Below are 66,149 nucleotides of genomic sequence, written 5' to 3'. Positions count from 1 at the left end.
CGATAATACAATCAGCAGTTTGAAGTTGCGCTACCGTTGGCTAATTTGCATACAGCGGGAAATGATAAAGTTGAATGGACGTATATGTTGCAGCAAATACATTACACAAGCCCAGGGAACCATAATAAAATAAAATAAAGTTGATATATTGCCCTACACATGAGCTCACTGTATAGTTTACCGTATATACTCGCGTATAAGCCGAGATTTTCAGCACCCAAAATGTGCTTGAAAATCCTACCTCGGCTTATACGCGGGTCAGCTTACCGGTAGCGATGAATCCCACATGATACCGCTCCCAGCAACAGCAACAGCGCAAGGAGTGCGTGCGCTGACGTCATCAGCTCAGCGACGTGATCCGGCGCCGGCTGCAGGAAGCTGTATCCCCGGCGCTCTCCCCTTCTGCCTGCCAGCATCAGCTGCCCCTATTTTTAAAGTAGGAGCCTTTGCCTTGCCCGAGGAGCAAAGCACATAAGGCTACAGCAACAAAAGGTGCTATTTGAACAATGACTTGACGCACATAGGCTTGTGCTGTAGCCTCACAGCATCAAATTGCCTGGCAGACCTGATCCGAGGAGCGGTACTGAAACAGAGGTATATTTAGTTGCCTTTTTTTGTCTCCTGCTCTTGATAAGCAAATTTAGTTTTTTAGTCCAACTTTGTTTTGGGTAAAACCAAACACAGTGAGTCAATTTTTAATGTATGTGTGTTTTGTTTGTCTTTGCTTCCGAGCAAGTATTTTAATTTTCTAACATGAAATTGGAGCAAAATATAATTTATAGCAATATGCAAAGGAGCCCATGGCAAAAGACTGTTCACAAATGCAGCTATACTGTATGTTGGCTTGTGCTATATATTTATATAATATACACACACATAAAAATGAGTGCAGACATAGAGAATTGATTTTTTTTTGCTCAGGCCTGCCAGAGACTGTTTGATATTTCTGAGACTTTTCTGAGTTGTGTCTAGGCTTATACGCGAGTCAATAAGTTTTTCTGGTTTTCATAGGTAAAATTAGGTACCTCGGCTTATACGCGGGTCGGCTTATACACGAGTATATACGGTATGTGCCAAATGTTTGGAAATGTAGGGGGGAAGCCGGGTACTCTCACAAGTAACAAGCTGTATCTAGGAGTCACATGACACATTGGATAATCCTATCACAACTACACAGAATCAACACCTCTGTGAATTTCTTCAGATGTCACCTCTTTGAATAGTTACAATGGGCCATTGTGATTGGATTATTGCAAGAGTTTATACGCCGAGAACTTCCCACACCAGTCAGTTGTACTGAAGAAGCTGCTCGGATGAGTAGTGAAACGTCTTCATTGATTACTCAGCAAGTCCAGTTGTTTTTAGATTGACCTATACTAGATATACTATGACCTGGATGAATGAAAATCTTCATAGTCATCTTTCTGCTGGATAATTAGTGACGAGCCCTAAGATTAGCTTCTCAACAGCCAATCAGAGCCCACTGAGCATGTGAGTGTCACAGATACTTTCCAAGATGGTGATGAGGGCTATTTCCCCTGTGCCCATGTGATACATTACAGGTGGAACATTGTGGCTTCTGTAACATCCCTAGGATTTCAGTTACTCACAGACTTTACATGAAAACAGGGGCTGTTTATTGGAGCTGTTGGTTAAGGTTGGTTTGTGTCAGTGAGATTTATTCAACTGCTGAGAAAATACAACTTGAGCACAGCAAAAAGAGACAGAGTGAGAGATTCCTGTTGGTTGGACAGACAGAGCCCGACGTGTTATTAGCTGAGGGCACTGGGACCTGTGTTGTCATGTTATCTAATGTGGATTTTATAGTTTTTGTATTGTTTAATACAAACTTTCTCCAACTCTGCAGAACCTGTGGCTGCAGCAAAATAATCCTCCAAATAGAATCCCAGTTTATCTGTTTAAATCTGGCTCCATGATCTTTGTCCCTGCAGCTGGAGTTGGAAACAGTAAAGGGGATGTAAAGGCAAAAATAAAATCCAATATAAATCTCTACACAGTCACAACTGCTCTACAGGGAAACAAACAAAGCTGCTTGAGTTCTGCATGGCTGGGAAGTAAGGCGGGGGCTCCCCCTGCTGTTCATAAGTATGATTGTTTCCTGCAGAGCAGTTAGGGACCGTCTGACAATTCCTATCCACAGCAGTAAATGAAGGGAGAATGTCACTACATACAGTCAGGTTTCTTATAAAAACAGTAGACATTTTTTAATTGAAGTATATTGGAGATATGTGTCTATTTCATTAAAGAAAGTAAAAATGGGATTTTATTTTTTAGATCCCCTTTAAGTAGGTAAAGGCCTCTTGAGTATCTCAGTGTTATCTAGTGGGGCTGAACTCCTACCCCCACACCTTGTGACCTGCCTGTGGGTACTAGGGACAAGTGCAATTTACTGGGAACTTTAGTCCAACACCACCAGCCAGTGCAATAATCCAATCTCTATTCATCTCAATATAATCCCAGACTGAAGGCTTCAATGCGACCAATCCGATCCCATTTTACTTTCTAGAGGGTCTTTCCCTATTAGATTTGCTTTTTTATGAATTTTAGGCACAAGAACCAAAGGTAGAGAACAATGATGATTTTTTTAGTATATGGAACATTAAGAACATTTATAGATTTTTCTCGAAATACATATTCATTTTGGTCCCTTTTTCTTTCATCCTCCTCCTCTCCAAACTGGGCTGGAGAATTCATGTGCATTTCTGCGTCACTTCCCGATGTCCCACCCTGTGCTGTAACTGCCCAATGGGCACAGCAGGGGCAAGAGTCTTCTGAGGCTCCTTCACCATAAAGGTAGAGGGTCCCTTTAACCCCCCCCCCCCCATGGGAGGTACAGCAGGGACAAGGGTCTTTGGACCTTCCTACATTTCAAGGCTAAGGAAGATCCCTTTATCCATAAATGGAAGCCACATCAGCAAGACTATGGAGGGTCCCCAACTGCCAGATGCTGAAATTCCCAGTTAATGCCCCCCCCCCTTTATTTTTATGAGTTAAAGATATAATCTAAATAAAGGAAGGGGATACTTACCTTGTTACCCAAATCTATATCAAAGAAGCAGAAATTGCTCAAATATCCAGTTTTATTCAAGTTAACGGCAGGTGTAAATGAAAAATAAACCACACACACACATGATAAAATATCAACAGACGGCTGAAATTACAAACTGGAGAGCTGCTGAATAAAAAACTAAATAAGTCAAAAACCACAAATAATAAAAAAGGAAAACCAATTGCAAATTGTCTCAGAATATCCCTCTCTACATCATACTAACAGTTAATTTAAAGGTGAACAACCCCTTTAATGCAAGTGAGTTTTTCCAATTCCAGTTTTTTAGTATGGTACCCGCTGATTGTAAATGAGATTATTCAAGATTGTTTTTCACTATCAGTTCTCTATCTGCATTTGCCAATGCCCGTAAGCACGATCTGGAAGTAAGGAAATTGACAGTAGAACTCTTTTTACATTTTTCAAGGGACCCGAAAAATAATTGTGTCAAAAACTTCCAAGGATAAAGAGAGGAACAACAGAAAGGCAAATTATTCACACACAAAAATAGGAAGCCCATGAAGTCCTGGATTGAGGAAAGAAGGCAGGGTGGTGGTGGATCCAGGATGAGCCTGGGTAAATTGGGGACATTGTTTAAATTGTCTAACTTCTTGTCTTTCAAAGTTTGGGAACCCCTCTCAGCCTGCATAATAATTTACTCCACATTCAACAAAAAAAAGATAACAGTGGTATGTCTTTAATTTCCCAGGAACCCAGGAGTACTGGGTGTTTTCTGAACAAAGATTTTTAGTGAAGCAGTATTCAGTTGTATGTATTAAATCAAATGTGAAAAACGGTCTGTGCAAAAATTTGGGCACCCTTGTAATTTTGTTAATTTGAATGCATGTAACTGCTCAATAGTGATTACTGTACTGGCAACACCAAATTGGTTGGATTAGCTTGTTAATGGGGAAGGAAACCTAGTCGGCGCAAACCCCCCTACCCCCTCTCCCGTTTGTTGCCCACCCTCCCTCCTCCCCCCTGGCCTACTCGTCCCGCTGGGCATATGCTCCTAACTTGTTACTTACCCTTCTGCGCAGGTCCAGTCCAGGGAGTTCACAGACGACATCTTCTTCCACGCGATCTTCTTCCTGCTGTGAACGGCGCATGCGCAGTAGGATCATTTCGCCGGTACGATCTACTGCGCATGCGCGGGACTTTTGGCACATGCGCAGTAGATCCGTACCGGCGAAATGATCCTGCAGATGCAGGTGTATCTGTACATCGTTCTACAATTCAGCACAATTTGCACAAAGAACATGTGTATGGCAGGGGGGTGAAAAGCCCTTTCTGCACTCACACAAACACACTCGCTTGTTGTATGGAAAAGATCATTTAGACAAGACACAGGCATTTGGGAACAAAGTGCTTTGGACTGAGGAGACAAAAATTTGGACAAAAATCGAGTTATTTGCTCATAACAAAAGGCGATTTGAAGGTCGGAAGAAGAAAACTGCTTTCCAAGAAAATAATGAATGTATATTGCAGAAATGCTTAGAATATCTCCCTCATCAATTTTACATTCACTTACTTTTAAGGTTTACTTATCCTTTAAAAACACTCTCCAGGAATCTACTGGCACTGCAGTGAAAAGAAAGCTCTGTGTTTATTGGATCGTGTGCCAAGGAACAGCGTGAGCCTATGAGAAACCTTTAACCAAATGGGGTTTAGTTCTTGCGTGTCTGGTAAGAAATGAAGAATTCCTGGAGTCCAAGAGACACGTGCAAACCAAAAATATATAGGTTTCTAGGGTATCCATACTGTTAGGGGGTCTCATGGCACAGAATACACATACTGAGTGTCAGCCATGAAAATGTATATACACTATTGTCATTTGGGGTCTCTGTTTGCCACAGTTTGGTAAATCTATGCACAATGGGCATCAAACTGTTCAGTGGACCCCTGGCGTTTCAGATAACAAGTAATATATATTTTGTAATCATTTTCAAAAAAAAAAAAAACTCAGCAGCTCTCCAATTTGCAATTGCAGTCATCTGGTTGCTAGGGTCCAAATTCCCCTAGCAACCATGCACTGATTTGAATAAGAGACTGGAATATAAATAGGAGAGGCCTGAATAGAAAGATAAGTAATAAAAAGTAGCAATAACAATACATTTGTTACAGAGCATTTGTTTTTTAGATGGGGTCAGTGACCCCCTTTTGAAAGTTGGAAAGAGTCAGAAGAAGAAGGCAAAAAATTCAAAAAGTATTAGAAAATATGAAGGCCAGTTGAAAAGTTGCTTAGCATTAGCCATTGTATAACAAACTAAAAGTGAACTTAAAGCTGAAGCAGCCCTTTAAGGTGGTCAGAGTGAATGTGCATCTGGTACATGTTTGTTTGCCAGTGTCGGGGTGCAATGGGGTGTCTGGTAACATGGGCTCAAATGAAAGTCTGTAGGACAAACAGGATTCTGTAGATGCTGAAATATTTATTAATAGGAACTTTGTTAAAAAAAATATAGATTTGCAGTGTACACACACGTTTGGGGGCATTTAAAGCAAAATGTGCAAACATGATTATATTACAGTGAGTGGCGTAACTAGATATTACTGGGCCCCACAGCAAATTATTTTTCAGGCCCCCAAAATGTTTTGTGGTTGACTTGTTTCTCCAATATTTATTGAAATTTTATATGAATTAGGGCCTCATGGGGCCCCCTGCAGCCGCAGGGTCTGCTTCCTCTATAGTTACACCCCTGATTACAGTCACATAGAAACCCCCGCATCCATACTACTGGGGGCACTATACAGTATATATATATATATATATATATATATATATATATATATATATATATATATATATATATATAATACATATAATACATATAAATACCCCAGTCACGTGTAAATAGAGTAAAATTAAACACGGCGTTGTTAAAAGGTGGGATCGTATGGCTTCTCCATTCAGCCCCAATATCCCGATATACAAAGGGGCAGATTTATTAAGGTTCGAATTGAAAATTCTAATTTTCAAATTTGGATTTTTGGTGAAAACTCACAAAATAGTGTTGGGAATATTGAGATTTCTCATAGCTGGACTCTGGGAACAACAGTTGCCGAATTGTACAAGTCAATGTCCAGTGACCCATTTGAAGACGTTATTAGCCTTCCTGACATTTCCGTTTTTTTCTCGATTCGAGTTTAGTCAAATTCAATTTGAGTTTTTGGGTCGTTAATATTCGTTCGAGTTTTAGATATTCCATATCCCCAAGTAGGGATGCCCTGAATCCACTATTTTGGATTTGCCCGAATCCGAACCGAATCCTAATTTACATTTTTTACTTCCTTGTTTTGTGACAAAAAGTCATTTGGATCTGCCGGGCAGAAGGATTCGGCTCAATCCTGCTGAAAAACGCAGAATCCTGGATTTGGTGCAACCCTATAAACAAGATACTTTTCGAAATTTCAAGGTCATTCGAATAAAAAAAACCAAAAAACTAACATTCGAGCTTTGATAAATCTGCCCCAAAGTTTTGGGTACACAAAATAATCGCAGATTTGCACATCTCTTTTTCTTGATAAATGAATATTCACACACACATTCCTGTGACGGAGCAGCTCAACTTCAACACTCACCTTCTCAACTGAGGACACCGACAGCCTTGGCTTCAATAAACTGGCTTAAAAGATTATTGCTTTCAGGTCAGAGGCAGCCATTGTGTAGCAATCCTTTTCTACACAATAATAAAGGAATGTTGCAGTTGGTCTGCTTTTGTATGCTTGTATTTAAGTACCATATTTTGGCCTGAAAGCTCCTAGTTTGTACATTCCCCCCCCCCCTCCTTCCATATTAGATATTTAAAAAAATGGACAGACTCCCAAAGTCAGGACTATAATAAGTAGAATTAGTTGCTATCCCTCCTTCCCTTAGTTACACAAACAGCAGAGCGAGAGGAAGCCTCTGCCCAAGAACAAATGCAGATTTTCGGGGGATCTCTACTGAGCCAGAAATGCCAGAATCCTTCCATTTACTATCACTGAGCTGCTGTACATGGACCAAACTGCCAGAAAAAAAAAACCAGTTTCCTATGGAAACGGGTCCTGATCAGTTTTGGGTTTTAAAATTCTGCATTTCCAGAAGTTAAAATAAAACACATTTTGAGTGGTGACGAAGACAAAGCTTAAAACCAAATCTGAATGAATTAAAATCAAGTGGACAAAGTTTCCAAATCAGGTTTTTACCCAATAAATATGTTTTTCACATAAGGGTTTCGGCCCATGGCCCAAATTACTAATGTTTTAGGAAACAGGAGCGGGATGGCACTTGCGGCTCTTCGTTTTTCGAAGTTGCCTCACCAGGAAACTTCGGGCGACTTCAGAAAACGAAGAGCCGCAAGTGCCATCTCACTGGTGATTTTTAATTCTAGCCATCAGGAAGGTAGGGGAAAACAGTTCAGGGATATTGTTTCCCCGAAAAAGAGATTTTACACCGGGGTGACCAAAACCCCCCGAATCTGCCCGTGTGCCCTTACCCTAAATCTATTTTGCTTTTTCACTGCGATAAATAAAATTCTAAAAAACCACCTTTGCAATTGTGTCCCAATCGCTCGTCTTTCCCTACCGACATGAGCCGCACCATTACCAGGTCTCATCTGCCACTAACCAGGTAAAGATCTAGAGAGAAAACAAACTGGTGATTCTGCCCATTTATCAGCAAACAGAAGTATTTTTATATGAAGCGTCCAATTAATAAATCCCAGTCCCCAAATGAAGTCACAAAACCTTGATCAGGTGGAAGCAGTGCGGTCCAATCAGTTTGTATTCCCTGCAGTTGCAGCAGCTGATTGGATGAGGGATTGGAGGCGTAATATTTAAGGGCAACTTCAGTCAGTGTCTGTGCGTCTTGCAGGGCTTCATGGTTCATGAGGACTCTCGGTTCATCACTATAACTTGCCGTTATCCGCACTCTTTGCGTAAAGCTGTAAATAGACGTCGTGAAGTGAATTCAGAAAGCCGGAATCAGTCTAGGAGAGAAAATCAAGACAATGGAGGTCACAAGAGGAGAAGTCAGGCATGGAAAAGCCCAGAACATGGAATCTTTTATGTTACCAACTGGTGTATTTACAAAGCAGCCATTATTATGGGGGTATCACATGATTATACACAACTCAGGTTGCTGCTTCTTGTCTGACCGGAAACTGAGAAATAAAGCCTGTATAGAACCTCTGCCCAACGGCTACATCAGCCTCCCCAAATGCGCCTTTACCCAAAACTGCAAAGTAGGGTACTCAGAGTTCCCTGTATAACTCAGCCTGCAGCCTTGTGCCTTTATATGGTCACAGAACAACCCCTCAGTGACTTCTAATATCCTTATCATTTACAGTAGGGGGTACATTATCCCTTATAATACATGAGTGATACTCAGAGTTCCCTGTATAACTCAGCCTGCAGCCTTGTGCCTTTATATGGTCACAGAACAACCCCTCAGTGACTTCTAATATCCTTATCATTTACAGTAGGGGGTACATTATCCCTTATAATACATGAGTGATACTCAGAGTTCCCTGTATAACTCAGCCTGCAGCCTTGTGCCTTTATATGGTCACAGAACAACCCCTCAGTGACTTCTAATATCCTTATCATTTACAGTAGGGGGTACATTATCCCTTATAATACATGAGTGATACTCAGAGTTCCCTGCATAACTCAGCCTGCAGCCTTGTGCCTTTATATGGTCACAGAACAACCCCTCAGTGACTTCTAATATCCTTATCATTTACAGTAGGGGGTACATTATTCCTTATAATACATGAGTGATACTCAGAGTTCCCTGTATAACTCAGCCTGCAGCCTTGTGCCTTTATATGGTCACAGAACAACCCCTCAGTGACTTCTAATATCCTTATCATTTACAGTAGGGGGTACATTATCCCTTATAATACATGAGTGATACTCAGAGTTCCCTGTATAACTCAGCCTGCAGCCTTGTGCCTTTATATGGTCACAACCCCTCAGTGACTTCTAATAACCTTATTATTTACAGTAGGGGGTACAGTGAGGAACCTTGGGATGAGTGTGAGAGGTTACCTTTATGAAACGGATTAGAGTTTCTTGGAGCTGGGATCTTTGGAGGACAAACTTTGAAGAATCAGATAAGGCTGAGTCAATGGGAGACATTCTGGCAGTTTCTTCTCGGACTGACGGATGAAAGACACTGGGCGACATGAGGACTGAGGGGCCAACTGTGCTCATGGGAGTTACATATGGAGTTGCCTTTGGAAAAGCAGAATAATATGAGCAGCTACAGGTGTGGTTATGTTTGGATTTAGTCAATATACACGTAGGGCTCTGTTTGGTCCACCAAGTGGAAATCTATGTGCCCCCATCCTTTTTGTGTCCCAGTGGGCTTGGAGAAGCAGTGCTTCATGGGAAATGGTAAGTGTGTGCAATATTGTATTGTAATACACAGTAATATAATAAGTCAGGTTGAAAAAGGACACACGTCCATCAATTTCATCCTTTTAAGTCTAAATATAACCTGCCTGTCAGTTGATCCAGAGGAAGCAAAAGACCCTCAGAGGGGCAAATTGAGCCACAGGGAGCCACAAATGGAATGCAACACTTTTTAATGAACTCTACAAATAGTGAGGGAATAAATGTGCCCCACAATGCTTCCATGTCGGGGGCAGACATCATTATCGGGGGATAGTTACACACAACAGACACTGCGTTACGATTGGATTATCTCAAGGACAGGCCATTGCCAAACTCCAATGGAATATGGATATTGCTACTGCTAGAACATGGTACCAGCCGGACGCACTTACCGACACCACCTTGGTTAAGCACTTGGGCTGGGGAAGAATATCAGACTCTTTCTTGTCAACTACATTCTGTGGGGAGAAAGAAGAAAACTTGATTTATTGGCCAAAAATCAGCTCTATCAGCCCGAGTCACATGAAAGAAATCTATGGTTTTCGTTATTTCTCAAGCTAAAAAGGTAAATTCATATTATTACATCTCCCAGCATAATGGACTATTGCTAATCTGTAGAATCGAGAGGCGAGAATCTTGAAAGGAGTCTCTTGCTCACTGAGCAGGACCTAGCGGGGTCAGATAGTTTGGGGGGAACAGAACAGCAGCAGGATATTGAGGCAGTTAGCTGGGTGACAGTTAGAAAATCTAAGGTGGGCAAAAGGAAAATGGAGGCTGATCCGGAGATTATACATCACAACTAATTTGCCAGATTGTGTGAAGATGATGGGAGTATGAACTCCGGATTGGCAATTCTAGATGGGGCTGATCTCTCTAACAGCCGGGAGAGCAGTTTGGTGGTGGGGAGGAGAGTAGAGTCAGGCCTAAGCACATTGTGGTTGTAGGGGACTCAATTATTAGGAAAGTGGATAGGGTAATTTGTCGTCCGGATCGCTACAACCAACAGTTTGCCGTCTACCTGGTGCCAGGGTTCGGCATGTGGTTGATCGGATAGACAAATTATTGGGTGGGGCTGGGCACGACCCAGCTGTCTTAGTGCATATCGGTACTAATGACAAAATAAATGGGAGATGGAAGACCTTAAAGAATGATTTCAGGGATCTAGGCTCTAAGATCAAGGAAAGGTCTTCCAATGTCATCTTTTCTGAAATTTTGCCTGTGCCACGGGCAAGTTTAGGAAAACAGCGGGAGTTTAGGGAGCTAAATGCTTGGCTCAAGGGTGTAGGAAGGAAGGGTTTGGGTTCCTAGAGCACTGGGCTGATTTTTCCTTGGGGTACAACCTATATAGCCGTGACGGTTTGCACCTCAATGGAAGGGGGTCCGCGGTGCTAGGGGAAAGAATGGCTAAGAGGTTGGAGGAGTGTTTAAACTAGGCAAGGGGGGGGGGTGAGATAAAGAATTATGGGGGAGCTAGGGTAGACGGGGCAGTGGGGTTAGTAAGGGGTCATGGGGGAGGAGTGAGGGGGGCATATAGTTTACCAGCTAAGGAGGTCCCTCTGTTACAAGGAAAACAGAATAATACTAACTTAACGTATAATTCTCCACTAAGTAATGCACATTTCAAAAGTAAAAGTAGTAACCTCCGCTGTATGCTGCAAATGCACGGAGTTTGTCAGGTAAAATGGGAGACCTGGAATTAATTGCTCTAAACATTATGATATAATTGGTATCACTGAGACCTGGTGGGATGAATTATGTGGTTACACCCTTTTTAGGAGGGACAGAGGGATTAAATAGCGGGTGGAGGAGTGTGTTTGTATGTAAAGCCTGAATTAAAGCCATGCGCTACAGAAATAACAATAGCTGCCACTGGTGAGGGTGTAGAATCCCTCTGGGTAGAGATTTTGACTGGGCAAAAGGTAACAAAGAGAATTCTCATTGGTGTATGTTATAAAGCACCTGGTATAAGTGTCGAGTATGAAGCCCAGCTACTCTTGCACATACAAGCGGCTTCACAGCTGGGTCAAGTTGTTGCTATGGGTGACTTCAATTATCCAGACATTGACTGGGGTAATGGGGTTGTTAAGACAGAAAAAGCGAGTAGGTTTGTAAATATGCTGAATGACAACTTTTTATTTCAGCTCGTTCAAGAACCTACTTGGAATAACTCTCTTTTGGACCTTGTAATAACTAACAATACTGAACTCATCTCTAACATTTGTGTGGGTGAGGGGCATTTAGGGAATAGTGATCATAACATGGTCTCCTTTGAGATTCTGTTGCAGAAGCAATTCTATAAGGGACAAACTAAAACACGAAATTTCAGCCGTGCAAACTGTGACAGTATAAGGGCATCTCTGCAACATATTAAGTGGGAAATGCTTTTCACAGGGTTAAACACAGAAAAAAATGGGAAGTCTTTAAAATGCTGCTTAATAAATCTACTTGTCAGTATATTCCCCTTGTAAGCAAGGAACGTCGTTGCAAAGCAAAACCTTTTTGGTTCAATAGAAGTGTTGGTGTTGAGGTGGGTAAGAAAAGACCTGCTTTTAAGGCTTTCAAGTTAGCTGGGACAGCCGAATCATTTATAAGGTACAAAGAGGCCAATAAATCATGCAAAGAAGCTATAAGGCAAGCTAAAATTGATATAGAATTATTTTTTAAATATGTGAATATTAAAAAAATGAAGCAGGAAGGGGGGTCAGCTGGTTGATGAAAACAAAATAAAAGCGCAGATTCTGAACTCACATTTTTCATCTGTCTACACAAATGAGGAACCAGTAAGTGAAGGTTTCCTTCTTAACAGTCCCAATTCTAGTAATACAACTAATGATGCATGGTTCAAAAATTCAAAAGAGACTAGAACATGGTAAGATTAACAAAGGTCCGGGGCCAGATGGTATTCATCCCATGGTACTTAGCGAGCTTAGCTCTGTGATTGCCAAATCTCTTTTAATTTTTCAGGATTCATTGAGGTCTGGCATAGTGCCGAGAGACTGGCGAATTGCTAATGTGGTGCCTCTATTCAAAAAAGGATCCCGTTCTCAGCCTCAAAACTATAGGCCAGTTAGTCTGACGTCAGTGATAGGAAAGCTTTTTGAAGGGTTAATAAAGGATAAGATACTGGACTTCATAGCAAATCATAATACTATGAGTGTGTGCCAGCATGGTTTTATGCCTAATAGATCTTGCCAGACTAACTTAATTTCTTTTTATGAGAATGTAAGTAGAGACCTTGATTCTGGGATGGCAGTGGATGTAATTTTACTTTACAGCAAACTGGAAAATGAGGTTCAATGTTGATAAATGCAGGTTATGCACTTTGGCAAAAATAATATAAATGCAAGTTATACACTAAATGGCGATGTGTTGGGAGTTTCCTTAAATGAGAAGGATCTTGGGGTCTTTGTAGATAACAAGTTGTCTAATTCTGGGCAGTGTCATTCTGTGGCTACTAAAGCAAATAAAGTTCTTGTATAAAAAAGGGCATTAACTCAAGGGATGAAACATAATTGTGTCTCTTTATAGGTCCCTGGTGAGGCCTCATCTGGAGTATGGGGGCAGTTTTGGACTCCAGTCCTTAAGAGGGATATAAATGAGCTGGAGAGAGTGCAGAGACTAAGTGCAACTAAACTGGTTAGAGGGAGGGAAGAGTTAAATTATGAGGGGAGACTGACAAGGTTGGGGTTGTTTTCTCTGGAAAAAAGGCGCTTGCGAGGGGACATGATTAGACTTTACAAGTACATTAGAGGACATTATAGACAAATAGCAGGGGACCTTTTTACCCATAAAGAGAATCACGTACCAGAGGCCTCCCCTTCAGACTAGAGGAAAAGAAGTTTCATTTAAAGGAACAGAGTAGGGGGTTCATCACAGTGAGGACAGTGAGGTTGGGGAATGCACTGCCGGGTGATGATTCAGTTAATGACTATAAGAGGGACTTGGATGATTTCTTGGACAGACATAATACAAAGGCTATTGTGATACTAAACTCTATAGTTAGTATAGATATGGGGATATATCATTTATGTGACAGTAGGGAGGGGTGTGTGTATGGGGCTGGGTTTTCTTTTAAATGGGGTTGAACTTGATGGACTTTGTCTTTTTTCAACCCAATTTAACTGTAACTATTTAACTATGATCACTATATATACGGGGGATATGATCACTATATATAAATATATAAGGGGATATGATCACTATATATAACTATATAAGGGGGATATGATCACTATATATAACTATATAAGGGGGATATGATCACTATATATAACTATATAAGGGGGATATGATCACTATATATAACTATATAAGGGGGATATGATCACTATATATAACTATATAAGGGGATATGATCACTATATATAACTATATAAGGGGATATGATCACTATATATAACTATATAAGGGGATATGATCACTATATATAACTATATAAGGGGATATGATCACTATATATAAATATATAAGGGGGATATGATCACTATATATAAATATATAAGGGGGATATGATCACTAAATATATATATATATATATATATATATATATATATATATATATATATAAGGGGGGCATGATCACTATATATAAAGGGATATGATCACTATATATAAAGGGGATATGATCACTATATATAAGGGGGATATGATCACTATATATAAATATATAAGGGGGATATGATCACTAACTATATATATATATATATATATATATATATATATATATATATATATATATATATATATATATATTATATATGTGGGGGGTATGATCACTATATATAAATATATAAGAGGGATATGATCACTATAAATATATAAGGGGGATATGACCACTATATATATATATATATATATATATATAAATATATAAGGGGGATATGCTCACTACATAGAAATATATAAGGGGGGACAGTAAAGAAAGAGACAATAAAATGAAGAGTTGTAATTCCATGGCTTACCTGTTGAGGTGCTATAACTAGGCTGGTGCTTGGAACAGGCTTCATTATACCTCCTTTAAAGCTCTCGGGGGTAGCAAGCTGGCCCAGTACAGAAGAGAACTTGGGTGCTATGGAGGCCTTGCCCAAGGGCTGTGTTTGGAGCTGGTCTGTGTGTGGAATCAGCTTGAGCTTGTGGAGAAGATCAGCACCAGAATGGGAAGAGTTTCCAACACTACTGGAGCTGACAGTTGGGAGAAGGAGATGCCGGTCGAGGGGTGAGACTTGCCCAGGGGCAGACGGAAGGGCATTTATCAGACTGGGGGGGTTACAGGAACAGAGTGGGAGAGAGGAACTTAGGGCTTCTGGGGCAGATGTGATACCGAGACTGGGACTTAAACACATTAAGTTTGCCACTGTCTGTGATGCCTGGGGTGGGACTGTGCCGTGGGCAAACACTGCGGGTGCCATACAAGCAGGGTGGCTAAAGTCACTGGCAACTGCATTGAAAGTAGCACAACCTGCCTTCACTACCACTGGCTTTGGCTGCTCGTGGGGGGCCGGTGCATAAAACTGATGCCTTCTGTCTCTCGTCTCCAAGCTGGGGAAGCAACTGGCCGGCTGCTCTTTTGGTAACGAGGTTCCAAACAATTCTTCAACTGTCAGATGTTTGTGCCCAGCCTGAAATCACAGGTTATTAGAAGTATCACTAGGGGGCAGTGTTACATTACAGCATTGTGAAGAAGAGCAATGTAGTTGGGATCCAAACATACAACATTGTGCCATGAGAACGTAGTACAACCTAGAGCTGGGTACCAGACATGAGTGTTATAGTTTTACTGCCCCATACACGTGGCTCAGGATGGACCTACTGATCTAATGACGGCAATACATAGTGATAGAACACAGACAATTAAATAACGAGTTCAGCCGCAGGATGTGAAGCCATCTCTGCAGCCCTATAATTAAACTGCTTCTGCTAATTCCCTACATGTCAACTAAAAACACTGTTTAACCCTTTGTTGGCCTGCAAAACCAAAACCATGGTTCCCAATGGGCAGATCAGGAATGTAAGGAAACACAGCCAATCCTTCAGGCATTAAAGCAACACTTATATGAAACTCCCATTCAGGCTGCTCCGCTGGGGGTCATGGCCATAGAATTAGGAGATAGGAATTCAATCACATGCACCTGCGTAGGGACTTTATACTTCAAGCTATTCTACTACATTTCCTCTTTATTTGAAAATACTGCTGGCTCAGCACAACGTTTCAGACTTGCCCAGACTCCATTGTTCCATATAACTATACCAGTGTAGGTATTCCTTATAGGGATGCACGGAATCCAAGATTCGGCCGAATCCTTCTGCCTGATGAACCAAATCCTAATTTGAATATGCAAATTAGGGACGGGGAGGGAAATCACGTGCCTGTCACAAAACAAGGAAGTAAAAAATGTTTTCCCCCTTCCCATCCCTAAATTTGGTTCAGCCGAAAAAGGATTCGGGGGTTCGGCAAACTTAAAGGGGAACTATTGCGAAAATAAAAATTTAAGATAAGCTTCATCATACTGAAATAAGAAACTTTCTAAATACAATCAATTAAAGGGGTGGATCACCTTCAAACAATTAGTTGTCTTCAGATAAATCACCAGAAATAACGACTTTTTGCAATGACTTTCTATTTTCTATGTGTGACGGTTTTTCTAATTTTGAAGTGTTAAGTGTAGTTTCTAACCTTCTGAAGCAGCTCTGGGAGAGGGGGTCGCCGACCCTGTAAACTGTTCTAAATTGATACATTTAGTTGAAACATTTCTTCTTATCTTTGTCCCTGCTGAGCAGAATCCCTGGGTTTCATTACAGGCAGCTGTTAGACTTGATACAATAGTTACTGATACTCCAGAGATGAGAAATGGATCAACTCAATGTTGTAAAATTGCAATAGTTTAGAGTCTGCACCTGAATTACTGACTCAAACACCAGAGATACAAACATTTAAATTGAAAAAAGTGTATTCTGTAATAATTAAGTTTATCTTCACTATTAGTATGATACATGTACAGGGTGTTTAAAGTAATCTATCAGCACCCCATCCTGCTGAAATTTCAAATATTGCCATTAGGAGAAAGGGTGGGGGAATTTATATTTAGCTTGTCCTTTAAATTGAGCTCAGGTGATTTACTGTGTAATAAAGGGGCATTAGAAAGGCTGAAAGGCAGTTGCTGGTGGGAATGCTCTGCAGGTGGGAATACTCTGCAGGAAGGAATGGCACCAGGGCAGATATTTACCTTTTCTTGTGTAGAGGCAGAGTTTTCAGATGTCTCTAAACTATCAGCCTTTTTATAGTTTGACTTGTCGGAATAAGATCCATTTCCACTGTCATTCAGCCCCTGGCCCTGAACAGCAGAAACATAAAGGTTAAGTGAAACATTTACTGGTGCCAAACTTGATAAATCCTCACTCTGTTACTGAACCTTAAGCCCTGGCACTAACTCGCAGTGAGCAAAATACCACAGTACCTAGATTGTAAGTCCTGCTTTATGGCAGCTGAGATTCTAGCTATCTGTATAACAGAACATTCTGTCCCAGTGGCTGCACAGATCCTATCTGATCCCCATTGTAAGCAGCAATCCTGTCCTGCTTTATGGCAGCTGAGATTCTAGCTATCTGTATAAGAGAACATTCTGTCCCAGTAGCTGCACAGATCCTATCTGATCCCCATTGTAAGCAGCAGTCCTGTCCTGCTTTATGGCAGCTGAGATTCTAGCTATCTGTATAACAGAACATTCTGTCCCAGTGGCTGCACAGATTCTATCAGATCCCCATTGTAAGCAGCAGTCCTGTCCTGCTTTATGGCAGCTGAGATTCTAGCTATCTGTATAACAGAACATTCTGTCCCAGTGGCTGCACAGATTCTATCTGATCCCCATTGTAAGCAGCAGTCCTGTCCTGCTTTATGGCAGCTGAGATTCTAGCTATCTGTATAACAGAACATTCTGTCCCAGTGGCTGCACAGATTCTATCAGATCCCCATTGTAAGCAGCAGTCCTGTCCTGCTTTATGGCAGCTGAGATTCTAGCTATCTGTATAACAGAACATTCTGTCCCGGTGGCTGCACAGATTCTATCAGATCCCCACTGCACTAATAAAACATTACAAGAGCGTTTGCAATAGAGAATAAAATAAAAAGCAGAAAGAAAAGAGAGAGAAGCCCGAGAGCACTGCATAACAAGCTGACAATTTTGAGAAGAGAGAGAGTCGTAAGGAGGGATTTGTCAGTAATAAGATAATGCAGCTGATGATATAAATCAGATAGTACAGGGCAGTTTGGGGATGAGGACACTATAATAAATGAATGTATTCCCCACAGGTAGACAGGCAGTGAGGCTAAACCCTCCCCAGGGATTAAACAGTATTTGGAAGTCTGTAGATTATGTCAGTCAGTTGCTAATAAATCTCCCAGTTACTTATTGGCTACAACACAGTGACACGGTGCCAAACCTTGTGTGGGCAGCTCAACAGGATTATTTCATGATCCATCTGGAACGTGGTATCTAAATAAGCCTTTCCCTATTTCCGGCCTTGCTTTTCCTTATTACGTGTGTGTGTGTGTGTGCACTTTCACTGGCCCTGCAAGGACTCCTGAGCATTCATTCCTTCTGCATCACCGTCCTACGGGATGAGCTGGAGACATTAAAGGGGACATTTACCACATAACTTTTATTGCAAATTATTTTAGTGCAAATACCTTGGTTGCATTTCACCCTCTCTTTATTCTTGTTTTAAAGGGGATGCAAGATCTGTAGGTTTTTAAAGGGGTTGTTCACCTTCCAAACACTTTTTTCAGTTCAATTGTTTTCATATTGTTCACCAGAAATAATTACTTTTTTTCCCAATCACTTTCCGCTTTTTACGGTTTTTCCAAAATGTAAGTTTAACGTTGAAAGTTTAAAGTAATTCAGGTGCAGACTCTAGGGGGCCCATTCATTAAGTTTGAGTGAAGGAATAGAAGAAAAAAAAACTTCAAATTTCGAAGTTTTTTTTTGGCTACTTCGACCATCGACGACGACTTCGAATTGAACCATTCGAGCTAAAAATCGTTCGACTATTCGACCATTCGCTAGTCGAAGTACTATCTCTTTAAGGAAAAACTTTGACCCCCTAGTTCACCACCTAAAAGCTACCAAACTCAATGTTAGCCTATGGGGAAGGTCCCCATAGGCTTGGCTACGTTTTTTTGGTCGAAGGATATTCCTTCGATCGTTGGATTAAAATCCTTCGAATCGTTAGATTCTAAGAATTTAATCATTCGATCGAACAATTATTCCTTCAATCAATGTATTTGCGCAAAATCCTTTGACTTCGATATTCGAAGTCAAAGGATTTTCATTCCCCAGTCGAATAGAGGGTTAATTAACCCTCGATATTCGACTATTGATGCATCTGCCCCTAAGGGTCAGGGCACACAGTCAGATTCTGGGAGATTAGTCGCCTCTTCTTCAAGGCAACTAATCTCCCTGAACTGCCTCCCATGTGGGTAAAATGTAAATAACCGGCTGTATTGCACTCGGTGCGATTTGTTTTCCAAAGTCGTCTGAAGTTTTCCTCGTGAGGCAATTCTGGGCGATTTATGATTTACATTTTAGCTGGCGAGAAGGCAGTTTGGGGAGATTAGTCGCCCCTAAGAAGAGGAGCTTTGTCGCCGGGCAACTAATCTCCCCGAATCTGATTGTGTGCCCTGACCCTAAACGGTTAAAATTTTACAACAATTAGTTGATCCATTTCTCAGCAGCATCTCTGGAGTATTGGCAACTATTGTATCAATTCTAACAGCTGCCTTTAATGAAACCCAGAGATTCTGCTCAGTAGGGACAAAGATAAGAAATGTATCAACCAAATGTTTCAATTTAGATCAGTTTAGAGGGTCGGCGACCCCCCCTCCCAGAGCTGCTTCAGAAGGTGAAAAATGACACTTTACACTTCAATATTAGAAAAACAGTTGCACATAGAAAATAGAAAGTAATTTGGAAAAGTCATTATTTCTGATGAACTGGCTGAAAGCAACTGAAGTGAAAAAAGTGTGTGAAGGTGAACAACCCCTTTAAGGTATTATTTATTGTGTTTAGAATAAGAGGGAGAGCGCTGGAGAGCAAATACAGGCAGAAGTCTAATGCAGGAGGGTTTGCTACATTAATTCAGTATCTCGCCTAAAGAGCCATTCATAAGACGAGATGTAAACGGGAGTTCGGTGGTGGGAGTATGAGGAGGTAGAGAAAGATTTACATCATCTCCAATAATCTACCTGTTCATATTCATTCTTGGCCTTGCTCAGCATCTCCAGAATGTCTATGGGTTGGTCTGTGCAGCCATTCACAGCGCTTGGGCTTTTCCGGGTCTTTGCTCTTTCCAATTCCTGCTGGACCACTCTAGGAGCAAACACACAAGTGGTAAATGGAATGTAGCAGATTAATACAAGTATGAAACCCTGGGGCAGAAGATGTTTTAAGGTGGGCATACAGGGGCAGATAAAGCTGCCGATATCAGTCATTTGGACCAATTTGACATCTTATCTGCCCGTGTATGGGGGCTTCCGACAGGTCTTCCTAATTGATATCTGGCCACGATATCGATCAGGAAGGTTTGATTTTTACCCGACCGACCCGTCGGGAGGCCCTTGGTGTATCGTAATTCGATCGTTCGGCCATACTGCCGAACGTTCAAATTACCCCCGATATAGCCCTGCCGTTAGTGGCATATCGGGGAAAGATCCGCTTGTTTGGCAATGTCGCCAAATGAGCGGATCTTTGAGTCTGGCCAGATTTAGTTTGGTTTGGTTATCCATGTTATTCAAACTGCTACCAGATTGTTATAGGTCAGTCACAATTTAAATGCCAAACTGGGGAGAGAAAAGACATAGGGGCAAATTCACTAAGCAGCGAAAATGCGCTAGCGACGGCTTTGCCACGCTTCGCCGCATTTTGCCAGTGCGCCGCTAATTCACTAAAATCCGAAGTTGCGCTCAGGGAGGCGAACGGTTGCGAAGTTGCGCTAGCGTTAATTCGTCAAGCAAAGCGAAGTTACGCTAGCGATGCCTAATTTGCATACGGCGCCAAGTTAAAGTACAATGGACGTATATGTAGCAACAATACATTACACTACACAAGCCTGGGAAACCTTCATAAATTAGAGTTGTTATTTTGCACTATACATGTGCCCATTGTATAGTTTATGTGCCATATTTTAGGAAATGTAGGGGGGAAGGAGAGTAACCCCAAAAAAAATTTATGATCTTTTTCAGCCTATCACCCTTAAAAAAGGAAAAAAGACGCCAGCGTTTTTTGGGACTTAGAAAAAATTTAAACTATTTTTGAAGCAATCCCTATCTACTCTATTGCACATCGCCTGGTCTGAGGTGGCGAACGCAAGTCTGGCACAAGAAGTAACGTTCAGTAAAATGCGCAAGTTAGTGAATTATCATAGTTACGTCCCTTCGCCATAGAGCAACTTCGCCTGGTGTAAGGGTGTGAAGTAACGCTAGAGTAGGTCCACTTCGTGAGCGAATTTACGCCAGTGCCCTTTAGTAAATTGGCGAAGTAACGAAATGACGTCACGCTGGCGAATTTGCGCTAGTGTTAGCCACTTCGCACTTTAGTGAATTTGCCCCGAAGTAACGAGCAGAGTTAAAATGACAAGTTTTTAGTTTTTATTTATTTTTATCACATAATAAAGTTTGTTTCCATTATGCATTTCAATATAGAAAATAAATGAAGCATATAAGTTCTCATTAACTGTTCAAAAATATATAGTAACAATTTAAAACTTTCAGCTCAATATTAAGTTTGGGCCGTATGAAAGATTTTGTGGGTGTATAGCCAACAATCTGTTTATTTGATCCAGCCTCTTGTTCCTGTTGCCAGGTATCAAGGTATTGGGGTGACGCCATGACAAGTGGGCGTTCTCTTGAAAGTTTCTTCATCATACCATGTCGTAGAGTCCTGCAGCGGGTCCGGTAACCCGCAAAAAAAGCGTCACCTTGTGGAATGAGGGGAGGATTTTCAGGTGCGGGTATAACTGCAGGTCTCTGGGTCTCATCTAAATTTCTTATCTTATGTAATATTGTCTATATTTTACTCCTTTTAAAGTTTCACAAAACTTGTTTCTGTCCCCACCAAATTTTGGTGAGATCACTTCCTGTTTGCAGCACCATCACTTCCTGTTTGATGGTGGTCGGCGGGTTCGGGTGTTAGAAATTGGTTCCGCACAGAACTCCATGTCGTTTGGTACAAACTGTAAGGTATTTAATATTTTGTGGAAATGATCTTCTGTATGTTGTCCAGGTGTTAAAGAATTTTGTTGTGTTTTGTTCTTTCCTGGCAATTGCTTCCAACCAATCCATATGAAATAGGTGGTGTATTTTTTGTTTAATACTATAGATGGAAGTTCAGGAGTTAACCATTGTTGTAGTATCGTTTTTCAGGCTTTTAATAAAGTCAGTCTAAGTCAGAATGTTACCCCTTAAGGCTTCCTTCTCCCCAGGTGCCATAATGGAATCAGTTTGATTATTCCCTTTATATCCATTCTTTTTGGAAATACCCAATTGTTCCACATGGGAGGAGACACCCCCCCAGGACAAACACCGCCCCACAAATGTAAAGATGTGCATTTTCATGGAAATCCCAAGCGTCGGTCATTCACAGAACATTTCTCAAGCTCAAAGCCGCTCGTCATTTCTCAGCCGCCGCTCCGACTACAATATCCCCAAATGACCCACTCGTCCTGCACCCGCTGCGCCTCGTAAATCTCTACAAAAATATCTGGAAATTGTGCTGCTGAGAAAGGCTCATATTCATATTTCTTTATAATCCTCTTTGTAAAAAAGCCTCAGTAATCAACAAACAAGCTTTTCTGCACAGAGAGGCCATGGAGTCGGCCGTCACATCTCAGCTCAGGGCAATGCCAGGAGGTGCCGTCCAAAGCTTCTCTCCCAGTGCCAATCACTCAACACACACACTTGCTGCAGGTCACAGACTTTCTTCTGCGAGTTTCCCTCTAAACAACATTGTGATCTTTGGGACAACAGCAAAGTTCTTTTCAGGCAATTTCACATTCTCGGCTAAAAATAAACTCACAGATTAGTATGTGCCGACCCATGGGAGTTTGGCTGCATACGGGTAAATAATCAACTCATGTTCAAGGCAAACCAACATCAACCTGCATACTGCCAGTCTAAAGGGGAACTCCACCCAAAATACTCATATCCATTCATTCCTCATTCTCACTGGGTTTATAGTTCTGTGTAACTGTCATTGTGTTTGTCCCTTTCTCTTCTCTGCACTGCTGCTTCTGACTCCTGATACAACTTCCCAATATCCATTCATTCCTCATTCTCACTGGGTTTATAGTTCTGTGTAACTGTCATTGTGTCTGTCCCTTTCTCTGCACTGCTGCTTCTGACTCCTGATACAACTTCCCAATATCCATTCATTCCTCATTCTCACTGGGTTTATAGTTCTGTGTAACTGTCATTGTGTCTGTCCCTTTCTCTTCTCTGCACTGCTGCTTCTGACTCCTGATACAACTTCCCAATATCCATTCATTCCTCATTCTCACTGGGTTTATAGTTCTGTGTAACTGTCATTGTGTCTGTCCCTTTCTCTTCTCTGCACTGCTGCCTCTGACTCCTGATACAACTTCCCAATATCCATTAATTCCTCATTCTCACTGGGTTTATAGTTCTGTGTAACTGTCATTGTGTCTGTCCCTTTCTCTTCTCTGCACTGCTGCCTCTGACTCCTGATACAACTTCCCAATATCCATTAATTCCTCATTCTCACTGGGTTTATAGTTCTGTGTAACTGTCATTGTGTCTGTCCCTTTCTCTGCACTGCTGCTTCTGACTCCTGATACAACTTCCCAATTTCCATTCATTCCTCATTCTCACTGGGTTTATTTTCTGTGTAACTGTCATTGTGTCTGTCCCTTTCTCTTCTCTGCACTGCTGCTTCTGACTCCTGATACAACTTCCCAATATCCATTAATTCCTCATTCTCACTGGGTTTATAGTTCTGTGTAACTGTCATTGTGTCTGTCCCTTTCTCTGCACTGCTGCCTCTGACTCCTGATACAACTTCCCAATATCCATTCCTTCCTCATTCTCACTGGGTTTATAGTTCTGTGTAACTGTCATTGTGTCTGTCCCTTTCTCTGCACTGCTGCTTCTGACTCCTGATACAACTTCCCAATATCCATTCATTCCTCATTCTCACTGGGTTTATAGTTCTGTGTAACTGTCATTGTGTCTGTCCCTTTCTCTTCTCTGCACTGCTGCCTCTGACTCCTGATACAACTTCCCAATATCCATTCATTCCTCATTCTCACTGGGTTTATAGTTCTGTGTAACTGTCATTGTGTCTGTCCCTTTCTCTGCACTGCTGCTTCTGACTCCTGATACAACTTCCCAATATCCATTCATTCCTCATTCTCACTGGGTTTATAGTTCTGTGTAACTGTCATTGTGTCTGTCCCTTTCTCTTCTCTGCACTGCTGCCTCTGACTCCTGATACAACTTCCCAATATCCATTCATTCCTCATTCTCACTGGGTTTATAGTTCTGTGTAACTGTCATTGTGTCTGTCCCTTTCTCTGCACTGCTGCCTCTGACTCCTGATACAACTTCCCAATATCCATTCATTCCTCATTCTCACTGGGTTTATAGTTCTGTGTAACTGTCATTGTGTCTGTCCCTTTCTCTTCTCTGCACTGCTGCTTCTGACTCCTGATACAACTTCCCAATATCCATTCATTCCTCATTCTCACTGGGTTTATAGTTCTGTGTAACTGTCATTGTGTCTGTCCTTTTCTCTGCACTGCTGCCTCTGACTCCTGATACAACTTCTCAATATCCATTCATTCCTCATTCTCACTGGGTTTATAGTTCTGTGTAACTGTCATTGTGTCTGTCCTTTTCTCTGCACTGCTGCCTCTGACTCCTGATACAACTTCCCAATATCCATTCATTCCTCATTCTCACTGGGTTTATAGTTTTGTGTCTGTCTGTCACTGTTTGTTTATTTATATCCTCTGCACTGCTGGTTCTCCCTGAAACAATGTAGACAGCAAATGAAAAACCTGTAGGAAAATTGACTTCTGCAACATCTTTTTTTTTTTAAATAATGACATGGCATTTGCCCAATTAATATGATTTAGAGGCCAAGCTGGATCCTCCTGCACTTCGTACCAAACCAGAATCCTGTGTACATTCCAATGAAATCTCACAAACACATTTTTATGTCCTGTAAATATTTATAAAGAACCCAAAATGCCTCCCAGCAGCACCCTGGGTGCAGGCAGCAGGCAATGAAATTATGAGCCGCAGGATTCCAACATCGCTGTGCGTCTTCTCTTGTATAACAAATCTACTTGCAAAGGCGCCAGATACATTCACTGACTCAATAATCAAAATATCTCTACCCCAGCACATCTGAAACAACTGCAGGGCAGTGCCAGCCAGAATAGAAATACTCACTCATATGTAATCTGATTTATAGGGTACAGAAACGTCAACATAAATATTAGCTGAAAAATGTTTTATATCTTGCTAAATGACCACTAAAAGCTAAAATATCCCTGCTGCATTGGACTTAGGAATACCATATAACTGCTAGGTATTCCCCTGGGCTATCTACAGACTATGAGCAAACCTAGGGACTGTTCCTGCTGAATTGTGCTTAGTACAGGGAATACCTATGCTGCCATAGTTTTATGGGATCTCTCTGTACAGACTATGAGCAAACTTAGGGACTGTTCCTGCTGAATTGTGCTTAGTACAGGGAATACCTATGCTGCCATAGTTTTATGGGATCTCTCTGTACAGACTATGAGCAAACTTAGGGACTGTTCCTGCTGAATTGTGCTTAGTACAGGGAATACCTATGCTGCCATAGTTTTATGGGATCTCTCTGTACAGACTATGAGCAAACTTAGGGACTGTTCCTGCTGAATTGTGCTTAGTACAGGGAATACCTATGCTGCCATAGTTTTATGGGATCTCTCTGTACAGACTATGAGCAAACTTAGGGACTGTTCCTGCTGAATTGTGCTTAGTACAGGGAATACCTATGCTGCCATAGTTTTATGGGATCTCTCTGTACAGACTATGAGCAAACCTAGGGACTGTTCCTGCTGAATTGTGCTTAGTACAGGGGAATGAATCACAATGCTTTAGGTGATATCCTTGCAACGTTGTATAAATGCGTATCTGCTCTCAAACAGGGTATATGACTCCGTCCAGTCATAGAGTCTCAAAGATCAATGAATAAAGCTTACCCTGGAGAACCTTAAAACCATTGTCTTGTTTTATTTCAATTCACACAACATGTTTCGAGTCCAAGCACCTGATGAAGAGTCCTTGGACTCGAAACATGTTGTGTGAATTGAAATAAAACAAGACAATGGTTTTAAGGTTCTCCAGGGTAAGCTTTATTCATTGATCTTAGTACAGGGGAATACCTATGCTGCCATAGTTTTATGGGATCTCTCTGTACAGACTATGAGCAAATCTAGGGACTGTTCCTGCTGAATTGTGCTTAGTACAGGGAATACCTATGCTGCCATAGTTTTATGGGATCTCTCTGTACAGACTATGAGCAAACTTAGGGACTGTTCCTGCTGAATTGTGCTTAGTACAGGGAATACCTATGCTGCCATAGTTTTATGGGATCTCTCTGTACAGACTATGAGCAAACCTAGGGACTGTTCCTGCTGAATTGTGCTTAGTACAGGGGAATACCTATGCTGCCATAGTTTTATGGGATCTCTCTGTACAGACTATGAGCAAACTTAGGGACTGTTCCTGCTGAATTGTGCTTAGTACAGGGAATACCTATGCTGTCATAGTTTTATGGGATCTCTCTGTACAGACTATGAGCAAACTTAGGGGCTGTTTCTGCTGAATAGTGCTTAGTACAGGGAAATATATATGTTTGCATAGGTACCCCATCACATCAGAGCTCAGTTGGAGCTGTTATTTCCCAGTTGATACCACTTGTGCACATACCCATGAGTGTCCCAAATGTCCTCTCTCATTAGGAGAATGTAGGAATGTGCAGTCTGTTATGGATGGGCATGACAAACTATCAGGATTAAGTCTGTTTGTGCAGCAGTCGGTGTTCTGTGTCAGGCCACAGGTCTGGTAGGGGGAAGACATTTCACGGTGGGGGCTAGGTGCCATTAAAGGAATTGTTCAATATAAAAATAAAAACTGGGTAAATAAATAGACTGTGCAAAATAAAAAACGTATCTAATATACCGTATATACTCGTGTATAAGCCGACCCGTGTATAAGCCGAGGTACCTAATTTACCTAAGAAAACTGGAAAAATTTATTGACTCGTGTATAAGCCTAGGGGCTGATTGAAAATCAATCTGTACTTTGTACAGGAATGCTCCTCTAGTCATATAGACAGCCCTGCTGAGAATAAGGATTGCACTTCCCCAAGCAAACCAAAGGCGTCCATTGTATATGCTCTGAAAAGTGTAAGGCTAGATTATTACACCTTTAAAATAAATGAGAATGCCAGTCTGAAGCAATTTAATAAAGAAACAGATAATAAAAGATACTGCCCAGTATGAACTTCAAATATGATGCAGATCCATTTCTGATGAGACCCATAAAATATTAATGCAGGATTCTCCAGTACACCCAAGAAGCACACTGTGAGTTTGACAGTGATTAAATGTACTACATATATATTGAGAGTTTGAAATGCTTTGAGATTAATAACATGGTGAATCCAAACAGTTTGTCTCCTATGTGGAAGCAGCAGCTCACATCAATCGCGTAATATCGGATCCCTCACCTCCCTCTCCCATAGCGCATCAGGACTCTGTGACTGACGATCGCCGCCCGGAGCAGGTCCAGGAGCTCCGGGCGGCGCGTCCTTCCCTGCCGGCGTCCTTCCAAAATGGCGGCGCCCATGGCCGCCACGTGGGTAGAGGCGCCGGCGCCGCTACCCACGTGGCGGCCATGGGTGCCGCCATTTTGGGAGCGACGCCGGCAGGGAAGGACGCGCCGCCCGGAGCTCCTGGACCTGCTCCGGGCGGCGATCGTCAGTCAGAGTCCTGATGCGCTATGGGAGAGGGAGGTGAGGGATCCGGTGAGGGATTGGCGTATGACCCGCGTATAAGCCGAGGTCGAGTTTTTCAGCACATTTTGGGTGCTGAAAAACTCGGCTTATACGCGAGTATATACGGTAGTTAGTTAGGCAAAAATGTAATGTATAAAGGCTGGAGTGAGTGGATGTGTAACATAATAGCCAGAACACTACTTCCTGCTTTTCAGCTCTCTTGCTTTCCACTAATTGGTTACCAAGCAGTAACCAATCAGAGACTTGAAGGGGGCACATGGGACATATCTGTTGCTTTTGAATCTGAGCTGAATGCTGAGGATCAATTGCAAACTCACTGAACAGTTATGTCCCATGTGGCCCCCCTTATAGTCACTGACTAACTCAGAGTTAGAGAGCTGAAAAGCAGGAAGTAGAGTTCTGGCTATTATGTTACACATCCACTCACTCCAGCCTTTATACATTACATTTTTGCCTAACTAACTATATTAGATACATTATTTATTTTGCACAGCCTATTTACCCAGTTTTTATTTTTACACTGAACTGTTCCTTTAAGGTAGCCTTTACTGTATTGTGTGAATTACAGGGGAAAAAAAAGCTTTCTAATACCAGGCTATGTGCCAGTGTAAGTCACTGTCCTGGGCAATAAAACACAGCACTGTTATAATTACTGCTACTGGGCAGACTCTTGAATTTAATTCCTATTGGGAATCTTTTTTTTTCTAGCAGCAGATTGTAAGCTCTCAGGGACAGGGGACCATGGAAGAGTTTACACAAATATAATCATCCCGATTTGGTGCCCTGTTGAGCCGCTCTGTTGCAGAGGAGAGAATACGCTACTGAACCCCAACACCCCCTAAACTGAATGCTCTATTGCCATTACATCTCATATTGATACAGTACAATGGGATCCCTCTCAGGCTAAGTTTAGCTGGGGATTGTGGGAGATAAGAGGTCCCCCTTGTTGTGTGGTACTTACAGGAGGAATGAGCTCTGCTCACATAAGAGGATTTGCTATGATACTCACTGCGTCATCAGTTTTGCTATCCGCTGGCAGTCGCTCTTGTCATAAAACCAGATGCTGTAAATGGCCACTGAAACAGACAAAGCAAATAAAGGGCAAGATAAATAGGCTGCAAGTTCTGTAACAATGTGTATTTTTCCCCCGTCAGACAAGATAATTAGCAGCCGTGCAGCTTTAATGAGCTCCTCTTCCCATGCACAGCAATAAGAGTCGCTGTTGTTTATTTACCCTTCGTTCCGCTCAATCGCTGACAGGGGCAACGCAGAGTAAATAGAAATGAGTCGGGCAACTAACTCCAGTGTCAGGGGCTAATGGAGCTACAGTCACACAGCTCCAGCCTGAACTTCCCATATACAATACTCTGACTTTAAAGGGGTGGTTCACTTTAAAGTTACATTTTAGTATGTTACAGAATGATCAGTTCTGAGAAACTTTTCAATTGGTCTTCAATATTTATTTTAGTTTTTTTAATTATTTGCCTCCTTCTTCTGACTCTTCCAAGTTTTCAAATGGGGGTCACTGACCCAATCTAAAAATGCTCTGTAAAACTACATATTTATTGTTATTGCTGCTTTTTATTACTCGTCTTTCTATTCAGGCCTCTCCTATTCATATTCCAGTCTCATATTCAAACCAGTGCATGGTTGCTAGGGGAATTTGGACCCTAGCAACCAGAATGCTGAAATTACAAACGGGAGAGCTGATGAATAAGAAGCTTTAACACACAGAAAACCACAAATAATAAAAAATGAAAACCAATTACAGACTGTCTCAGAATATCCCTATTTACATCATACTAACAGTTAATTTAAAGGTGAACAACCCCTTTAAAGGGCAATTAAAGGCCCATTTCTGATGTTCCATATCCCACACAGACCAGCACCCGGAAGCTCCCTCCTTTGTACCTATGGTTACTCCAGCCTGACTACTCTTCTTTAGCTGCCAACACACATACACTTGGGAGTCCGTGGGCTACAGGAAAATATATATTGGCATTCAGAATAGTGTTAGTGAACAACAACATTAGCTTTATACAACAGCCCTCAGGGACAGTTACTTGTAACTATTTTATGTTTTATATTGTCCATGTATCTTTAAAATGCCTTTTAAACATCATTATAGGGTTGGCTCCCTTTTTTAGTATGTTATAGAATGTCCTATTCTTAGCAACTTTGCAATTGCTCTTCATTGTTAATTTTTATAGCTTTTGAATTATTTGTTTGATTTATTGTTCTGCCTGTTTCTAGCTTTCAAATGGGGGTCACTGACCCCGGTAGCCAAAACACTATTGTAAGGCTTACTTTTTACTACTAATCTTCCTATTCAATCTCTCTCCTATTAAATTCCAGTTTCTCATTCAAACTTCTGCCTGGTTGCTAGGGTAAATAAGACCCTGGAAACCATTCAGCTGCCAAAATACTGAACCAGAGAGCAGCTGAACATAAGGCTAAATAACTGAAAAACCAAAAGAAATAAAAAACGAAAACCAAATGCAGATGGTTCAAAAATATCATTGTCTACATCATAGTAAAGTAATTTAAAGGTGAACAACACGCTTTGAAGGGATACAGCCATCAGAACACAACAGTGTGGAATATTGAGTGTAGTCGTGTCACTTAAAGGGGTTGTTCACCTTCAAACAACTAGTTGTCTTCAGATAGATCACCAGAAATAACTTTTTCCAAGGACTTTCTATTTTCTATGTGTGACTGTTTTTCTAATATTATAAGTGAAAAAGTGTCATTTTTCATTTTCTGAAGCAGCTAAGTAATTGAAAAAAGTCTTTATTTCTGGAGAACAATCTAAAAACAACTGAATTGAAAAAAAGTGTTTAAGAAACAAACATTGTGCTTGATGGGGGAATCCATTTCCTGTTACTCACATGCGCATTTCTACTTCCTTTTTGATAACGGAAACCTGTCCGTTTATTGCAGGGATTTTCGATTTACACCCATAGGTATTGGGCAGGGGGTTTGGCACCTGCATGCAGAGCCAAATTGGGCTGATCCAAACTGGGCCCAAATTCACTCGTTTGGTGATCAGGGTGTAACAGAAAACAACAGGGCTTAATTATAATTGTGTGCTGCCGGTATCCCTTTAAGAGTGGGGGAGGGGCCGTATTTATCACTTGGACAAAGGGATTAAAGTGAAGGGATTTCCAGACACAAGATAAGTAGAGCGAATGCTTCTATGGACAAGATGTCTAGGCGAAATATATTCTATTTTTATCTTCATGTTCTGCCAAATCATCCGGCGACCGGCCCAACTGGGACACAATCACACGAGTCACCGGAAGTAAATATACGCTAGCCACATTCCACTAGATCTGCACCGGGAGTATGCTATTGCGATTGGTCAGTTTAAACGCATTAATGAAAGAGACTCTTCAATGTGAACTGTAATTTGTGCAGTTTTTTTTTTTATACCGCTGCTAAATGACCCAGTCCCCGTTGTACTGGTATGAGATCCGTTCTCCGGAAACCAGTTATCCAGAATGCTCCGAATTACAGGAAGACTGTCTCCCATAGACTCCATTATAATCAAATAATCCAAATGTTTAAAAATAATTTCCTTTTTCTGTGTAATAACAGTAGATTGTACTCGATCCCAACTAAGATATACTTAATCTTTATAGGAGGCAAAACCAGTCTATTGGGTTTATTTAATGTTTATATGATTTTCTAGTAGACAAGGTATGAAGATCCAAATGATGGAAAGATCCATTATCTGGGAAACCCCAGGTCCCGAGCATTCCACAGTGCTACACAATATGTTGGCGCTATATAAATACACGTCCCATACCTGTACATTCAAAATGAAAAATAGAATTTGTGTAAATTATTACAAAACACAAAAGTCCCCTTTAACAGTGTAGGCTGGGAGAGACCAACCAGCATGGGGGGGGCAATAATGATTAAGCTGCTCCTCCTTTCAGACATTTCCCCCCTATTGAAGGGTTTGTTTGTTGTACAGGTATGGGATCCGTTATCCAGAAACTTGGTATCCGAAAGCTCTGAATTACGGAAAGGTTGTCTCCCATAGACTCCATTTCATCCAAATAATCCAAATGTTTAAAAATGATTTCCATTTTCTGTGTAATAATAAAACAGTAACTTGTACTTGATCCCAACTAAGATATAATTAATCCTTATTGGAAGCAAAACCAGCCTATTGGCTTTATTTCATGTTTATATGATTTTCTAGTAGACTTAAGATATGAAAATCCAATTTACAGAAAGATCCCTTTTCCAGAAAACTCCAGGTCCTGAGCATTCTGGTAACAGGTCCCATACCTGTACTTGATCCCAACTAAGATATAATAAATCCTTATTGGAAGCAAAACCAGCTTATTGGGTTTATTTAACGTTTATGTGATTTTCTAGTAGACTTAAGGTATGAAGACCCAAATTATGGAAAGATCCATTATCTGGAAAAACCCAGGTCCTGAGCATTCTGGATAACAGGTCCCATACCTGTGCTGAGAGTAAGTGGCCCTCTACAAATTATTCCGGCCAGCTTGGGGTCTTGCCAAATCTGTGTGGCTGCACCAGTGTCGGTAAGAAGAAACACATTGGGCAAATTAAAGGAAAACTAATTTTAAGCAACTTTCTGGTAAATAGCAATTAAATGTTTTAACAGCTTTAAGGCTAATGTAATTTCTATTAAAAGCATTTCTGTCTATCCATTGTCTTATCTGCACCTCTGGCAATAACTAACTGTTGAAACAATGTACCATTATTATTAACATGTATTTATATAGCGCCAACATATTGCGTAGCACTGTAGTCATCAGACTAATAGACCTGGAGAAGAAGATTGAAATTCTACTGACTGAGATCCACTCTAAGAACAATGATAGATCTATGGAATTATAGATCAGGCACATTTTGGGTATTTTCTTTGTGGATTAGAAAATCTCCCTGATATAATAGTTATATACAATTCTCTTATTCAAAAAAGACTATTTATGGGTGGGAGCTTTCAGTATGAGGGTACACTTTACTGTGTGCCCAGAACATTCCTTCTCTGTATATTTGTATTTATACATATGGGAGGAGGAGGTGCCATATTGATTCCCTTAGACAGTACAGTATGAGGGTATAGCTTATGGTGTGCCCAGAACATTCCTTCTCTGTATATTTGTATTTATACATATGGGAGGAGGAGGTGCCATATTGATTCCCTTAGACAGTACAGTATGAGGGTATAGCTTATTGTGTGCCCAGAACATTCCTTCTCTGTATATTTGTATTTATACATATGGGAGGAGGAGGTGCCATATTGATTCCCTTAGACAGTACAGTATGAGGGTATAGCTTATTGTGTGCCCAGAACATTCCTTCTCTGTATATTTGTATTTATACATATGGGAGGAGGGAGGTGCCATATTGATTCCCTTAGACAGTACAGTATGAGGGTATAGCTTATTGTGTGCCCAGAACATTCCTTCTCTGTATATTTGTATTTATACATGTGTGAAGAAGCTGTAATGTTGGTTGTAACTCCCATTCTCATCAGACAGAGCATGATTCAAGCAGCAGTGCAGTAAATGTAAATGAACCAATTAAAGGTAAATCAGACTATACATTGTGAGACTGGGGGTGTCTGTAGTTGGGCCTTAGAGAATAAGTTTAGTTAATTTCAATTTGTTATTTCCTATAGACATGGGGTACCCACTTTCTCAGTGTACCCCAACAGATCACTGCGGCTCCTTCCGGTACAACACAGAATATGCTGGTGCTTCACAAATAAAGGACAATGCTATTTTTTGCCATTTTTGGAAAGACACAGACACTTTCCCCAAACAGAGAGAACGTGCCAAGGCCCAACACACCCCAAACACAGACAAACACAACCTGTCTGAGAAGAAATGAAGATAAAGAGCTGTGAGTGACGGCTTAATGGGCAGCCACATAATAGAGCCAGCGGCAGACAAGCAGAGCCCCGGAATAAAAGGCCCGAATCAGCGTTTGTCTGACAGAATGAGATTTCTCCGAAACTCCGTGAAAGGCAGTCAATGTCAGAATCTGTGACTGGCATCAGCTACGGAAAGTACTTACAGGCACTTGTATGTGGCATTTCTGGACAAAAAACAAACAAGGGCTTCCTATCACCTTCTTTAAAGGAAAACTAAACCCTAAAAATGAATGTGGCTAAAAATGCCCTATTTTATATAGTGAACTTATTGCACGAGGCAATGTCAATAGCAGCAATGATCCAGGACTTCAAACTTGTCACAGGGGGTCACCATCTTGGAAAGTGTCTGTGACACTCACATGCTCAGTGGGCTCTGATTGGCTGTTGAGAAGCTAAGCTTAGGGCTCGTCACTAATTATCCATCAGAAAATGAGCTTCCCTGGCTGTAATATAAGCTGATGCTACAGGTTTGCTGATTATTTAATTCTGATGCTAATTGCACTGGTTTCTGTGCTGCCATGTAGTAATTATATGTATTAATTACTAATCAGCCTTATATTGTGACATTTCTATTCTATGTGTACTGTATATTGTGAGTGGCTCCCTAAGCTCAGTAAGTGACAGCAGCACAGAGCATGTGAATCAGTGAATCAGCAGAAAAGAAGATGGGGAGCTACTGGGGCATCTTTGGAGACACAGATCTTTACTGCTAAAGGGCTGTGGTTGCCTTGGGCTGGTACAGAAGCACAAAACATCATCTACAACATTTCTACCTACTTCTTTAGTTAGGCTTTAGTTCTCCTCCTCAGCAGAGATGCCCGGGAGTCTAGTTTGCTGAAAATTCCACTGCCACCAAGTATAATCAAAAAGACATTCATTGGCAGTATGGGGTTAAAGGGAGATGTTCACCTTTAAGTTAACCTTTAGTAAGTTATAGATTCTAAACAACTTTTCTTCAGATTTTCTACAAAATTTTACTTTCTTCTTCAGACTCTACCCAGCTTTCAAATTGGGGTCTAGCTAAACAAAACAAATACTCTGTAAGGCTACAAATGTATTGTTATTGCTGCTTTTTATTACTCGTCTTTCTATTCAGGCCTCTCCTATTCATATTCCAGTCTCTTATTCACATCAGTGCATGGTTGCTAGGGGGATTTGGACCCTAGCAATCAGATGGCTGAAATTACAAGCTGGAGAGCTGCTGAATAAAAAGCTAAATTACCCACAAAAAAAAAAAAAAAACATGCACCCTGTGAAACGAGGGAGGGATTCTCAGGTGCGGGTATACCCGCGGGTCTCATCTAAATTTCTTATCTGATGTAATATGGTCTATATTTTAGTCCTTTTAAAGTTTTACAAAAGTTGTTTTTTTTGATGACTTTGCAGCACCATCACTTTCTGTTTGATGGTGGTCAGCGGGTTGCGGATAAGGCAATTGCGGGTCGGGTAGCGGATCAAAGTGGGTAAAAACAGCGCCGGATTCGCAAAAGCGCCAGCGTGCGAGCACCGAAGTACTGGGGAGCACAGGTGGCTGGGCGGCATGCCGCCCCCGAAATTTTGCCGCCCTAGGCCCGGGCCTATGTGGCCTCGCCACAAATCCGGGCCTGGGTAAAAATGTGGGTTGCGGTTTGGGTCTTAGAAATTGGTTCCGCGCATGACTCTAGTGTGACTGCTGTCACTAAAAGCTTAAGAACCAAAATGACTGTTTAACAAATTAATAAAGAGTCTGAAGAAAGACTGGCCAGGTTAGGGTTGGTCTGGAGAAGATGCACTTAAAGAAGAAGGAAAGCTACTGAAGCGATAGTACAAGCTATAACACTATATTTATTCTGCAGAATGCTTTACCAAGTAAACGGCTCTAGAAGCTCTCTTGTTTGTTTAGGATAGCAGCTGCCATATTAGCTTGGTGTGACATCACTTCCTGCCTGAGTCTCTCCCTGCTCACTCATAGCTCTGGGCTCAGATTACAGCAGGGAGGGGAGAGAGGAGCAAACTGAGCATGCTCAAGCCCTAGCCCTGAAGGTTTAAGCTGAAAACAGTTAGTCTGATACAGAAGCCCATGAGTACACAATAGAAGGAAAGAAATGTGCTGTTTCTTTTGACAGAGGAATCAGAGCAGCATTACTTTGAGGGTTTACTGGAGTATTTATATACTTAGTTTTAGCCTTTCCTTCTCACTAAGTTGACATATATTATATATACACACAATAATCTCAGTGGTGTCTAATGCAGTAGCAGAACTGTAGAGGTGTCATTCTGTGGGGGAAGTGGCTGTTCCTAGAACCCCTCCATTTCTGCACATTCCAAGGCCAGTAAAAGAGAATTTGCAGCCACTGGGATTTATCTGCATACAGTGTGCTTTGTGCCCATTCCCAGGGAGTCTGCAGAACAGTCTGAGATTAACAAAAGGCCTGCGTTTATCAGAAGATAATAAGGGCCACTCTGATAAGGTGCATTAGTGTGTTTAATGGCCAGGCTGACACTGCTTTGTGTGTGTCTGTGTGTGTGTCTGTGTGTGTATCTGTATGTGTGTATCTGTGTGCGTGAGTCTGCGTGTCCGCGTGCGTGTGTATCTGCGTGTGTGTGTGCGTATCTGCGTGTGTGTGTGCGTATCTGCGTGTGTGTGTGCGTATCTGCGTGTGTGTGTGCGTATCTGCGTGTGTGTGTGCGTATCTGCGTGTGTGTGTGCGTATCTGCGTGTGTGTGTGTATCTGCGTGTGCGTGTGTATCTGCGTCTGCCTGTGCGTGTGTATCTGCGTCTGCCTGTGTGTGTGTGTATCTGCGTCTGCCTGCGTGTGTGTGTATCTGCGTGTGTGTGTGTGTATCTGCGTGTGTGTGTGCGTGTCTGCCTGTGTGTGTGTGTGTGTATCTGCGTCTGCCTGTGTGTGTGTGTGTGTATCTGCGTCTGCCTGTGTGTGTGTGTATCTGCGTCTGCCTGTGTGTGTGTGTATCTGCGTCTGCCTGTGTGTGTGTGTATCTGCGTCTGCCTGTGTGTGTGTGTATCTGCGTCTGCCTGTGTGTGTGTGTATCTGCGTGTGTGTATCTGCGTGCGTGCGTGTGTGTATCTGCGTGTGTGTATCTGCGTGCGTGCGTGTGTGTATCTGCGTGCGTGCGTGTATCTGCGTGCGTGCGTGTGTGTATCTGCGTGCGTGCGTGTGTGTATCTGCGTGCGTGCGTGTCTGCGTGCGTGTGTGTGTGTCTGCGTGCGTGTGTGTGTATCTGCGTGTGTGTGTGTATCTGCGTGTGTATCTGCGTGTGTGTGTATCTGCGTGTGTGTGTGTGTATCTGCGTGTGTGTGTGTGTATCTGCGTGTGTGTGTGTGTGTCTGCGTGTGTGTGTGTGTGTGTCTGCGTGTGTGTGTGTGTCTGCGTGTGTGTGTGTGTCTGCGTGTGTGTGTGTCTGCGTGTGTGTGTGTCTGCGTGTGTGTGTGTCTGCGTGTGTGTGTGTCTGCGTGCGTGCGTGTGTCTGCGTGCGTGCGTGTGTCTGCGTGCGTGTGTGTGTGTGTGTATCTGCGTGCGTGTGTGTGTGTATCTGCGTGCGTGTGTGTGTGTATCTGCGTGCGTGCGTGTGTGTGTATCTGCGTGCGTGCGTGTGTCTGCGTGCGTGCGTGTGTCTGCGTGCGTGTGTGTGTCTGCGTGCGTGTGTGTGTCTGCGTGCGTGTGTGTGTGTGTATCTGCGTGTGTGTGTGTATCTGCGTGTGTGTGTGTGTGTGTATCTGCGTGTGTGTGTATCTGCGTGTGTGTGTGTGTGTGTATCTGCGTGTGTGTGTGTATCTGCGCTGTGTGTGTGTGTGTGTATCTGCGTGTGTGTGTGTATCTGCGTGTGTGTGTGTGTGTGTGTATCTGCGTGTGTGTGTATCTGCGTGTGTGTGTGTGTATCTGCGTGTGTGTGTGTATCTGCGTGTGTGTGTGTATCTGCGTGTGTGTGTGTGTGTATCTGCGTGTGTGTGTGTGTGTATCTGCGTGTGTGTGTGTATCTGCGTGTGTGTGTGTATCTGCGTGTGTGTGTGTGTGTGTGTAATCTGCGTGTGTGTGTGTATCTGCGTGTGTGTGTGTATCTGCGTGTGTGTGTGTATCTGCGTGTGTGTGTGTGTGTGTGTATCTGCGTGTGTGTGTGTGTGTATCTGCGTGTGTGTGTGTGTATCTGCGTGTGTGTGTGTGTATCTGCGTGTGTGTGTGTGTGTATCTGCGTGTGTGTGTGTATCTGTGTGTGTGTGTATCTGCGTGTGTGTGTGTGTGTGTGTGTGTATCTGCGGTGTGTGTGTGTGTGTATCTGCGTGTGTGTGTGTGTATCTGCGTGTGTGTGTGTGTATCTGCGTGTGTGTGGTGTATCTGTGTGTGTGTGTGTGTATCTGCGGTGTGTGTGTGTGTATCTGCGTGTGTGTGTGTGTGTATCTGCGTGTGTATCTGTGTGTGTGTGTGTGTATCTGCGTGTGTGTGTGTGTGTATCTGCGTGTGTATCTGCGTGTGTGTGTGTGTATCTGCGTGTGTGTGTGTATCTGCGTGTGTGTGTGTGTATCTGCGTGTGTGGTGTGTGTGTATCTGTGTGTGTGTGCGTGTGTATCTGCGTGTGTGTGTGTGTGTGTATCTGCGTGTGTGTGTGTGTATCTGCGTGTGTGTGTGTGTATTGCGTGTGTGTGTGTGTGTATCTGCGTGTGTGTGTGTGTGTATCTGCGTGTGTGTGTGTATCTGCGTGTGTGTGTGTGTATCTGCGTGTGTGTGTGTGTATCTGCGTGTGTGTGTGTGTATCTGCGTGTGTGTGTGTGTATCTGCGTGTGTGTGTGTGTATCTGCGTGTGTGTGTGGTCTCAGGAAGACGTGCCAGTCTCTATTAAGCACAAATAAAAGGAAGATGTTAATAGAAATCCAGGGTAAATGAGAATGTTCCTACGTGGGGCTGTAGGCCGGCTGCTGTTGCCATAGAGCTGTACTGGGGATTGTAGACTTGCACACTCTCCGCAGCATCACTGCACATTGGGGACATATCGGGAGCACAGAGGATCTGCCCGGCTCACACCATCAAAAGGAATTCCGGAAATGCCCAAAACTCTTTGCTTTCTGAATAAGGAGCCGAGCAAGTGCTGTGTAGGTGTATTCCTGACTGAGGGAATATGCACCACTCCATGGTGTCTGCTGTTTTCCTATAGAGGAGCTGGATTTGCCGAAGCTCTAAATAGAAGAACGAGCACAATATCCCAGTTGTTTCTCCGGGAGCAGCACCATGAACTTCCCCAGCCTCGCTGCCGACATTCTCTTACTGAAGAAGCCCCCGTGCCAGGAGACTGATGGCAAGTACAAAGGGAAGATGGTCAATGAAACTCATCTGGAAACCTATCTGCTCCAAGCTTTCCAAGGTAAGAAACTTACTTATTATGGGGGTCCCATAATTTATAATCCAAACTCATGAGTTTTCAGTTCAACAAGTGCAGGCTGCACACTGAATGGACTTGCATGCAGGAAAGCAGTGTGGCACCTCCTCCCATATGTATAAATACAAATATACAGAGAAGGAATGTTCTGGGCACACAATAAGCTATACCCTAATACTGTACTGTCTAAGGGAATCAATATGGCACCTCCCTCCTCCCATATGTATAAATACAAATATACAGAGAAGGAATGTTCTGGGCACACAATAAGCTATACCCTCATACTGTACTGTCTAAGGGAATCAATATGGCACCTCCTCCTCCCATATGTATAAATACAAATATACAGAGAAGGAATGTTCTGGGCACACAATAAGCTATACCCTCATACTGTACTGTCTAAGGGAATCAATATGGCACCTCCTCCTCCCATACGTATAAATACAAATATACAGAGAAGGAATGTTCTGGGCATACAATAAGCTATACCCTCATACTGTACTGTCTAAGGGAATCAATATGGCACCTCCTCCCATATGTATAAATACAAATATACAGAGAAGGAATGTTCTGGGCACACAATAAGCTATACCCTCATACTGTACTGTCTAAGGGAATCAATATGGCACCTCCTCCTCCCATATGTATAAATACAAATATACAGAGAAGGAATGTTCTGGGCATACAATAAGCTATACCCTCATACTGTACTGTCTAAGGGAATCAATATGGCACCTCCCTCCTCCCATATGTATAAATACAAATATACAGAGAAGGAATGTTCTGGGCACACAATAAGCTATACCCTCATACTGTAGTGTCTAAGGGAATCAATATGGCACCTCCTCCTCCCATATGTATAAATACAAATATACAGAGAAGGAATGTTCTGGGCACACAATAAGCTATACCCTCATACTGTACTGTCTAAGGGAATCAATATGGCACCTCCTCCTCCCATATGTATAAATACAAATATACAGAGAAGGAATGTTCTGGGCACACAATAAGCTATACCCTCATACTGTACTGTCTAAGGGAATCAATATGGCACCTCCTCCTCCCATATGTATAAATACAAATATACAGAGAAGGAATGTTCTGGGCACACAATAAGCTATACCCTCATACTGTACTGTCTAAGGGAATCAATATGGCACCTCCTCCCATATGTATAAATACAAATATACAGAGAAGGAATGTTCTGGGCACACAATAAGCTATACCCTCATACTGTACTGTCTAAGGGAATCAATATGGCACCTCCCTCCTCCCATGTGTATAAATACAAATATACAGAGAAGGAATGTTCTGGGCAAAAAATAAGCCATGTCATTTCAATGTAGAAACTAAATTACAATTTTACATGGAAAATACAGCATAGGAGCATAATATATTTTTGGTGCTACAGTTAAGTTGAATTGCTTGAGACTACAAATGTCCAAATGCTGGGATCTCAAATAAAACTTCATGTTGTTTGTGGAGGCAAGTGAGTGCCATTTGGGAATATTTGGTTTTATATGCACATGGCATTTAACCTATCTAGCAAGCTGTATGGACTGCACAGTGATATTCCTGTTGCAGGACCATCTTGTGCTTCTATAAAGGATTTGCATGCAAAATCTGCCAGCCGTATATATGACTTGTCTGGTGAGAACAAGGTCTAATGTTTCTGGCAGTTTGGCAGGGAACAGTGATTCCAGGGTGCTGTAGGTGGGGAGTTGGCAGTTTGGTACAGGGTGGGCAAAGTGTTTAATGATAGGTTATTGTATTGATTGGTTTATGGATTTAATTAAATTGGAGGTGTATGTGCAATCCATGCAACCAGCCCTGAGGGAAGGACCTGTGCTAAAGGGTTAAAAACCACACTGTCAAACCCAAAACACAAGAACAACTTTGGAATTGTATTACCTCAACAGTCAGCAGAGATGCAGCGTTTCCATAGTAACAGAGAGCTTTGCTTTTAATACAGCCGAGATGTTATTTGAACGCAAGTGTAGAAAGTTCGACTAGGGATACACCAAATACTTTTTGGATCTGGCCGAACCCCTGAATCCGAACCCTAATTTGCATATGCAAATCAGCGAGGGAAAAAGAGAGCCACGTGTTTTGTGACAAAAAAATCACCTGATTTTAAAGGGGTAGTTTACCTTTGAGATAACCTTTAGCATGATGTTCGGAATGATATTCTGAGACAATTTGCAATTGCTTTTCATTTTTTATTATCTGTGGTTTTTGAGTTATTCAGCAGCTCTTCAATTTGCATTTTAAGCAATCTGGTTGCTACGGTGCAAATACCCCTAGCAACCATGCACTGGTTTGAAAAAGAGACTGGAATATGAATAGGAGAGGCCTGAATAGAAGGATCAGTAAAAAAAAGTAACAGTACATTTGTAGCCTTACAGAGCATTTGTTTGTTAGAAGGGAGTCAGCGACACCCATTTGAAAGCTGCAAAGAGTCCGAAGATAAAGTCAAATAACTATAAAAAATAAAATAATGAAAACCAATTGAAAAGTTGCTTAGCATTGGTCGTACTATAACATACTGAAAGTCGCCTTAAAGGTGAACCACCCCTTTAAGGACTCAGATTCAGTTCAGCCAGACACAAAGATTCGGCCGAATTTGAATCCTGCTGAAAATGGCCGAATCCTGGCTGAGTACTGAACAGAATCTTGGGTTCAGTGCAACCCTAGTTGTGACAGTAAAATGCTGGAGGGACCGGCAGAACCCCGGAACTACTGCCACATTTAAAGGTTGGGGGGGGGGGGTAGATCCAGGGTCCCCTGCCATAACTGCAAAAATGCTGATACTGTTGGTAGCAAAATAAAAGGGGTATGCTCCCCGTCTAAATATGTTTGCTGTTGCTAAGGGACCCGGCCGGGTCAACGGAGGGCCAGCACCAGTGCAGTGGAAGTGAACTAGAGGTGTGCGGTTAAATGATCACATGAATCCCCTGCAATAACTGCCACACCTGTGTGTGATTCCTCCAAAAAGACTGCGGAGTTTAAAGGGGGGGCTCACCTTTAAAGTAACTTTTAGTATGTTATAGAATGACCAGTTCTAAGCAACTTTTCAATTGGTTTTTAGGAGTTATTTTTCATAGTTTTACAGTTATTTGCCTTTTTCTTCTGACTTATTTACTTACTCAAATTAATGTATGGTTGCTAGGGGAATTTGGACCATAACAACCAGACTGCTGAAACTGCAAACTGGAGAGCGCCTGAATAAAAAGCTAAATAAGTCAAAAACCACAAATAATAAATGAAAACCAACTGCAAATTGTCTCAGAATATCCCTCTCTACATCATACTAACAGTTATCGCAAAGGTGAACAACCCTTTTAAGCTGAGGCCTCAAACAGAAGTATGTTTAAAGGGGTGGTTCATCTTTAAAGTCAACTTATAAAATGGCTAATTTGAAGCAACTTTTCAATTGGGCTTGTAATTATTTGCCGCCTTCTGACTCTTTCCAGCTTTCAAATGGGGGTTACTGACCCCATCTAAAAAAAAAAAACCAAATACTCTGTAAGGCTACAAATGTATTGTTATTGTTACTTTTTATTCCTCATCTTTCTATTCAGTCCTCTCCTATTCATATTCCAGTTTCTTATTCAAATCAATGTGTGGTTGTTAGGGGAATTTGGAAAGCTGCTGTACTTCTACACAACACTCAGCATTGCTGCAGGTCCTGGTCTCGTATAAAACAGTAACTTACCCTTTGTGTAGGGTACAAAGCTTTATTTCAAAAACAGAACCGATGCACCAAAATTCCAAATAATATAAAGTATCTATTCAACAGGGATTGCTAAACCTTTACCCCAAAAAATGTATAAAACTGTGCAAATTCACTGAAGGGATTTTCTGTACACGCAAGTGAGCAGCTCCCTCAGTATAAACTGCACCCCCATTAATGAAAGACAATATTTGTAATGTAACTTCTCAGATGTACCTTCTCACTGCCCAACTGCCAGCTCAAATAACAAAACTAGCCTAACAACTATGCCTGAATCTGGCAGCAAAGGTCTCCTGGTCCCACCCCCAGGTCACCCCAATTTTTATGGTAAATCAGCAGCACTCACAGCTGGAATTTCGGTAGAGCAGGAAAGGATCGTGCAGCTGGAATTCTAGATCCTTGTTCACGGGTTCCACCAGGTTGTGCATATTTAGTCGATTCATGATGGTGAACCCATGGTGCGGGAAGGCAGATCTGCGCAGGGACACAGGTAGGAATTTTAAGAGGAAATACATTTGATTGGTTCAGGCATTATTTATAAACAAATGTGTACAGCATAACTTTATATCATTCTAATTACTAGTATTACTAGTTACTACTTGTGTACTACTTACCTTGTGTACACAAACAAGGTCCCCTCCACATCAGTCTTCTCCTACAGAGAGAGGGAGAGAAAACAACTCATAAGGGAACTGTGAGAGCGCTGCTCTTGGGGATCTCTGTAGCCCAGCTGCCATCTCTACTGTGGTTCTATGTTAAAGGGCAGTTTTCCCCCTTTTTCATACTGAGTTTGCGAAAATTAAACACTTTTTGAGTCTACAGATTAGCCCTCTGTATAACGAGTTGCTCCTTATCTCAAAGGCTGAGCTCTAGGAAAGGGAGGGGTTTGTTTATGCAGAGTGCCTTATATCTCTTTGAACAAATTACCCTATTTAGAGAGAGAGAGAGAGAGGGGGTGTGAGGTTAGTGAAAAGCAAACCAGATATCCCATTAGTGCTTTATAATGGCAAAAAAAAAAAAACAGACATTAATTACAAGAATAGGCAGAATCCATTTTTAAAGGGGAACTACTGCGAAAATGAAAATTAACAAAAGCTTCATCATACTGAAATAAGAAATTTTCTGAAATAATTGAGTTACTCTTCACTATCCCCCTCTCAGCATTTGTCTGTCGTCATGCAGGAAACATATAATGCATTTTATGGTCAATGAAAATCTGACACCCAACTGCTGCATGAAGACAGAATGAGGAATGAATGGATATTGGGAAGTTGTATCAGGAGTCAGAGGCAGCAGTGCAGAGAAGAGAAAGGGACAGACACAATGACAGTTACACAGAACTATAAACCCAGTGAGAATGAGGAATGAATGGATATTGGGAAGTTGTATCAGGAGTCAGAAGCAGCAGTGCAGAGAAAGGGACAGACACAATGACAGTTACACAGAACTATAAACCCAGTGAGAATGAGGAATGAATGGATATTGGGAAGTTGTATCAGGAGTCAGAGGCAGCAGTGCAGAGAAGAGAAAGGGACAGACACAATGACAGTTACACAGAACTATAAACCCAGTGAGAATGAGGAATGAATGGATATTGGGAAGTTGTATCAGGAGTCAGAAGCAGCAGTGCAGAGAAGAGAAAGGGACAGACACAATGACAGTTACACAGAACTATAAACCCAGTGAGAATGAGGAATGAATGGATATTGGGAAGTTGTATCAGGAGTCAGAGGCAGCAGTGCAGAGAAGAGAAAGGGACAGACACAATGACAGTTACACAGAACTATAAACCCCAGTGAGAATGAGGAATGAATGGATATTGGGAAGTTGTATCAGGAGTCAGAAGCAGCAGTGCAGAGAAGAGAAAGGGACAGACACAATGACAGTTACACAGAACTATAAACCCAGTGAGAATGAGGAATGAATGGATATTGGGAAGTTGTATCAGGAGTCAGAAGCAGCTCCAGGGGTCGGCACATAGAGAATGGTGAGAGGAAACAAACATACAGCACACGGATGGCAGCGGCAGATAAAATGGCCCATGTGCCCGGCACTAAGTAGTTTTATGCTGAATATCAGGAAAATCTATAGGAACGTGTCAGTCACTGTAATAAGGGCACCAGCTTAGTCACTAGCTCTTCCTTATGTGGAGATGTGCCAGTTGCAAAGCATTTCTTTGCATTATACAGCCAGGACACATACAACTACATTGTGTGCATAGGACACATAGGATTTCTGTTCTTTGCTTCTCAGATTTGCCCATTCACATCCAATTTGCCCAAACTGTGTGACAAGTGTACACACTCACATACACACACCCCTGCCTCACGGTAACACACTCACATACACCCCCCCTGCCTCACAGTAACACTCACATACACTACACCCCGCCTCACGGTTAACACACTCACATACACCAGGCCCCCTGCCTCACAGTAACACTCACATACACACACCCCTGCCTCACGGTAACACACTCACATACACCCCCCCTGCCTCACAGTAACACTCACATACACACACCCCTGCCTCACAGTAACACACTCACATACACACACCCCTGCCTCACGGTAACACACTCACATACACCCTCTGCCTCACGGTAACACACTCACATACACCCCCCCTGCCTCACGGTGTAAACACCACAACACCCACACCCCCTGCCTCACGGTAACACATCCATACACCACACCCCTGCCTCACAGTAAACACACTCACATACACACACCCCTGCCTCACAGTAACACTCACATACACACACCCCTGCCTCACAGTAACACACTCACATACACACACCCCTGCCTCACAGTAACACACTCACATACACACACCCCTGTAAACACACTCCACCCCCCGGTACACCCCCCCCCTGCCTCACAAGTAAACACTGCACAGTACACACACCCCTGCCTCACAGTAACACACCTCACATACACACAACCCCTGCCTCACAGTAACACACTCACATACACACCACCCCTGCCCACGGTAAACAACACTCACATACACCCCCCTGCCTCACAGTAACCTCCACATACACACACCCCTGCCTCACAGCTAACACACTCCACATACACACACCCCTGCCTCACTGGTAACACACTCACCATACCCCCCCCTGCCTCACAGCTAACCACTCACATACACCACACCCCTGCCCTCCACAGCTAACACACTCACATACACACATCCCCTGCCTCACAGGTAACACACTCACATACACCCCCCTGCCTCACGGTAAACACACTCACATACACCCCTCTGCCTCACAGTAACACAATAACACATAAACCCTCTGCCTCACGGTAACACACTCACATACACCCCCCCTGCCTCACAGTAACACACTCACATACACACCCCCCTGCCTCACGGTAACACACTCACATACACACACCCCTGCCTCACAGTAACACACTCACATACACACACCCCTGCCTCACGGTAACACTCACATACACACACACCTGTATCTGTCACACAGCTCCTCTAGTCTTCCCAGTGACACACACTTTCCTTCCTCTTCGCAATTCCTTTACACCCTTTCCCTGTCTCTCTCACACACACCACTAGCCTCCCCTCTGTCAGCACCAGTTTTCCCTCTCACACATCTTATTTCTCTCAGTTATTGACACCCCCCTTCCATGGACTGGCCCGACAACACTCACCCACTCATTGGCCTTTGGGCTGAAGCGATAGAGAGCCACGTGCCCAGTGACATCCACTATGCTGCTAATATAGGGGTCAGACTGGCGCAGCGCCGCTAGACTCATCTCTTGCCCAGCCTTGTCCCGAACCGCCATCTTTCCTAGCGGAAGTGCCGCAGCCTGAAGCTTGGGTCACCGCTTAAATGTCCCCAAGCTCCGACACAAAGGTTCCTACTGGCAACGTTCCACCTGCGCGGAGCTCCCGTGTGAGAGAAGGAAATTCGTCCAACCTGTAATTTGTGTTTAAAACTATCCGGCCGCTGACTAGAAGTGCAATTCCCAGTATTGTGCCAACAACTGCTTGTCACTGGTTTCAGCCTTCCTGCAGTGTCACTTACAGGCCTGCTCCCCATTTATTGTAGTATTTTATACAATCACTAATTCTAAACAACTTCTTAGTTGGTCTTTATTACTTCTTTTTATAGTTTTATTATTCGCCTCCTTCTTCTGACTCTTTCCAGCTTTCCACTGACCCCATCTATAAACCAAATGCTCTGTAAGGCTACAAATGTATTGTTATTGTTACTCTTTATTCCTCATCTTTCTATTCAGGCCTCTCCTATTCATATTCCAGTCTCTTATTCACATCAGTACCTGGTTACTGGGGAATTTGGACTCTAGAGTAAAGTTTGATATAAGTAATATTATTGTGGGTAAGTTTTGTGTTTAAATTACCACTCACCAAGCTGATAACTAAATATGTTTCTTGTGTGGAACTGTTACAAATCTATACAGATTGCACACATATACAGCCAGACATACCCCTGACAGATAATGTGTATAACAACTGTACATGTATAATATGTGAGTGTATATGGGGTGTGTCAGGGAGTGACAGAGATATGAGCTTGTGTTCCACAGTATAAAGCTCCTTCACTGGTTATACACCACCCCACGTATCTCTAGAAGACAAGAGTATATGTTCCACATGTTCCTTCCTGAATTCCGTACACGTATGTGTGAGTGACAGGTGTACATACATTATACTGCGGTCAGTACTACTTTTATACTGTGTTCTACATTTACCAATTGGATTCCTGAAACTGCAAACTGGAGAGCAGCTGAATAAAAAGCTAAATAAGTCAAAAACCACAAATACTAAAAAATGAAAACAAATTGCAAATTGACTCAGAATATCCCTCTCTACATCATACTAACAGTAAATTTAAAGCTGAACAACCCTTATAATGGTGATGCTCTAATTTCCCAGGGACTGTCCCCCCAATATGTCACTGGGCCCTTGACTGTACCCCTGTAATGGCAATAGAATCATTCAGTGGACTGGGACAGCGGGGCACCAGAAAAAAAAACCAATGGGTCCTGGCAATTGAGGGCCCCGCTGACCCAGTCCCTCTCTGATTGAGAACATAGTGCAAACTCCCCTGCTTCCCAATCGTGGCCGAAAGTAAAGGTAAGAATGAGATGTGGCACATAGGGAGGGGGCAGGCCCGGACTGGCAATCTGTGGGTTCTGGGAAATGCCAGAGGGGCTGCTATAAGGTCCCATAGAAAGTCAGTATTTGGTGGGGTCTGTTTGGGCCTCTTTGTGGGCTGATTGGGCCTCTGTGTACCTGAAATGCCAGAGCCTATTTTAATTCTCAGTCCGGGCCTCGGAAGGAGGGAAGAGCAAGTGTAGGCCGGCTCCTGGCTTCATGACTGGGGGGTGGGGGCCTTAGGTGACAGTCCCAGTGGGCCCCTCACACCCCAGTCCAACATTGTCAGTGGTCCATGTTTAACCCCAGTAATACCTGAACCTGAGGTACCTGGGGGTTTACATTTCTCTATCACTTTACCTTCAATTGCTCTGGTACCAAGAAAAGGTTCAGGAGATTTTTTATAGGAAAAGACTTAAAGGAGAAAAAAGCCCTTAATAACAAAAAATCCTACCCTACATAGACCCCCTTCTCTTCTCCCCCCCAGCCTAGCTGCTACTCAGGCAAATGCCCCTAAGTCTTTACTGACCCCTCCATGCAGATTCTGTCCAGCCGAGTTCAGTAATCTTCGGAATGAGACAGGTGTAGCGGCAATTTTCGTGAGTTTTGGTGCATGCGCAGTTGGAGCCGAAACTTGTGAAAATTGGCACTACACCTGTCTCATTCCGGAGATTACTGAAGTGGCTGAAGATGCGCCTGTGAACTCTGCTGGACAGAATCTGCACGGAAGGGTAAGTAAAGACTTAGGGGCATTTGCCTGGGGTAACAGCTAGGCTGGGGGGGGGAGAGGGGGGTCTATGTAGGGTAGGGAGTAGGGTTTTTTTTAACGTTAGGGTATAGTTCTCCTTTAAATAGATAACTGAGTATGGGCTTAAGTTACCCTTTAATAATTCTGACTCCCAGTATCCCAATGCAATTTTCTAACATCAACAATTGCAGATCCCTGATCGATATCTGGCTGTCTTTGAGCACTCCATACATGGACCAATGAGCTTCCTATTCATTCTGGGGTTGCCAAAAATAGAAAGATAAGTAATAAAAAGTAGCAATGACAATACGTTTGTAGCCTTACAGAGCATTTGGTTTTAGATGGGGTCAGTGACCCACATTTAAATGCTGGAAAGAGTCAGAAGAAGAAGGCAAATCATTAAAAAAAAACTACAAAAAAATAAAGTTGAGGAGTTGCTTATAATTAGCCATTCTATAACATACTAAAAGTTAATGTTAAGGTGAAACACCCCTTTAATCAGTACACAGCCCACATACATTTAGAGCCTCTCGCTGTTCCCCTTTCACTGTGGCCCCTGCTCTCCTCTTGTGTCTGTCGGCCCGTTGAGTTGGCCCCAAGAACATTTGCCCACTGGGCATTTCCATTGTTCTCACAGTTTGTGTTAAAGACGTAGGGGGGCAGGAGCAGACTACTTCATGTTGCAAGTGGGGCAGATCAGTGGGGTAATAACAAAAGCAACAGTTGCACCAGGACAAAGCTTACATTGCCCCCTGTGTTTCATACACTCATATAGTCATGTCCCCTAAAGGTGGCCATACACGGGCCGATAAAAGCTGCCGACAGACCGTGTCGGCAGCTTATTGGCCCGTGTATGGGGGCCCCCGACGGGCTTCCCCGATCGAGATCTGGCCGAAAGTCGGCCAGATCTCGATCGGATGGGATTAAAAATCCCGTCGGATCGCGGCCGCATCTGTTCGTTGATGCGGTCCGCGATCCGACCGCCCGTTTGGCGAACGCTAGGATCCGATCGTTGGGCCCTAGGGCCCACGATCGGATCAGCCCGATATTGCCCACCTCAAGGTGGGCATATCGGAGGGAGATCCGCTCGTTTGGCGACATCGCCAAACGAGCGGATCTATCCGTGTATGGCCACCTTAAGTCGGTGCCAGCCCCAAAACAAATATAACAGGTATATGTTCCCCTCTGTAATACACTGGAAACAGAAACAGCACAAAGATTCAGCACAAAATGTTGTAGTTCAATAAGTTTTGTATATAACTGCATTTCCCCTGCAAAAAAATTTCCCCGACCACCCTAAATTGCTACCCCCCCCCTTTATTCTAACTCCAGCCTCTTCAAGCCCCACGGCCAATGTGTTGCACTAGAATTTGTCTGGAGATATTTGCTTATCACTTGAGAATGTCCAAAAACACAAAAAGTGAAAATGGGTCCTGTGCTCTCCTGATGTCGCTGGGAGGATTAATAATTCATTGGGCATCTTCTAGATACAGTGATCTGGTGCAAACAGGTAATTCAATACCCCAAATCCATGTGCACCAGTTACCTCTGGCCCTGCCCCGGGTGCTCATATCTCTCTCTGCCTGGGGAGGAACGACTGTCCCATTGCTGCTCTATGTGTGTCTGAGCCATGCTCACGCCAGTCCTGTTAAGGTAAGAAATCTGCTTTATTCCTATTTAGTTTAACACAATCAGGAGGGCCAGACACTGGTATTTACCTGCTTGTATTAAAGCTATTACTGTCAGCTGACTCCTGTTATAGTCTTAATAGATCCTGCTTACTTCCTAAATTATCCTTCTATTGATGTTTTCTTTTGTGCACATTCATTTGCATCAGTTTTACATTTGCAAGTATTGTGGTTTAGTTTTGCCTTTCTTTGCTTTATTATTTTAATGTTATTAGGAGTATAGCTGAATGAGGCTTAGAATGCTTTGTTAGATATCTAGCTTCTAGATAGCTAGAATCTCAGCTGCCATAAAGCAGGACAGGACTGCTGCTTACAATGTGGATCAGATAGGATCTGTGCAGCCACTGGGACAGAATGTTCTGTTATACAGATAGCTAGAATCTCAGGTGCCATAAAGCAGGGCACGACTGCTGCTTACAACGGGGATCAGATAGGATCTGTGCAGCCACTGGGACAGAATGTTCTGTTATACAGATAGCTAGAATCTCAGCTGCCATAAAGCAGGACAGGACTGCTGCTTACAATGTGGATCAGATAGGATCTGTGCAGCCACTGGGACAGAATGTTCTGTTATACAGATAGCTAGAATCTCAGGTGCCATAAAGCAGGGCACGACTGCTGCTTACAACGGGGATCAGATAGGATCTGTGCAGCCACTGGGACAGAATGTTCTGTTATACAGATAGCTAGAATCTCAGCTGCCATAAAGCAGGACAGGACTGCTGCTTACAATGGGATTAGATAGGATCTGTGCAGCCACTGGGACAGAATGTTCTGTTATACAGATAGCTAGAATTTCAGCTGCCATAAAGCAGGACAGGACTGCTGCTTACAATGGGGATCAGATAGGATCTGTGCAGCCACTGGGACAGAATGCTCTGTTATACAGATAGCTAGAATCTCAGCTGCCATAAAGCAGGACAGGACTGCTGCCTACAATGGGGATCAGATAGGATCTGTGCAGCCACTGGGACAGAATGCTCTGTTATACAGATAGCTAGAATCTCAGCTGCCATAAAGCAGGACAGGACTGCTGCTTACAATGGGGATCAGATAGGATCTGTGCAGCCACTGGGACAGAATGCTCTGTTATACAGATAGCTAGAATCTCAGCTGCCATAAAGCAGGACAGGACTGCTGCTTACAATGGGGATCAGATAGGATCTGTGCAGCCACTGGGACAGAATGTTCTGTTATACAGATAGCTAGAATCTCAGCTGCCATAAAGCAGGACAGGACTGCTGCTTACAATGGGGATCAGATAGGATCTGTGCAGCCACTGGGACAGAATGTTCTGTTATACAGATAGCTAGAATCTCAGCTGCCATAAAGCAGGACAGGACTGCTGCTTACAATGGGGATCAGATAGGATCTGTGCAGCCACTGGGACAGAATGTTCTGTTATACAGATAGCTAGAATCTCAGCTGCCATAAAGCAGGACAGGACTGCTGCTTACAATGGGGATCAGATAGGATCTGTGCAGCCACTGGGATAGAATGTTCTGTTATACAGATAGCTAGAATCTCAGCTGCCATAAAGCAGGACAGGACTGCTGCTAATAATTGTATCAGATATGATGTAAATAAAACGACTATAAAGGCTATTACTTTGACATATGGAGTATTTTGGGTTCAGTGGAGAGTATTTGTCCCTTGGTGTCTCCCAGTCCAATAGAGACTTCACATTAGTGACTCCCGCTGACCATTGCTGTTGCCTTTGGAGTAAAGTCCATGTGATTCCTGGAGCAACTTTGTTTTTCGGCATCTTTCCTGCTCAATCAGTTGTTCTGGTGCCAGAACCTGTAGCAATTGTGTAACTGGAGCCCCTGTGAGATCAGATCTCATGTAACTCACTGTAAGTTTAGAACTAACAGTTTTCTCCTTCTTCTCATTCTTCCAGTTGTTCTGATTAATTACCAGTGTCTCTGTGTTGACTTCACTGGATCCAGCAATTTTTAACCTGTACCTGTCCATATTCCCATGTTGCCCCCACAGGGCCGCACCCCAGGGCAGAATCCCATCATTCTTTTAGTAATTTGGTGCTGCCCAATGGCACAGAGAGAGGGAACACTAGGACAGGTGGCCCTTTCAGACTATTGACTGAGAATAATAGAAGTGTGGGAAGCTGATCCAGTACAAACCCATCAGGCCTCGTATCACGTTACCCCACAAACGTTTATTTTCTTTTCTATAGACTCTCTGTATTAACCCTCTCACTGCCACGGAGGATGCCAATTCCCTACTCTAAAAAAGATTGCACTTGTACTGTAGGTGAATGTTGTAGTTACAACCCAGTGACTCAATAAAAACCTAAATCCTCTTCCACTATTTCTACTACTTTGTTCTGTTCTTTTATTACGTCCCTTTTTCTACTCCTACACCTTCCCGCTATGTTACCTACCGTCTTACTCTATACTACTCTGTCTTACTCTCTTAATCCCTCTGTACTACTCTGTCCTACACCTTTATTCTCCATGATACTCTGTTACTATCGTGCTCCCTCTGTACTACTCTGTGTTGCTATCTTGTATCCTCTGTACTACTATTTTCTACTCCTTTACAACTCTGTACTACTCTCTTGCACCCATCATACTACTATGTCCTACTCCCTTACTCCCTCTGTACTACTTTGTCCCTCTTTCTTTCTCTCTCTGTACTACTCTCTACCTCCTTCTTACTCCCTCAGTACTACTCTCTACCTACCTCTTTCTTATTCCTCTCTCTGTATTACTCTCTACTTCTTTCTTACTCTCTCTGTATTACTCTGTGCTATTTTCTTGCTCCCTGCCTACTACCCTGTCCCTTTTTCTTACTTCTTCTGTCCTAATCTGTCCTTCTCTTATATTCCCTCTGTAGTAATCTGTCCATTTTTCTTACCCCTTCTTTACTACTCTGTTCTACTCTCTTAATTCCTCTGTACTATTCAGTTATTCCATCCTTCTCCTGCTGTACTACTCTGTTATACTCTTTTTCTCCCTTGATAATAATCTGTGCTTCTTTCTTATTCCTCCTGTACTATTCAGTGCTTTTCTATACACCCTCTGTTCTTCTTTCTTACTCCAGTTTTACTTTTCTGTACTACACTTTCTGTACTGCTCTGTTGTTCTCTAATACTCCTGCTGTACTACTCTGTCCTTAGTTTATACTCCCCCCCCCGTACTGCTCAGTTCTACTCTCCTATTCACTCTGTACTACTACCTCCTCCTCTATTACCCACTCTGTAACACTATGTGTTACTCTCTCACTCCTTCTGTACTAATTCATCCTACTCTGTTACTCCCCCTGTACTACTTTGCCCATTCCAGTGCAGTTCAGTTTCTTTTTTTTCTGTTTGGGTTTATTGCATATGCTTTGTGTGCATGAGCAGGTTATCTAATAAGGGTATAAGGGTCACCCAAGTGGAGGGTAAAATCTGGCAAAACCCAACCGTTGCTCCTTAAACAACTATAAGATGACAAGGTGGGGATCAATTCTTGCATGGAGACAAGTCCGGTGTGTTCCTCAGTTTTAAGGGAATCTCCATTTCGGTCGATAGATGAGGGTTAGTTGCGCTGGGAACTCATGAAACAGAGGAGGCAGTATGATGGCATTTCCCAAATAAAGCTTTAATCACCAGTGTTTTGTAGTGAAGGTTAAAGGGCAAGTAATAGAATAGGATATATAAAGGGTTTATTCCCAGTGGTGGGGGACAGGCTGTATCAGGATAAAGAGGAGAGAATGGAGTGCAGGGTATTGAGGAGCTGCTGTCTCTGCTTCTATTCTCCAAAATAGATTAATCTTGTGTGGGCAGAGCCTTGTGATTGGGAATATTGTGCCGAGAAAAAGCTCCAGGGATTTACATTTAGGCTTAATGCTCCGTGTCTTGGCTCTTTCTTTGATGTTAAATCCTGGCCCATATTCTTCCTTCTCTTGTAACTGCGCCGCAGACCCTACCGCACACACATGGCCCAAGCTGACGGGTAATTGAAGTGATAATTAGACGCACAGTCCCTTCATTAACTACCATGCCTGATTCATAAAGAAAATCTTAATGCTTTGTATAGGATATTGCAGTAATGAGATGAATAAAAGAACTTTGCTGAATTGTATATGCTGAATTTACTGTACCAGCTCAGGGGGGCCTCCAATTATTTTTGGGGCCCCAATTTTTTTCAACTTTTAGGGGGGGCCCTGGCAGCAATGCTTTTTTAAAAAAAACTTTTATGGGGGGCCCTGGCACCAATGTTTTTTTATTTTACCTTATAAGGGGGCCCTGACCATCAATATGTGTGGGGGGGTTACTTTTTTAGCGCTGATGTCTGTGTTGTCTTTTAATTGTGATGTGGAGTGGGCGGGATCCGGGGTGGGGCTTGGGCGCCAGGGTGGGCAGGGTGATTTCTAATGGCGGCCCTGCCTATAACAGTAATGATCCAACCCTTCCCCAGCAGCTCCCCATCTTCTGATCTTGTTAGACATCTCTTGTGAGTCAGTGGCACTGCACATGCTCAGTGGGCTCTGGGCTGCTGGGGAGGAGCTAAGCTTAGGGGTCGGGGGAAATCCTCAAGCAGAAAGTGGGGTCACATCTGTCATAGAAGCTGATGCTACAGGGCTGATTATGAATCAATTCTGATTAAGACTGCAATGGTTTCTATGCTGCCATGTAATGTTAATATGAATTCATTACTAATCAATCTTGTATTGTGCCTGTTACATTGCATATATATTATATTTGCAGTATATATATATATATATATATATATATATATATATATTTTCTCCAAGGGAGAATGAGTGCACACTGGGAACATTTAAATCGTTTATTTTAAAACCGTAATTTTATTTAAGTTAATTAAAAACAGGCCGACGTTTCGGTCCGCATCTAGGACCTTTTTCAAGACCATGAATGTTTGAAATAAAACCTTTAAATAGACCAAAAAGAAGGAAGGGAAAGGCACTCACCCAATCACGTACACCAGATCAGAATCAAGTGAAATTAGAGAGGAAGCCAATCACCAGCATGTATTATTACCCATGTGACTAGGATAAAGCCTTTTGAAAACCTGTGAAATAAATATACACCAAAAAGGAAAAAAAAAGTAAAATAAAAGATAGGTAAAATCACAGAGTAAATTATAGAGAAAGCAGAGACCTGTACATACATCTTTGTTACAATCTACAGAGGCATGTTACTCAAATATGTACAATGTATCAAAATACTCAACAAATATTTAAACAGAAAATAATAAAGAAAAAGAAACAAAAAAGCACACACAATGTAGCACAATCTGGCATACAAATGTCTCACCTCTGCTGTAAAAAGCACATTAAGGCACAATTTTCATTCAGGCCTAAAGGAGCTAAAGTGTTTAGTTTTTTTATCCAAAATACCTCACGTTGGAGTAGAATATAAGAACGATCCCCTCCCCTTCTAAGTGGTGGAATATGATCAATCCCAATGAATTTAAAAGTTGGAAGTCTGTGGCCTTTTTCCAAAAAATGTTTGGCTACCGGTTTTGTAGTTTTCCCATCCCTAAAAGCCGTGCTTATTGCGGATCGATGGGCATCCATCCGGAGCCTAAGGGTCAGGTCAGTTTTTCCGACATAGGATAACCCACACGGGCATGTGATAAGATATATCACAGGTGTGGTACTACATGTAATATGGTGTCTAATCTCCAACCGTTTGCCAGTATGTGGGTGCAAAAATGATTGACTGGGGGACATGTAGCGACATGAGGTGCAGGTGGGGCATCTAAAACAGCCTGGTTTGTTGCCCAGCCATGTCTGTGGTTTCGCGGTATAACACAGAACAGGGTCATTTTTAACCAATAAATCCCTCAAATTTGTGCCCCTTTTGTAACATACTATTGGGGGATTTGGGATGGTTCTGGCTAAATCCTTATCCCCCTGGATAATATTCCATTGTTTTTTAACAAACCTGCCCATATTCATCGTACCATGATTGTACCTAGTACTAAACACCACATTTGGTTGTTCACCCTTAGGGGGAATCCGGCCCTGAGAGCGAGCCCTCGCTATACTTAAATTCCCGGTTATTTGTATTCGAATTGTAAAACCCTGCAAAATTGGGAAATTGGTAAGGACTTTTTCATTGAATTTGGATGACTGCTTGAAAAATGTAATAAAACATTTTTGTCAGTTGGTTTACGATATAGTGTGAAGTCAACTTTAGTTTCATTCAAGGTGAGAACCACATCCAAGAAATTAATTGTGTTGGGGTGTATGTCATAAGTAAAACGCACAGAGCTCTCAATCGTGTTTAGTTCGGAAACCATCTCAATGAACTGTGCCTCAGTGCCACCCCACACAATTAACAAATCGTCGATGTAGCGACGAAAAAAGAGGAGATTATCCCCATATTTTGGCAAAATAAATTGTTGCTCGTATTGGTGCATGAACAGGTTGGCGTAAGCTGGTGCCATTGCCGCACCCATCGCTGTGCCAGCCACCTGTAAGAAATAATCCTGTTCAAAATGAAAATAGTTGAGCAAAAGAGTTAAATCCAACAACTGCAAAACAAAAGGAATGGGTGGACCAATATATTGATCAAACTCATCTAATGATTTTTTCACCGCCTCCATCCCTAAATTGTGGGGAATAATAGTATATAAGCTGACAACATCCATGGTTGCCAGCATATATTGGCCTCTGTTAGGTAATGTCAAACCCTTGAGGCACTCGAGTAGATGTGGTGTATCCTTCAAATAAGAAGGTGTATTACGCACTACCGGCTGCAAGATGGAGTCAATATAAATGCCAATTGGATGGAGAAGAGAATCTCGACCTGACACTATGGGTCGGCCAGGTGGATTTGTGAGGCTTTTGTGTACTTTAGGGAGGGTGTACAGTACGGGGCACTTGGGATGCTGGTGTATCAAAAAGTCTTTTAATTGAGCATTAATTAAACCATCATTCAAAGCCTCAGTAATCAAGCTCTGTACTTTACTTCTAAAGCGTGCCAGTGGATCACCAGATAAACGAACATAAACATTACTGTCAGAAAGCAACTTCAAAATGTCAGCCTTATAATCACAGTAATTCATTATAACGATTCCCCCTCCCCCTATATTTTTTTCTATTTTTTTCTATATATATATATATATATATATATATATATATATATATATATATATATATATATATATATTACACTGTACATTTGCAGTATATATTGTGTATATATATACTGTATATTGTAACTGTTATGTTGTGAGTGGCTCCCTAAGCTCAGTAAGTGACAGCAGCACAGAGCATGTTCAGTGAATCAGCAGAAAAGAAGATGGGGAGCTACTGGGGGCAACTTTGGGGGCACGTATTTCCCCTGTATAGAGAACTGAAGATTTAGTTGCCCTTTATTCAGGCAGTCCTTTAAGTTTTAGACAGCTATCTAATTAGTGGGTCCTATTTTACACTTGCGAGGGGAAACAGTTTCCTTATCCTGGTTAAAGTATTTTCCTGGCAGTTTAGCAAATGGTCATTGTTCTGTTCTATTAAAGGGGAAGCCAACATGTGTTCAGTCTCTTTCTTTGGATTCCTCTTCCATGGAATGTGGGTGCAGGTTACGGCCCGGGCAGAGGCAGACCCAGTAGGTGAATAAAATGTGAGGATTGTTCAGTAATTCTTTCTCTAGGAGTGACAGATAGGTTGGGGTTAGCTAGTGAGCAGCCTGAAGCTCCACCAAGGAGAATTAGAAGGATTAGCGTTCTGGGTGTACCACAAGTGTAAAAACTAAGGGACTATTTTAATAAAAGAAAACATGTGCTGAATTACTGTTGTATTTTGAAAAGCGACTCTCAATATTGTGCCTGTGAGTATATAGACTGACTCACATTCCCTGCTAATTGGTAACAGGATTTTGAAACCTTGCAACTATTCCATTGGTGATACATGAAGGGAGTTTTCCCTTTTATCATTTTTTTTTTCTTTTTAAGCATTTTAAGGGATTACTGTAGCCTAGGTTCCACTTGAAGAGCCTGATACTTAGGATTGGACACTTATCATATAGACCAAAAAAAATGAGTATTTCCAAAAGTAATGACCAAAGATTTAAATTTAAAAATACAAAAGCATTTATTAGGACATAAGGCTCAAAGCCTTGATTCGTTTCATGCCTCCTGGGGCACTTACTCATTGCCCAATTTATTTGTTCAACCTGAGGCTTGTAGTTATGTGATACCCTTCCTCCATCTCTATGTGAGGGCCCATCCCAGAGATTAATTCTGTGTTTAACTGAGAGCTCTTCCATTTAACCATTGGGTTACACCTGCTAAAGGGCTGTGGGGACCCTGGGTTGGTACAGGAGCCCAAATGTAATTGGGGGTCACTTAGAACCAGAAGTGCAGTTGTAGGGCTTCTAAATTGACTGCAGCCAATTGTACAGTAACTTCTATTCATTAACTTGGGTCAACGCTCTCCTTGCACCTCTGCATAAGTGCACTCAATACCAGTCATCTCCTCTTCTCCCTTTTCCAAATTTCACATAGCTGCACCAATTGACTCAAGGGAACCATTGGAAGCCCACCCTCAATAATAATTATCCCTTTCCCCCTGAAGTACTGAGAAGCTGAAGTTGTTCCATTGCCACTGAGCAGTTGTTCCCGACTGTGGTCAGACAAGGAGAATTAATGGCACTAATTAAACATTTATTTGTTAATGTTCATGGAAATTAGAATTTCCCACAAAGCCACATTATAATTTCCAGAGCAGCGAGGTAGGAACTTTTATCTGCAGATCCTCCCTATCCGACCATGGGGAGAAGTTGCTCATAGAGCACAAAAGATGAGAAAAGAAAAATGTATCTCTGGAAAGTTTATATTTATAGAACATTAATTACAGGCGGTGGCAGGAGAGTGTGGCACAACATGGATTCACTCAGCGTGTGCAATAGACTGGGAGCTAAGGTGCCAGGGTCTGAGGTTTCAACTCAAAAAGTAAAACACATTTAATTTAAGTTATGATCCATGTTTGCTGTTTAGGCTGTGGTCAAACTTAAGGGACTGTTCCTGCTGAATTGTGCTTAGTACAGGGAATACCTATGCTGCCATAGTTTTATGGGATCTCTCTGTACAGACTATGAGCAAACTTAGGGACTGTTCCTGCTGAATTGTGCTTAGTACAGGGGAATACCTATGCTGTCATAGTTTTATGGGATCTCTCTGTACAGACTATGAGCAAACTTAGGGACTGTTCCTGCTGAATTGTGCTTAGTACAGGGAATACCTATGCTGCCATAGTTTTATGGGATCTCTCTGTACAGACTATGAGCAAACTTAGGGACTGTTCCTGCTGAATTGTGCTTAGTACAGGGGAATACCTATGCTGCCATAGTTTTATGGGATCTCTCTGTACAGACTATGAGCAAACTTAGGGACTGTTCCTGCTGAATTGTGCTTAGTACAGGGAATACCTATGCTGCCATAGTTTTATGGGATCTCTCTGTACAGACTATGAGCAAACTTAGGGACTGTTCCTGCTGAATTGTGCTTAGTACAGGGAATACCTATGCTGCCATAGTTTTATGGGATCTCTCTGTACAGACTATGAGCAAACTTAGGGGCTGTTCCTGCTGAATTGTGCTTAGTACAGGGAATACCTATGCTGCCATAGTTTTATGGGATCTCTCTGTACAGACTATGAGCAAACTTAGGGGCTGTTCCTGCTGAATTGTGCTTAGTACAGGGAATACCTATGTGCCATAGTTTTATGGGATCTCTCTGTACAGACTATGAGCAAACTTAGGGGCTGTTCCTGCTGAATTGTGCTTAGTACAGGGGAATACCTATGCTGCCATAGTTTTATGGGATCTCTCTGTACAGACTATGAGCAAACTTAGGGGCTGTTCCTGCTGAATTGTGCTTAGTACAGGGGAATACCTATGCTGCCATAGTTTTATGGGATCTCTCTGTACAGACTATGAGCAAACTTAGGGACTGTTCCTGCTGAATTGTGCTTAGTACAGGGGAATACCTATGCTGCCATAGTTTTATGGGATCTCTCTGTACAGACTATGAGCAAAGTTAGGGACTGTTCCTGCTGAATTGTGCTTAGTACAGGGGAATACCTATGCTGCCATAGTTTTATGGGATCTCTCTGTACAGACTATGAGCAAACTTAGGGGCTGTTCCTGCTGAATTGTGCTTAGTACAGGGGAATACCTATGCTGCCATAGTTTTATGGGATCTCTCTGTACAGACTATGAGCAAAGTTAGGGACTGTTCCTGCTGAATTGTGCTTAGTACAGGGGAATACCTATGCTGCCATAGTTTTATGGGATCTCTCTGTACAGACTATGAGCAAACTTAGGGGCTGTTCCTGCTGAATTGTGCTTAGTACAGGGAATACCTATGCTGCCATAGTTTTATGGGATCTCTCTGTACAGACTATGAGCAAACTTAGGGGCTGTTCCTGCTGAATTGTGCTTAGTACAGGGAATACCTATGCTGCCATAGTTTTATGGGATCTCTCTGTACAGACTATGAGCAAACTTAGGGGCTGTTCCTGCTGAATTGTGCTTAGTACAGGGAATACCTATGCTGCCATAGTTTTATGGGATCTCTCTGTACAGACTATGAGCAAACTTAGGGGCTGGACCTGCTGAATTGTAATGGCAGTTTCACAGTTTCTGTTCTCTGATCCTGACTCTTGAAACAATGCAGCAGACATTAGTTCTCCACCGGGTCTGCTAATCTTCTGCTACATTGTTTTAAGAGGGAGAACCAAGCCAGACACTGCTTTCCATAACAATTACACAGAACTACGTGTATAAACCCAGTGGGAATGAGGAATGAATGGATATTGGGAAGTTGTATCAGGAGTCAGAGGCAGCAGTGCAGAGAAGAGAAAGGGACAGACACAATGACAGTTACACAGAACTATAAACCCAGTGAGAATGAGGAATGAATAGATATTGGGAAGTTGTATCAGGAGTCAGAAGCAGCAGTGCAGAGAAAGGGACAGACACAATGACAGTTACACAGAACTATAAACCCAGTGAGAATGAGGAATGAATGGATATTGGGAAGTTGTATCAGGAGTCAGAAGCAGCAGTGCAGAGAAAGGGACAGACACAATGACAGTTAAACAGAACTATAAACCCAGTGAGAATGAGGAATGAATGGATATTGGGAAGTTGTATCAGGAGTCAGAAGCAGCAGTGCAGAGAAAGGGACAGACACAATGACAGTTACACAGAACTATAAACCCAGTGAGAATGAGGAATGAATGGATATTGGGAAGTTGTATCAGGAGTCAGAGGCAGCAGTGCAGAGAAGAGAAAGGGACAGACACAATGACAGTTACACAGAACTATAAACCCAGTGAGAATGAGGAATGAATGGATATTGGGAAGTTGTATCAGGAGTCAGAAGCAGCAGTGCAGAGAAAGGGACAGACACAATGACAGTTACACAGAACTATAAACCCAGTGAGAATGAGGAATGAATGGATATTGGGAAGTTGTATCAGGAGTCAGAAGCAGCAGTGCAGAGAAGAGAAAGGGACAGACACAATGACAGTTACACAGAACTATAAACCCAGTGAGAATGAGGAATGAATGGATATTGGGAAGTTGTATCAGGAGTCAGAAGCAGCAGTGCAGAGAAAGGGACAGACACAATGACAGTTACACAGAACTATAAACCCAGTGAGAATGAGGAATGAATGGATATTGGGAAGTTGTATCAGGAGTCAGAAGCAGCAGTGCAGAGAAAGGGACAGACACAATGACAGTTACACAGAACTATAAACCCAGTGAGAATGAGGAATGAATGGATATTGGGAAGTTGTATCAGGAGTCAGAGGCAGCAGTGCAGAGAAGAGACAGACACAATGACAGTTACACAGAACTATAAACCCAGTGAGAATGAGGAATGAATGGATATTGGGAAGTTGTATCAGGAGTCAGAGGCAGCAGTGCAGAGAAAGGGACAGACACAATGACAGTTACACAGAACTATAAACCCAGTGAGAATGAGGAATGAATGGATATTGGGAAGTTGTATCAGGAGTCAGAGGCAGCAGTGCAGAGAAAGGGACAGACACAATGACAGTTACACAGAACTATAAACCCAGTGAGAATGAGGAATGAATGGATATTGGGAAGTTGTATCAGGAGTCAGAAGCAGCAGTGCAGAGAAAAGAAAGGGACAGACACAATGACAGTTACACAGAACTATAAACCCAGTGAGAATGAGGAATGAATGGATATTGGGAAGTTGTATCAGGAGTCAGAAGCAGCAGTGCAGAGAAAGGGACAGACACAATGACAGTTACACAGAACTATAAACCCAGTGAGAATGAGGAATGAATGGATATTGGGAAGTTGTATCAGGAGTCAGAAGCAGCAGTGCAGAGAAAGGGACAGACACAATGACAGTTACACAGAACTATAAACCCAGTGAGAATGAGGAATGAATGGATATTGGGAAGTTGTATCAGGAGTCAGAAGCAGCAGTGCAGAGAAGAGAAAGGGACAGACACAATGACAGTTACACAGAACTATAAACCCAGTGAGAATGAGGAATGAATGGATATTGGGAAGTTGTATCAGGAGTCAGAGGCAGCAGTGCAGAGAAGAGAAAGGGACAGACACAATGACAGTTAAACAGAACTATAAACCCAGTGAGAATGAGGAATGAATGGCTATTGGGAAGTTGTATCAGGAGTCAGAGGCAGCAGTGCAGAGAAGAGAAAGGGACAGACACAATGACAGTTACACAGAACTATAAACCCAGTGAGAATGAGGAATGAATGGATATTGGGAAGTTGTATCAGGAGTCAGAAGCAGCAGTGCAGAGAAAGGGACAGACACAATGACAGTTACACAGAACTATAAACCCAGTGAGAATGAGGAATGAATGGATATTGGGAAGTTGTATCAGGAGTCAGAGGCAGCAGTGCAGAGAAGAGAATGAGGAATGAATGGATATTGGGAAGTTATTTAGAATGACATTTTCACTCATTAGGCAAATGTAGTCTTTGGGTGGAGTTGCCCTTTAACACTTTCCCATCCCATGTAAAGTACTTTGTTTTGTTGTTCCCTGACTTTGCTCTGGCACAGATTCCCCGGCCGGCAGCTCGGGCCCCAGACAAGGACATACATATTGGATAAAGGAAGCTCATTATGTCCCAGGCAGTTCCTAATAAGATCTGCCAGCCGACAGGTGCTCCCTCTGAAAGAATCTGTTCTGTGTGCAACACAAGCTCATTCCACCTAAACCTCCCAATTAATTAACTTCCTTAATTATCCCCTCCACTATAAAGCACAGCAGGCATGTCAGACTCACTGGCCCTCAGGGATCAATTGGCTACGCAGGCAAATGTTATTTAAGCCCCCCCTGAGTGAGCTCAATTCAACTAGGGAAACCATAGAGTCCTCAGGCCTTCAAACTGTCACATGACTAGATGTTAAACAGACACTGCCCAATAAATTCTAACTTATAACCTAACAATAGTCTGTTGTATCACGCAAGGGTACTTAATGAACATTATATACTGTAAATGTAAAGTTCTAATTACCTTTCTGTTTGCAAGGGGCGGGGGGAGTTTATTTCCTGGTACTCAGGTGACTGTCTCTACTTCCTTTGCACGGAGGAGTTTATTTCCTGTTAATTGTGTGACTGTTTCTACTTCCTTTGCACGGGGAAGTGTATTTCCTGGTAATTGTGTGACTGTCTCTACTTCCTTTGCACGGAGGATTTTATTTCCTGTTAATTGTGTGACTGTCTCTACTTCCTTTGCACGGGGAAGTGTATTTCCTGGTAATTGTGTGACTGTCTCTACTTCCTTTGCACGGAGGATTTTATTTCCTGTTAATTGTGTGACTGTCTCTACTTCCTTTGCATTGGGGAGTGTATTTCCTGGTACTCGTGTGACTGTCTCTACTTCCTTTGCACGGGGAAGTTTATTTCCTGGTACTCGTGTGACTGTCTCTACTTCCTTTGCACGGGGAAGTGTATTTCCTGGTAATTGTGTGACTGTCTCTACTTCCTTTGCACGGGGAAGTGTATTTCCTGGTAATTATGTGACTGTCTCTACTTCCTTTGCATTGGGGAGTGTATTTCCTGGTACTCATGTGACTGTCTCTACTTCCTTTGCACAGAGGAGTTTATTTCCTGGTACTTGTGTGACTGTCTCTACTTCCTTTGCACGGGGAAGTGTATTTCCTGGTACTCATGTGACTGTCTCTACTTCCTTTGCATGGGGGAAGTGTATTTCCTGGTACTCGTGTGACTGTCTCTACTTCCTTTGCACGGGGAAGTGTATTTCCTGGTACTCATGTGACTGTCTCTACTTCCTTTGCACAGGAAGTGTATATCCTGGTAATTGTGTGACCGTCTCTACTTCCTTTGCACGGGGAAGTGTATTTCCTGGTAATTATGTGAGTGTCTCTACTTCCTTTGTATTGGGGAGTGTATTTCCTGGTACTGATGTGATTGTCTCTACTTCCTTTGCACGGAGGATTTTATTTCCTGGTACTCGTGTGACTGTCTCTACTTCCTTTGCACGGGAAAGTGTATTTCCTGGTACTCATGTGACTGTCTCTACTTCCTTTGCACAGGAAGTGTATATCCTGGTAATTGTGTGACCGTCTCTACTTCCTTTGCACGGGGAAGTGTATTTCCTGGTAATTATGTGAGTGCCTCTACTTCCTTTGCATTGGGGAGTGTATTTCCTGGTACTCATGTGACTGTCTCTACTTCCTTTGCACGGAGGATTTTATTTCCTGGTACTCGTGTGACTGTCTCTACTTCCTTTGCACGGGGAAGTGTATTTCCTGGCACTCATGTGACTGTCTCTACTTCCTTTGCACGGAGGAGTTTATTTCCTGGTACTCGTGTGACTGTCTCTACTTCCTTTGCACGTGGAAGTGTATTTCCTGGTACTCATGTGACTGTCTCTACTTCCTTTGCACGGAGGAGTTTATTTCCTGGTACTCGTGTGACTGTCTCTACTTCCTTTGCACGGGGAAGTGTATTTCCTGGTACTCATGTGACTGTCTCTACTTCCTTTGCATGGTGGAGTGTATTTCCTGGTAATTGTGTGACTGTCTCTACTTCCTTTGTATGGGGGAGTGTATTTCCTGGTACTCGTGTGACTGTCTCTACTTCCTTTGCACGGGGGAGTGTATTTCCTGGTACTCGTGTGACTGTCTCTACTTCCTTTGCATGGGGGAGTGTATTTCCTGGTACTCGTGTGACTGTCTCTACTTCCTTTGCACAGGGGAGTGTATTTCCTGGTACTCATGTGACTGTCTCTACTTCCTTTGCATGGTGGAGTGTATTTCCTGGTAATTGTGTGACTGTCTCTACTTCCTTTGTATGGGGGAGTGTATTTCCTGGTACTCGTGTGACTGTCTCTACTTCCTTTGCACGGGGGAGTGTATTTCCTGGTACTCGTGTGACTGTCTCTACTTCCTTTGCACGGGGAAGTGTATTTCCTGGTACTCATGTGACTGTCTCTACTTCCTTTGCATGGTGGAGTGTATTTCCTGGTAATTGTGTGACTGTCTCTACTTCCTTTGTATGGGGGAGTGTATTTCCTGGTACTCGTGTGACTGTCTCTACTTCCTTTGCACGGGGGAGTGTATTTCCTGGTACTCGTGTGACTGTCTCTACTTCCTTTGCACGGGGGAGTGTATTTCCTGGTACTCATGTGACTGCCTCTACTTCCTTTGCACGGGGGAGTGTATTTCCTGGTACTCGTGTGACTGTCTCTACTTCCTTTGCACGGGGGAGTGTATTTCCTGGTACTCGTGTGACTGTCTCTACTTCCTTTGCACAGGGGAGTGTATTTCCTGGTACTCATGTGACTGTCTCTACTTCCTTTGCATGGTGGAGTGTATTTCCTGGTAATTGTGTGACTGTCTCTACTTCCTTTGTATGGGGGAGTGTATTTCCTGGTACTCGTGTGACTGTCTCTACTTCCTTTGCACGGGGGAGTGTATTTCCTGGTACTCGTGTGACTGTCTCTACTTCCTTTGCACGGGGAAGTGTATTTCCTGGTACTCATGTGACTGCCTCTACT

General features: G+C 42.6%; 1 protein-coding gene across 2 annotated transcripts; it reads right to left on the bottom strand.

The window, feature by feature from the left end:
* Positions 1 to 5,476: 5,476 nt before the first annotated feature.
* Positions 5,477 to 46,392, bottom strand: LOC108704027 (mRNA-decapping enzyme 1A). Of its 2 annotated transcripts, none has more exons than XM_041590981.1 (10): positions 46,220 to 46,392; positions 43,163 to 43,203; positions 42,895 to 43,022; positions 28,535 to 28,601; positions 19,683 to 19,806; positions 16,669 to 16,776; positions 14,407 to 15,063; positions 9,838 to 9,903; positions 9,098 to 9,283; positions 5,477 to 8,034 (listed from the first exon to the last, which is right to left on the bottom strand). In XM_041590981.1, the coding sequence occupies exons 1-10, from the start codon at positions 46,352 to 46,354 to the stop codon at positions 7,954 to 7,956; spliced, it is 1,593 nt and encodes a 530-aa protein (XP_041446915.1). In that variant the 5' UTR covers positions 46,355 to 46,392; the 3' UTR covers positions 5,477 to 7,953. The 2 variants fall into 2 exon arrangements, with proteins under 2 accessions (XP_041446915.1, XP_018095880.1); XM_018240391.2 differs by having other exon boundaries at positions 14,908 to 15,063; positions 46,220 to 46,391.
* Between the last annotated feature and the right edge of the window lie 19,757 nt (positions 46,393 to 66,149).

The sequence above is a fragment of the Xenopus laevis genome, chromosome 4L, assembly GCF_017654675.1.
Source record: "Xenopus laevis strain J_2021 chromosome 4L, Xenopus_laevis_v10.1, whole genome shotgun sequence".
Taxonomy (NCBI): domain Eukaryota; kingdom Metazoa; phylum Chordata; class Amphibia; order Anura; family Pipidae; genus Xenopus; species Xenopus laevis.
The sequence above is the reverse complement of the archived record's forward strand: the minus strand, read 5'-3'. Positions and strand labels throughout refer to the sequence as shown.

Bases quoted from the DNA above. Each gene is read 5' to 3' on its own strand.
- LOC108704027 (XM_041590981.1), bottom strand. From the start codon at position 46,354: ATGGCGGTTCGGGACAAGGCTGGGCAAGAGATGAGTCTAGCGGCGCTG. The intron at 43,023-43,162 runs GTAAGTAGTACA...GTCCCTGCGCAG, and splicing joins ACCTTGTTTGTGTACACAAG to ATCTGCCTTCCCGCACCATG. The intron at 9,904-14,406 runs GTAAGCCATGGA...TTCTCCCCACAG, and splicing joins TAGTTATAGCACCTCAACAG to AATGTAGTTGACAAGAAAGA.